The sequence below is a fragment of the Clarias gariepinus genome, chromosome 7 (assembly GCF_024256425.1).
Source record: "Clarias gariepinus isolate MV-2021 ecotype Netherlands chromosome 7, CGAR_prim_01v2, whole genome shotgun sequence".
Lineage (NCBI taxonomy): Eukaryota > Metazoa > Chordata > Actinopteri > Siluriformes > Clariidae > Clarias > Clarias gariepinus.
The window spans coordinates 19,135,100-19,204,942 of record NC_071106.1 but is presented as its reverse complement, the minus strand read 5'-3'; the positions used below and the strand labels follow the sequence as shown (position 1 = coordinate 19,204,942).

The window sequence follows — 69,843 nt, the reverse complement described above, 5'->3', positions numbered from 1 at the left end:
GCATCTGTACAATCAAGAGTGTTTAAAGAGTTAGACATACATCGAAATGTTTAACATGCTTTCTACACACTTCATACGTGAACAGCACCTCATTTTCTTATAAAATATGTATCTAAATGACATATACACGTCTGGAGCACATATGCAAAGGCATAAATAAAAAATATTTAAGCCAGAGTTGGCAAAGGGAAATTTGTATTCCATGAGATGTGGACGTGCATAACTAAGCATACCTTATTGTATACGTGCTCATTAGTGTCATATCAAATGTGTGCATAACCTGCACGTGCCTTCTACATGTTGGCAAGTAGAATGAACAGGAAAAGTTGAGGCAGGGCTCCAGTGATTCTGCACACACACTTTTCCTGTTCCTTGAAGCACGGGGATCTATCTTCCCACCATCAAGGAGTAACATCCTGATAGCAACAGTTACAGTACATAGTTGCTATGGTTATTTGAATTACTGATCACTAAGGTCTCTTTCATAACCGCTGTGAAGCAACATCTTTCAAGTTTATCCAGAAAGTGCAAGTATGGAAAAATGAAGCTGTTACATTTCATGGTAGCCCACATATTAAAATCTTTTTTGGTGGTGAACAGAACTCAACAAGCTTCTACAAGACTATTTTTCCATGCCAAAGTATTGAAGCAGTTGTGGACACTCAGTAGTAGGCTTTCCAAAGTGCTCTGTTTTCCATGAGTTTTTAATCTCCTACCCATTCCTCCTTCACTCTCTTTCATGAATTCTTTCCTTTTGTATCTTGGCATCTATATGTTTCTCTCCATTCTCTGTTTGCTTGTCCCTCATCCTTTCTCAGTGAAAATTGAGTCATAACTTCCTGACTTTACTGGCCAAAGGTCAATCCTGCGGGCTCACTGCATCTCCTGTCTCCACTCCCCTCCCCTTCTCCTCCTTTTTTTTTTCTCCCTTTCGTGAGGCCCCTCCATCCCCACGCCCCTGCTCTGCATTCCTCAACAATAAAGTACCTTCAAATGATCCAGAGCCCACAGCAGAGGCAGCAGTAGCTGAGCCTCAGCTGCTGAAGCTTCTCAGCTAGCTTGAAGAGAGCTCTGACTGTGAGAAAATGCAGTCCGGCACCACCCGGGCCCCTGTGATGACAGGAAGAAGGCAACTGGGGGCTCCATAGGGACAGAGATTGATATCTGTGGCACTTGCGTCCCCTTCGCCATGTTGTGTGTCAAGCCCTCCACATGTAGCACAAATTCATACACAATATATGATAGAATTGTATTTATGCACCATTTGTAGGCACTGGCCCTCTTTTGAAAAGTGGCAGCTGTAGACATGAAGCTCAGGCACTGCACTGACTGCTCTCTGACCTCACAGTGGCAGCGTGGGCTCCCCCTGCCTCCATGGAGAGCTCCGGTTGCATCCCCTTGACCGCTCTGGCACACATGCATGCACATTCAAGCTAATCCCTTAGTGGGGCTTGGATCTGGGGAGTGGAGAGCATGACACTGGAAGTGGAGGCAGTTGGCCAGGTTAGTGTTATCAGAGTATTACCCTCATCTCATGCAGGTCATTCAAAACCCCTGCTAGATCTTGAGGCCACTAAGACTTAAACCCAGTGAACTCACCTAAGTCCATCAGCAACTTTCTCTTTTTCCACAGAACAGCTTAGATAACTACATTGAGACTACTACCACATACAAGTTGGTGACAGTGGATTAATGTGACCTAAATATACAAAGTGATAATCTTAAGTGATTGTAGGGCATGATGAGATGAGAAAGTAGATCATTACATGGGTTCACTTGCAACAAGGTTTCTCTGTCATGCAGGAGTGATAAAAGTTGCGCAGAATGGCATTTATAACAGAGACTTTACACACATTCTATTTTATACACTCTAAAAAACGCTGGGTTGTTTTTTCTACCCAAGCGCTGGGTTGCCTCTGTTGGGTCATTTTTCTGGGTTATTTACAGAGAGTTGGGTAGTTTTTGTGTAACCCAGCTGCTGGGTTGAAGTTTGATTGGCCCCTCCCTTCAGCGGCTGTCAGTCAGAGCTTCGTGTCTCTCTTCAGCTCCCACACCGCTGATGACGGTTCATTTAAGGGAAAATGACGTTAAATACAAGGTCTGTATACACATGTTCACACACCTAAGTCACATATGACTGAAAAAATATTACTCTATGTGAGATTTATTACTGTTACCGTGTTAAGGTTACACTTACACTTTCAGGCTGGTCTGAGGTAAGATAATTTAGCTGACAATAGCTACGGATAAAATGTCTGAGCTTTTTATCTTTCTCTGTAGAATGTTTGCAGGGTGAGGAAACTGTTAACTGTAGTATTAGCATGACGCTAGCATTTAGTTAGGTTGCTAGCGTTAGCAACCACATTAACATTAGAACTTTATTAATCTCACTGTTTGAGAAAATAAAATGCTGGGGTGTTACAAAACACTGACTCTCTCACAAATATACACACCTGCTAATACACCCTCCCGTTTTTCACTAGCTAGTAATTTACTCCGCGGTCAAAAGTCGCCCGCGTTTCTCCCGAGTTATAACAATATTTTACACCTTTCCCCCTTTGGCAAGTATGCAAATATGACTGCTGCATGTAAGCTAACCAGGTAGCCCTCTTTAACCAAAGTTGCTTGTGACTCAGGCTAAATTAACTATCAGTCAGCTGTACAGATAACTACTAGATGGAAGTATTAATACTGTATTTGGGTGATTTATAATGTGCCAGTATGACCCCAGCTATGACAATGCATCTCCTTGGTAATTAGCTTAAAATCAACGCAGACCACAAGACCAACTAGTCTATCCCAAAAGCCATGCTTATTTTGCTTATTTTATTTTTGGTAGTAGCTGTCTCCATGTTTTTGTTTCATGTTACCTACTGTATACCCTAGCTTTGTCATTTTTTATTTAGTATAAATCCTATTACTAATTAAATTGATAGTCTTATTCAGTTTAATCTTTGTTATTCAACAAATTTTTAACTTTCTTTCATTTCTTTCAGGTTGGCACCAACATGGTGGAATACCTCCAGCAGGCTGAAGTGTCAAGGCCGTACCCCTACTGTACATCCTGATGTTGGGAGATGATGACCAGCGCTGCTCTCAGGCATTCGTCATTCTGGTGGGACAGGCTCTGGAGCAATGCACACTACTTGGGGCGGTTGATGTGTGCTTCAAGGCATTTTATATTTTTGACATTAACTATTTAAAGTAGTGTGCACCTGTATAGGACTTTTTGTAATGTTGCTATGAAATAGCAAGGCCTACTTGAAAAGTCATAGACAGTGTTTGTATGTTAAAACGGGACCAGGGCTGGATAGTTTTGTTCTGCAGAAAAGATATCTAATGTCACAAAGAGATCCTGCTCTGTAGAAGCTGCCTCAGCCTATTTGTGTTATTACTCCATTCTGTCCTTATGAGTAATAGTATAGTAATGATGTCGCTGTTAATTATCTGTTCTTGTGCTTTTGAAAAATAAAAGTTTTTTCTATGAACATTTAATAGGATGTTGTTTATTGCATATATGTATGGTTTGCAAAACTTTTAAGTTTTTTTGTAATAAACCAGAATATCAAAGTAATTTAACTGTTTAATAGATGTGAGTAGTTTTTTTTTTTTTTTTTTTTACAGATTCACTGTAAAACATGAAAATAATAATAACCTATTTGTGAGGTAGAATTAACTCAACATTCCAGTTAAAATGAACCAACATCTGGGTAGAACATTTAACCAATTTATGTGGTAGAATTAACCCAGCATTATAGTTAAATATGACCCAGCATTTGGGTTGAATATTTAACCCATTTTGCTGGGTTAAAAAATAACCCATTTTGCTGGGTTAAAAAAATAACCCATTTTGCTGGGTTAAATTAACCCAGCATTTAGTTAGTCCAATAGTTACCCAGCAGCTGGGTTAAAAACAACCCAGATTGGGTTGTTTTTAACCCAGCATTTTTTAGGGTGTACTATCTAGTGCTTTTTTAGAGTAAACCTTTAGAGCTGGATTAGTTTGAATAGAGCTTGATTACTTTTTCTAAAAAAGAAAAACTGGTGCAGTTATTATGATTACCATTTGGTGATGATTGCAATCCAATAACATAATAACAGCCTAACTGGTTATCTAGCTATCTAGCTGTCACATAATTTCTAAGCAGGGAAGGGATTAAAACTATGGACGCGTAGACATATTAATGACTTCCCAAAATATATATATTTTTTAATTAAACAGTATTTAATGCAGGTGTAAGGTAACAACATAAACTGGCCTATTCGCTGCTTCTCTTCTCAGAACATATGAGGCAGAGTGATTGCTGATTCAATAAACCTCTTTTAGTGCTTGCTGGAGTTTCCTTTTTATTATTTCTACGCGTACTAATAATTCTATGAGCATGCAGTTACATTTCTTTTTATTGTTTTTATTGTTTCTTTTTCGAAAAAAATAAAAAAATCACATTGTTTTAATAGTTTCTTCTGCACTAGAATTTAAAGTGCACAGGGTAGTAAATGAGGTCTATGAGAAGATTAACATTTGTTGTATAAATATGGCAGGGCTCTGCCGGATCTGCGCCTATGGACAAGCCACCACCGCAATTACGTAGGATATTGCACATGTTCAGATAACAAGCTAAGTTTAACGAGAAAGAAAATAATGGAGTGCTGACATTTAGGTATTTACTATAAATGAGATTCAGATATAAAACTATAATAAGCAAGAGAACGTTCCTGGTAAAAAGCTCATAAAAACATGAATGCTGATGTTTTTTTCCTGTTAATTATGTCCCCTCATTTAACACTTTTATCAAGATTTAACTCTTTATTCAACCTACCTTTCCACTTCAAATATTGACTAGACATCCAGTGTGAATTGTCAGAGACTGTCTGTAGGTGGGTAAGTCCCCCTACTTGTGGCCTCTAGTCCAGCTTATGTGGTGTGATTACCAGTGTACACATCTGGATGGGTTTAGTCAAAGAATCCTATAAAAGAACCCTAATGGGCATTGCCATACTTTTCTGTAAGACTCTTTAAGATCTGGTTTACATCAATGAGTTCCATCTGCAATGATTTTTTTAATAGTCTAAATAAACTATTTTCTTAATTTTGTCCTCTTTTTGTATGCTGCCTTGGATAATGACATGGGATGACCAACCTTTTGTCTGTTGATCCCATGCGTCCTTACTGAAAGCTCCTTGATGCATCCAAGGAAGCAAATGGAGGAAGTTGAATCCAAGAGCAGACACGGTGGATAGCACAAAATCTGACGCAAGTATTATATCAGCCTTGACTTGAAACTTAGGCCTTTAATAATAAAAAAAAAAATTTAAATAGCATGCATGTTTAATACACCACATTTCTTGCTCATGTACTGTGTTGTTAGGTTTCCAAAAAAAAAAAAATACTGGAGGCTGTAAATTTGTATGCAATGCCCCCTAATGGTCTTTCTGAGGAGCACTTAAATGACTTCATTCATATACAGTAGAATTGAATGAAGAAATTAACACATTAGATTTAATGGCTAAAAATAAATAGATGTAAACAAGTCTTCTTTCCAAGCATACCTTTGCAGGCAGTGAACTGGTTTATGTTTCAGACAGGCCACTCACGACATGGACTACATTAGTAACAGATTTGGCTCCCTGCAGTTATGGAGCTGACACCTGCTAGTTCAAACATCTCCATATGCTGGTGAGCAAAGTGCAGACAGGTGGAGAGGGAGGGAATTGGAGGGCAGGCTATTCTTATTTTGCACTTCTTCCTTTCTCTGTAGCTTACTTTACCCCTAACCACAAGGCTTTAAGGAATGCTACAACTCAATGTGTAACTCAAGTACAGTAGGCTTACATTTATATCAAACACAATAAATATAAATGTTTGACTATTCAATAAACACTTCATTAAGTGTAATATTAAAATGTATGAATTAAAAAAAAGTTTTAAAAAATCATAGCGCAGTTCAATTTTCAAAGCTAATTTGCAGTTCAGCAGTTCAGACCTGCGATGAAAATGTCTTGTGCCTTAAGTCCCTTGGGATAAGCTTCAGGCCCTCAGTGACACTGTATACAGGACAAAGTAGTATAGATGATAAGTGAGTCAGTGTGTAAGTGAGCAGTTCTGACAATATTTCTGGCTGTAATTTAAATTATGGGTGCTTGTTCTGATATATTATAATTTATTTGGTAGCAGCTATTAACACTTTCATGTGGACATTTAAAATGTGGTTTCAATTAATAAATCTCAATTTAAAAAACATATAGTCACTGAAATCACAACATTTATTGAAGTAGTTTTTGGAGTCAGTGCTTTGTAAATAAGTTTTGTGCATAAGTTTGCTTTGACAAAAGAGAAATAAAAACCCGATAACTGGACCAATCACACCACACCAGCCTTGACCATATTCCTATACTAATTGAAAGTTTAGACGAAAAAGCTGCTTAAAATTAATTGGTCTATGAATGTGCGTGCATGTGGGTGCCCCATACAGGATGTCGTCCTGTCTCACACGCCGTGCTTCCAGGATTGACTCTATATTCACCAAAACCCTGATTAGGATATGGTGAGTGATTGAATAATTCATGAAAGGGACACATTGTTTGTCAAATTCTACATCTCTAATGAAAAAAAAAATATGAAAGACTGTTGAGGTATTATTTGTAAGTTAACATAATTAAAAAAACATATTGATTGATAAATATGATATTAATTTCATGAAATTTAAAATGTAACTATTTACAATTTTTATAGACAAAATTAAAGCAATATATTATAGTAGCAATACTTGAGCTTAACCTTTCTGGATATTTGCTCATTTTTACATCCAGTATATAAAATTCAACAAACTTCTATTTAAATGATGTGTTTAAATCAGATAGTGTACCTTTTTAGGAATATTTGCAAGATAGTTACTGAATGATGGAGACTTTCATAGGCTATAAACAGGGCATGGTCACATACATAAGCTTTTTGCACATTGTACAAGACCAAAATGCTTTCCTTCGTTCTTTACAGAACAGGAAATGTAGACCTGTCCTGTCCTCAGGGCATGGGTCAATATATAATTGAGGGAGATTTCATGTCCATGAGATTTATCTCGCAAACATGCTTATTAAAATAAAATTTTAAAAGTCTCCAGTGTTCTTCATGATCTTGTCTTTACAAATTCCATAGTTAATTATTATGGAAATAATCATTTATTAATAAAAATTTACTAGATATCCCTAAAATGTCAACTAAATAACCGTCCGAAATGAATTGCAACCACAATCTCATTACCTAAAAAACATTTTAAAAACTTATTCAAAAACAGTTTTAATTATATTATTTACATTAAGTTGAGGTAATTTTGAACAATGTGTCTTTTTGGGCAATATGTCACATTTTCAATAGAAATTGACAAATTGAATATGTGTCCGAGAAGTCGCTGTCATCTAAGTTACCCATAGCAAATACACCCCTCAAGGAAGAGTGTGTTTTCCAAATCATATGACCTGCTCCACATGATGTCATTTCCTCCTGAAGAGAAAACTAGCAAGACTCCAAGGTATGTTCTCCCTCCACATTTTCAGTTATTTCACCTAAAGTAGTGCTTGGGGCAAATGTGTACTTATCATATGTCAACAATGTTACTACAATGAATTCATAAATAACTTTGAATTTCAATTTTACTCAGTTGTACATATAATATTTAGAAGAACCTCTCTGTAAAATGCCATGTGGTGTCTGGTGCTAGGCAACCATTTTGATTTTATCCCTAAAAACAGCAAAAATGTCAACTAGGTTACCAGTCACCTATGTTACTCTGCAAAGGTAACTTAGTTGACTAAGAGTAACAAAATTGACATTTATGACATGTTCTTATAGTTTTCAGGAGTTCATTTAATATTTCAATTGTACAGTAACTATAAAATACTTTGCAATAAATATTATAAAAGTAAACTTGTTTTCAGGCAAATGGCATGATTATCTGCTGCAGAAAAGCAGCGCCGTTACCGTGCACGGCGAGATGCTGATCCTGCAAAAAGGGAGGCATACTTGGCAAAAGGCCGGCAGAAATGGAGAGAAAAGAGGGAGCAAGGTGCATACTATAAGCCCATATCTGAACAGAGTGAGAGGGAAAAACGTGCAAAGAGAAAGGCCTGGAGAAGAGCCCAGGAACAGAGCAGATGCAGAAAGAAACAGGCTTCTGCTATTGTTACCCCACCACTGAGTCCTGACAGTGAGGAACAACCAGTTCCACAACCAGGAAGGTTAGAAGGACGTCATGTTGAAATAAAAAGAGATGTGTGGGAAGATATTGCCAAATCATATCTTCATGGCTAAGGACATGCGCGCACACACACACACACACACACACACACACACACACACACACACACACACACACACACATGCACACAAACAAACACACACACTCAAAGATTACTTGATTGAGCTTGACAAAGTCATTGAAAAACAAACCATAATTGGCCATGTTCTTGGGTTAGAAAATGGGGAGTGTGTTCTGTCTCCACCGGTTTCATGGGTGCCTGGAAGTTGGAGGGTATGCCAATGTTTTACTTGGGTTATAACATATGAATGTTTTTGAGATACAACAGTTTGCACAATTAAAATTTTGATCCAATGCAGCACACTTATTCTGTTAACCAACAGAATAAAACACTAATTGGTTATTGTTACTTATTGCAGTGCACTATAATTTTTTGTTCAATACAATGCACTACTGTATTTCATTCCACAAACAAGATTTTCAAAATGTTTACATGGTGGAATTTTTGTGTAAGTGCTGTTTTTGATACTTTTGTTGTTGTTGTTTTCTATGTTAGGATCTCTTGCTTATGATATATGTGCTTGTTAATAAAGTTGTGATTGATCCTTGTAAACTGATGTGTGTCTGTATTTCTCCTTTATGTCATGAAATATTCAACAGGTTTTGATTAAATGCAGTAAAAGATTAGCTAACATATAATAATTGATATAGTTTAGGATTGTTTTTGTTAAATACATCACCCTACTTTGTCATGTCCAGTCAACTATGTTACTTTTGTCAACTATGATACTGGGCTGTCAATTAAGTTACTATTATGTTTTTAAAAAAATGTGTATTTCAATGGTTCCCTAATCTCCAAGTAAATATTTAGAAACTAAGTAGCTGTCAAATATATACCTCAGCATAATTTCATCAAGAAAATTATCATGAATCAAGCAGTTTGGAAACAAAATATACAGACCGGTTACTTCAGTACTTGAAATTTGAGGTTTCAGTTTAACAAAATGTGTATTTTCTTAATTAATTGGGTTTTTTTATTGAAAAGGTAGGTAAATAGACACATATTGTTCCAAGAGTAATGATTTATTTAAATGTCTGACATTTACTTAAAGTTAAAACTTATAGGTTTTGTCCGTAACATAGTTGACCAAATAATGAGTAAACTTCTTGTTTTTAAAACTAAATATGTAAAATCAATTATGCCTGAGCTTGGCAATGACTAAAAACAAAATATTTCAGGGATGATTTATCAGGGAAGATAATAATATTTTGTAAATAAATATATTTTTTCCCAGAATTATTCAAACTCAAAATCTCCCACAATTATATATTGACCCGCATATCAACTACTGACTATGTTGTGTTTTATTTTATACTTTGCCTTGATCTCCAATCATCTACATACTGTACAGACAGAGTAACAAAAAAAATAAAAAAGGCAATCATTTAAAAAGTAAATGCTAGTTGGTATATTTTACATCCCAAATAAACATATAAAGTATTTAGCCAAAGAATTAGAATGGGGAAAGAAACACTACTACTCATGATTCAACTCGACTGCACGGTTTCTGTTCAACAGTTATTGGGCCTTAACGCCACCCTCTGGATATTTATCAGGCTTCGCGCTGCTGAGTAGTATGATACCAAAGTTGTCTATTTGTGTGTGTAGTTGTCCTAGGAATGGTTTGTCCAGTGGGACTGCAAAAAAAAACAACAATCCAGAACATAAGGTTAAATCAGTGGGAAACTAGTTTGAAAGGAATAAACAATTAAATCTGCCATTTAAGGCAAATTTGACCCTTTAAGTCTTTACATCTGCTTTGAAAAAGTTTGGTAGCTATTAGTGGTAAGTGATTTGCTAGTAACATCCTTACATACAATATTTCTCTACTTTTTTTTTCTTTTCAATTTTCCAATCTCACTCAATTACTTGTGTATAAATTATTATGATTAACCTTATTTTATTTATGTATGAAACGATCTTGACTGTTTTTGTTTAAATTTCTTTCAACATGTTGGTCTATTTTCACTTATGTAATTGTTTTACATTACCCATAATGCCACTCGACTACCTGCTGATACTGGAGCCAATTTACCTAAAGAGAGTTATGCAGCAGCATTTAATCTTTTAGTCGGTCCAGCTTTTTTACCAGCTCACCTAAATACTATGCTCCATTAAGTCTGCAAAACTCAATCCTTTATACAAATCCCACCATTTGCACCATTGTGCTCATCACCTCTTAAATTTCTAATTTGTTTCTGCCAAAAATCAACACATCTGCACCATATAGCTGCAATCTACTCTTGTGTCCCCACTAATTCTATGCTTAATTTCTCATTAATAGGGCACTAAAAGGCTTCAAAGGTGGTATGGTGGCGTAGAGAACAGCACTTTGGCTTTGCAACTTCATGGTCAATGGTACAATTCCCACTTTGAGTCAGTGTGCGCAGAGTTTGCATGTTCTCCCCATGCTTCGTCGGTTTCCTCCAGGTACTATGGTTTTCTCCCACAGACCAAAGACATGCTAAAGCTGAAGACATGCTTTGCATTCCCAAATTGCTTATAGTGTCTAAATGTGTGTGTCACCCTGTCCATGGTGTACCCCACCTCATGCCCAAAGTTTCCTGGGATAGGCTCCAGATCCCACATGACCCAGTAGAGGATAAGCGGTGTAGCAGAATGAATGAAAAGTCTTTGAAAAAAGTATCTCTTGCTTTTTCTTATAGTTCTTGTGGTTAATAGGCTACCTGTGTGTTGTTGTTGTTGTTGTTTTTTTCCAAAACTCAATAACGCTCACTTCCTATATACATGGTCATAGGGGTCCTGGAGCCTATCACAGGAAACTTAGGGCAGGGTGCCAATCCACACACTATAAGCAATTTGGGAATGGCAGTTAGCCCAATCTGCATGTCTTTGGCAAGAAAGCAGAGTATCCAGAACAACCCACCAAGCACTGGGACTATATATTGCGATTCCGTATGAGGCGCCGTATAGGGCTTAAATTAAACGGGGGCGGGGGGTCGAGCCCCCACTGCCAAAGGTCCAGAATTCTTTGGTATTATTATTATTATTATTATTTTATTTTTTTTATTTTTTTTAAACAGATTTAAATTGTTGGGCATTATTTAAAATAACACTTTATTACAAAACAATTTACAAAAAAACCCGCGACATGTGACAAATCTGCGCAGCAACTGACGTTTTTTAAACGTGTGCGGCGGCATCCAGCGGTGTATAATATATGGGTCGAAAAGAGCAGGAAAGACGGAAGAGAAAGCAGGCAGTCATTATCGCAGAATATTGAACATATGTTCAAAAAGACTGCCAAACAGAGTAAGTCTGTTACTACCTCAAGATCAAATTGCTAACACTAGTTAAGTGGTAGCTAATCGTCAACCCCACATCACACACAGAATAGTTCTCTTGTGCCTTTTCTTGAGCAGTCTGAATGGCAATGACAAGTCTGTAACATCTTACATAAACATTAACAGACAGTAGCCTATTCGATGGATCTGTGAATTTATTATGTTAAAAATGTTAATCCATCAAAAAAAAAAAAAGAAAGAACGACGAGTTCAATGCGTAAACAAACCTGCTTGACCATGCATAGTATTAGGATTTATTAACATTATATTTTGAATGAATAAATTATTATATTAAATTAGTAAATTTATTAGATTATTCTGTTAACCATATAGGCGATGCTGTCTAGTGTCTATACGCGGTGGAGACAGCATTCGAATGAAGTTTATCATTAATAATTGTTAAATATGTAATATAATGTACTTGTAAGTACATTAACTGATCGTCTTTTGCCGTAATATTTGTATATTATTATTATTAGATCATTATTGGTATTATTGATTATTGGATCGATATTTTTCAAAAGCATGCACATTATGATACCAGCAGACAAGCTAATCCAGCACATGTCACTAAAATGCAGTATTTACACCTCAAAATAAAATACTAAATGAGTAAACCCCTTGCACTAGGCTGGCTACGGGCCTGATATATACAGTATATAATCATTAATAAAATAAATACATATTTCTACATCTTGTAAATTAATCAAATCATTTATTCATTACATTATATAGTTTATAATAGTATCAGTTTTTGTTTAAATAAATATCCTATATTTAATGTCTGTAGCGTAAAATTTCCACAGCAGTAGCGACAGGTATCCATGGTAACGCATGGAGGAAGTGACGTTGCAAGGTGTTCCAAATAGTGGAATTTTGTAGAGCGAAGTTCCCTTAACAGACATTAAGCCCGTTAGACATTAAGAGGCTACAGACCGTTATTGGACAGTTTAGAAGAAAGTGAGTGATTTATTTATTATGACCACAAAAGTAGGTGGTATGAAGAGTCGGAACAATGTTTGACTTTCCGATTCTGTATTCTATCTGATCAAGTGGAGGGAGTCACGTGGGATTCCGACGAGTTAGTTATTGTTCGTATTAGCGAAGGCGAGGAAAGCACATTTCAGAAATAAAAAACAGTAATTGCTTCTGTTCTAGGATCCGACATATTAGCCACATATTCCGTGTTTCAATTTTCCTTTGCAAATCATCATCACCCGCGTTTTCTGCTGCTGCAACATTTAGATATCATGTGGAAAGTTCTGAGTGATTTGAATACGCCTTGTGATTGAACAGTCATGATCATTATACTGCCCTACTCCGTCTTCTAAACAGCAGACTGTTTAAGTAATGTTAACTCTTAACTTAAATAATTACAATTAGTTCAAATGAATAGGCCTTGATGAGTATTTAGAACTTTTTGTAGAAATGACACTTTTCAAGTTAGCTGAACAAATTTGATAGTAAGTTGTATGGAAGTAATTGTAAGTACTTAAATAACAGTCACCTTAAAGTTACACCAACTTAAAATCTTTCATACTAGTGATTTTGGGTCTGACGTCATCAGGGCAATAGGGCACTGGTGACTCAATGGTAGGCGTTTAGCTCTGCCATGCGAAAGGCCCGGGTTCGATTCCCAACCACTGGATAAAGTGCCTGTCCCAAGCCCAGATAAAATGGCAGAGTTTCGTCAGAAAGGGCATATGGCCTAAACCCTGTGCCAAACTTGTGTGTGGACTCCCATTGTCAGGAGCAGTCGAAAGACCAACAACAATTTCTTTGATTTGCAACAACAACAAAAAAATGATAATTGCTATTAAATAGTATGAGTTAGGCTACTCAATAATGCACGTAAAAACGATTAATACGAATGGGTACAACAAACTTAAAAACTGATATTTCTGTTTACTTAAACTTGGAAACATCATAAAAAAATATCTAACTGCCAACTTATTCGGCTTTACAGTGTAGGTATGTGCGCGCGCATTTCGTATGTAGTTGTTTGAGCAGTTAGTCGAATATATGTATGTGTGAAAGTTTCATATATGTTTATGCAAGTGTTTCGTGTCTGTGTCCCCGAGTGAAGTTTGATTTAAGCCCTATACGGCGCTACTTAATTCCGCCTGTCTTTTATCAGCTATCTGGCGTTAAACACAGCGCGCGTGCCTTGAGCGCGTCCCCGTCATAGAACGGTGCACGCGAATGTTCTCGAGTAGATGGGCAAACACAGAGCACCTTCTCACCATTATGCCTGTTCTACACGCTGAAATAACATAGAGTAAGTGTCGCCAGGTGTATGTAACATATTAGCCTTTATATTTCTCACAGTGGATGCCGAGTGATTGCCAAGTTTACATGTTAAAAGCGTTTATTTTAATGTTAGCTAGCGAGCTAAATGGCAGTTAGCCTGCAGTTAGCTGAGGACTCTCTTTGCCTGTTGTTAGCACGTTGGCTAGCCTTTAGCTTGAGTTGATTAACTAATACCGATTGTCCTCATGAGCTTCGCAAACATTCAACTGAATTTCAACTGAGGTAAAAATTAATGATGATATCAAGGAAAATATATGGAATTTATATTTTTGGCGCTGTCTTAATAAAGTAACTGCTATTGGTAACTGCACTGCTCACACAAGCTTTGCAGGAACGCACTGTGGGTCTGCATTGTTATTTTTTACATAACGAAAATATGTATTCATTTAACACATATCTAAATAAGAACATATCAGCTTCTTATATCTGCACAAATCGTTTTTTACACTGTATATAAGCTGTGCTTCACAAATCATTGTCTGATCTGCATTTCCCTTAGTATCCATTTTCCTCACTTTGCCTTACTAAATTATTTTTTTGATTTAATCACAGTAAATGTGCAGTCTTGTGCTTATTGTAGTCTGATGTGCAGGAAGGCAATACATCCACTCTTCCATCATGCTGAGTCGCTTGCAGGAGCTCAAGAAAGAAGAGGAGACTCTTCTGAAAATCAAAGTCATGCTGCAAGATCAGCTCAACAGGCTAAAGGTAAGGCTGAAGTGCATGCATTTTTCTTATATATATATATATATATATATATATATATATATATACACACACAACATAAAATTATGATCCAAATGTCCCCTTTGAGCAGGGGATTTACATTTTAGGTAAATGCCCATAGTCGAATCTTAGTCTAGTGGTCTTGACGTAAAATCAGGTTACTAGACTAAAAACACATCCACATGCCTGTGTTCAAGATACAAGTTCTAACAACTTATAAATGTGTGTAAGTTTTCACCCCTGAGGCTAAATTCGTGAAGTAGTTATTTTGGAAAGAACTGTAGTTGTAGCATATCAAATGTATAGCTTCTTAATGAATGATTAATTATCGTTAGCACAGTTTTGCTAGTAGCTCAGTATATAATGTATTTTTTTCTTTCTGGAATATAAAAACATTTTAATAATCATTCAGTTTTGGGCCACATGATAATTTTAATTTAGAACGCAGATTTTGAATTCCCTTGTTGGGCCAGATTATATTTTTTATCTGGTTGCATGTGGCTCAATGGCCTTATGGGTGTCACTTCTGCCTTAAAAGGGAAGTCAGTGCACTACAAAGTTTATCTGACTAAAAAACATTCCTGTCCTATTGGGAGTAATCTCTTCCAGGATAATAGTTTTCATATTAACAGGGCAAGAAAAGACACTGAATGATTTGATAATATAAACATGAATCCTCCGATTATATGCTATGGTCATTTTTTGCAATGTATTCACTGTTCATTTGTAGTTGGTAATTATTCTGACATTTGTGCAAGCAAAAAATCATATTTGGCCAGACCTTTTAAAAATAGGTAAATATCTGTTACAGGCTATTCCATTACAAAGTATTCACTGTATATTCTTTGATTGTTTTCGACTAGTTTGAAGAGGGAGCCCTAAAGTCCTTGATCAATGCTCAGTCTGAGGAGAGCCCAAGTGATCCTGCTCCTCCTGAGGTAAACAAACCTTAAAATCCCCCCCCCCCCCCCACTCCAGCTATTTATTGATCTACCTACCGCATAATTTATTTATTTATTTTAATTTAAAAAAGACTTTTGTATTTCAATGCAGGCTGAGGTCAACCCAGACAATGAGACAGAGATCAATCAGACAAAGCTAATATTAGGTGCTCCCACTGACTATGAAATGGAGGAGGAGGAGGAAGAGGAAGATGATGATGATGACGATGATGAGGATGATCTCGACATGGTGCTTGAGGAAGAGGAAGATGATGACGACTACTGAGTTTACTCTTAGTTAGCACAAGTGAACTGTCTACGACTATCAGTTAGGTGTGTAATGAGCAAAATGGCATGCCAAAAGGTGCTTGTTAACAGGTTGTTTCTGTATTTTGTCTAAAGGTGATGCTATAATTTATTAACTCTAGGTAAAAGACAACTTGAGATAAAAACAAAATGATGTGTAGCAACTAGCAAGCATAGAAGCGCAAACATCTTTTTGGTACTGTATACAAGGCTAAGCCTACACTGTTGTCACTTTTGTAAATGTAAGCCTGCTCCATTATTGAATTTCATTCATTCTGTTGAAAAGTGACATGTAGCTAATGTTTCAGATGACTGTACATCCAGGTTGAATGTACTTATCTAAATCTGTGCTGACTTCATAGCATTTGTATTTTAGTTGAGCGGTGCCTGAGGTACTTTTTAAATGTACTGTACTTAGAGAGACAGAGTGAATGCATGCATGTGTGTATGTAATGCATGCGCATGGGTCATTTCTTGATGAGACAGTACTGTACAGTGATGTCTTTTTGTACTCCATGAAGAATATTGTATATGTTTAGTACAGTGGTTTAAATTAATTAAGCACAATACAGAAGTTGGAATCCATGTCTGCTTTTTCATTTTCTTTCTAGTTGTTTATTTCAGACAGTAACTAACATTGAATGAATATCTGAGTTGATGTATGATTGACGATTCTATTATTTTTGTGCAAAGGATAAAGGTATTACAGTAAATAAATATATGTGAACAGTGTTAAATGTTAAAGAAGAAATGCACAGGGAGATTAAATGCACTTTTATATCTCTGTTCAATTCTGTAACAGGATTATAACAGCACCCTTTAATCAGACTCTGTTAAACTTGTGTCCTAGACCTACCTCATAAAAGTATGACTGTTTGTTAGGTGAATGACTATAGTATAAAACTATTATTTGACCTAATTTTTGTGTTATTTCTTACTTATATTGACATTTTAGTGTCAAACTAATATGTAAATAAAAATAATTTGCAGCCATTATTACAGTAAACACATATAAGCCTTACATTACATTTGCTTACACAGTGAAACCCCAGTTTGTAAGAGATCTGCTCACCCTTGCAAAATCATATCACAGTCCATTGAGCTTCAATAGGAGGGTATTTGGGTCTACAATGTGGTCATGAGACCTTCACACTAAAGGATTGGGTTTTGAATGCTTCCAGATTGCCAACCAGGCTGTGTCGAGAGCTGGAGCTTGATGTGAATCAAGATATTAGATAAAGATATAAGATATAATAATTGTGATCCCTGGATTTTGCTGTGGATCCATGCCAATCTGGTAAGAGGTGTGGAAATGTGGAAGTAAGTCGAATTAATGTTTAATTATGATGAAAGTTACCTTAGAGATCTCTATGCACATTAATAGACATTAAGGTAATGATGCTGTTATTACTTGAACATTATAGTTACTGGGTCCTCTGAGATCTAAACAATGTATATTAAGTGTCAACCGGTTTTGATAAGCATGAGGTTAATCAGTGGATGCTGGGTTCCGTAGCAATGGAGAAATTACTTGAGGCAATTATTGGTTGTATTTTTTGTGTAGGCACTTCTGATTTTCTAGGGCTACTGAAAGAAACTGCAGAGTGCTAAAGCTGTGTGTAGGAAAAACATGCTGTCCTGCTGCCATGTGCTTGTGCTGGTGCTGTGTGTGTCTGCGGCTGAGGACTTCGACTGGACAAAGAACGACCATGGTTCCTTCTATTATGGCACTTTTCCAACTGGTATAAGTTGAATTAATTAAATGTTTGCTCTGGATAATGAACATTGCAATAAACACACAGGTGTCATTTATGGGTGACAGGCTTATGAAATAGTGTTTTAGCTATGATATCCCTAAATCTTTTGTCATTTTAGTTTAAAGATAATAACAAACTATTGTCTATTTGATCTGAAGGGTATAATTTAAGGCGGCATAGTGCCTTAGTGTTGTACCCTGACTTTGTGCCGTACATTTTCTTGGATACACGCCAGGCCACATGACCCAACATAGCTGTGTAGATATTGGAAAGATATTATAGTCATACTTTTTATATATAGTTTTGTTTTTAAAAGCAGAAGTATCTGTTAATTTGTTTATTTAGATTTAATGCTCAATCTGGCAAATGATTATCTTAGACTGAACTAGTCCTTTGGGCAGGATTTTCGTGGGGTGCCGGAAGTTCAGCCTACCAAACAGAAGGAGCTTGGGACAAAGATGGCAAAGGACTGAGTATCTGGGATGTGTTTTGTCATAAGAAGGGAAAAATCTTCTTTAACGATACAGGAGACTACTCATGTGAAGGCTACTACAAAATTAAGGTTAACACAAATAAAATGTTTAATTTTTTTATTACATTGTTACATAAAAACATCCTATTGTTAGTGTGTTGACCGTGATTTTAACCACACAGTAGAAAAAAAAAAACACTTATTGTTATGTGTGTAGGATGATGTATCCCTGATAAAAGAACTCAATCTGAATCACTATCTCTTCAGCATCTCCTGGCCTCGGGTCATTCCAACTGGGATCAGATGTAAGAGGATGATGATTCTTAATAAAAAGATATATATGAAATATGGTTATGTGGAATGTGGTTAAGTCTTGATTCTAATGACTGAATGCTTACAGATGAGTATGTTAATGAGAAAGGACTTACTTACTACGATTCCCTTATTGACCAACTGCTGAAAAATAAAATCACTCCTATTGTGACCCTGTATCATTGGGACCTTCCACAGGTGTGCTTTCACAGTAAAGGCTTTGAATCAACATGTAATATCTTATTTGTTTAATCATATAACAAACCAACAGCTGTTTCTGTTCTTCCATTTTAACAGGTTTTGCAGGAGAAATTCGGAGGCTGGCAGAACATAAGCATGGTCAATTACTTTAATGATTATGCCAGTCTTTGCTTTGAAAGATTTGGAAACCGTGTGAAACACTGGATCACTTTTAATAACCCTTGGGTATTGCCCTTTCCTATTCAGTTATCTTCCTATGAAAGCAACTTGAATTTTTAGTGACACATGATTGTTTGCATGCTAGTCAGTGGCAGTAGAGGGCTATGAAACAGGAGAACATGCTCCAGGCCTGAAACTCAAAGGCACTGGGGCTTACAAGGCTGCTCACCACATCATTAAGGTTAGAAAACATATACATCAATACCTTAAATTTCTTTGACTCCGTGATAAAGATAGTTTTGTATTTTTATATTGTATATATTTTTTGTGTTATCTGTTGGTAATGATTTTAAACCTCTCTCCCCAGGCGCATGCTAAGGTTTGGCATACCTATGATAGTCAGTGGCGAAGCAAACAAAAGGGTAATCAAATTCAAATGAAGGTTTTACATACCTCTGTCATGTACTCACTATATTTAAAAGAAATATGCTTCTTGCTGCAGGTTTGGTGGGAATTTCACTGTCTGGAGACTGGGGAGAGCCAGTGGATATTACCAACCCAAAGGACATAGAGGCTGCTGAGAGATATGTCCAGTTCTACATGGGCTGGTTTGCTACACCCATCTTCCATGGAGACTACCCTCAGGTCATGAAGGACTTCATAGGTACATTTAGACATCTTCGTGCTGTCTGAGCATACAAGTTGTCCCGCAGGCACAGTCTGAATCCTTCTGGATCCATTTTAACATTGTTCATTTAATTTCAGACCCAAGATGTCTTTAAAACTTAAAATAGCAGACAATAGTCTGTCTGAATTGGCCAAGAAAAAGTGTTGTACTAAATGAGGAAATTATCTCTGCATGTAACATCAGTTCTGCTACATTAAGACACATTTTAGTATTCAGCATAGAAATAAAAAATTGCCAGTGATCCAGGCTTTTGCGTCTCTCTGTATAGCTAGAACAAGAATAAATAATTTCTAATAGTTGTAATTCTGGCAATATTATGACTTCAATTATTTTGAATACAAAATTTATACATTTTAATAAATAAATACAATATCTGTGCTTAACATGTGTTCAGGTAGGAAGAGTTCTCAGCAGGGCCTGAGAATATCTCGACTTCCCACCTTTTCCTCTCAGGAGAAGGGTTACATTAAAGGCACGTGTGACTTTCTAGGAGTTGGGCACTTCACCACACGCTACATCACTCAGAAGACATGCCCTCCCGACAGTACAAGCTTCTACTATACAGACCGAGACCTGGCTGAGCTTGTGGATCCACATTGGCCTGATCCAGGTTCTGAATGGCTCTACTCTGTGCCTTGGGGCTTCCGGCGTCTGCTTAACTTCCTTAAGGTGCGTCATGAAATTGTTTAGAACTGTCACTTATTAATTGCTATCCAATTTATTGAACTCCTTGACCTTATTGCCATTCCAGCTTAATTCGTCTGAAGATCCTAAATGTTTACCATTTCCATATTATGGCATATTCTTTAAACAGACCATATAAAATAAATAAAATTTAAAATTGATTCATTCAATTAATTTCCAAAAATAGCTATAAACATTAGTTCCAGCTGCAGCTTTTGATTTATCTCTTAATATGAGTTTATAAGACAAAAAGCAGCATTCCATGCAAGATGCATTCTTAAAGAAAACTTCACCTTACAGTATCACTAATCACACACAATGATTGTATGACGGATTACTAAAAGCAAGGTTATATATACAGTAAGCTGTTTTTATAGAAATAAAATAATTAAAATGTGCATTAATATGAATCTATAATGTTCTTCATAGTCAGAAAAAATTAATAGCTAGTTAGTGTGAAGTTACTACCTTATGCATGTAATCTTTCCAACAATTGATTAAGGATCGATTATTTCACTTATAATTCACTATATCACAATTCACAATTCAGATCAGAATTTTACATACAAGATACTCAGCTTTAAACTGCCTGGAAGATTAGCTTTAGAAGCTTTAGTCACTTTTAAAGCATCTGATATGCTAGTTGTTTTATTTTATGTTTAAATTATTGTTATGGATGTATTTTAAGGCCTATGTACAAACTCAGTGCCTCTTTGCCTGACATCATTGGAAAATCGAAATAAAAACATCCAAGACTAATTGTGGACCACCACAAGTCTAGTTCATCAACTTCCAAATAGCTGGAGGTACAAGGAGATATAAACACCAATGAGCCACGCAGCCACCATTCCACCCAGGAGGGAGATGCATACCTCGATACAGAAAGTTCAAATCAACCCCAGAAAACAGCAAAGAATCTTGTTATGGTACTGTAGGAACCAGGTACAAAAATATATATATACACAGTAAAACAAGACCAATATCAATGTAACCTATAAGTCTGCTCAGCAAGGAAGAAGCTCCTGCTTCTATTTGCAGATGTAAACTACTGCATAATGCTTTACAGCTGTAAATGGGGCCAAAGACCATACTTCTTGGCGTGTGGCCATAATCACCATCGGCTTGCAAGCCAAAGAATACCATCCCAGCCTTGGAGCACATTGCTGGCAGCAACATGTTTAGGGTGTGCGTTGCTCAAAGAGGGACTGATGCACTTTAAAAAAAAATAGATGACATTATGAGGAAGGAAGATTATGTGGACATACAGTACTAAAGTAACTCTTCAGGACATCAGCCAAAAAGTTAGCTTGGTCACAAATGGGTCTTCAAAATGGAAAATGAACCCAAGCATACTTCCAAAATTCCAAAAATTCCAGCAACGTATTTTAAAAGCTTGTGGAAGGCTACTCGAAGCATTTTACCCAATTTAAATGCAATGTTTCCAAAGACTGAGTGCATGTAAACTTTTAACCCACTGGGAACATGACAGAAATAAAAGCTGAAATAATTCCTTCTCTTTACTTTTATTTCAACTATATATATATATATATATATATATATATATATATATATAATAAATAAATTAACACAAATGTTGGACTACTGAAAAGTATGAACATGAATTCTGGGTCCCTTTGCATGAATTACTGAAGCAATGCGGCGTGACATGAAGGAATCATCCTGTAGCACTTCTGAGGTGTTATGGAAGCCCAGCTTGCTCTGATAGCGGACTTCATCTCTTCTGTGTTGTTTGGTCTGATGTCTCTCATCTTCCTCATCACAATACTCGATTAATAGATTCTCTAAGCGGTTTAGGTTGGACGAGATTGCTTGCCAATTAAGCACAGGTATACCATGGTCTTTAAACCAGGTACTTTTTGGCAGTGTGGGCAGATGCCAAGTCTTGCTGGAAAATTAAATCAGCATCTCCACAAAACTGGTCAGCAGAGGGAAGCATGAAGTGCTATAAATTTCCTGGTAGACGGCTATGCTGACCTTACACCCGATAAGACAAAGTGGACCAACACCAGCAGATGTTATGGCTTCCCAAACCACTACTTTTTTGTCCTTAGCCCAGGTAAGACGCCACTGACGTTGTCTCTGGTTCAATAGTTGTTTGACACAAGTAACGTTACAGTTGTAGCCCATGCCCAGAAAACATCTGTGCATGGTGGCTCCAGCTGCAGTCCACTTCTCCCCCCAAATTCTTGAATGGGCTTTGTTTCACAATCCTGTCAAGGCAACTGTTATCTCTGTTGCTTGCGCATTTTTTGTAGCACATTCGTCCTTTTATTTAACATTGGAATAGCTTAGATACAGCACTCTCTAAACAGCCAGCCTACTGAACCAGACTGAGATGCCACTTAAAGGCTCAGAAAACCTTCGCAGCTGTTTTGAGTTAATTAGCTGATTAGAGTGTGACACCATGAGTCTCCAAAAGGGACCTTTTTTTTTTTTTTTTTAACAATATTCTATATTTCTGAGAGATACTGCATTTTGGGTTTTTATTAGCTGTAAGGCAAAATCATTACAATTAAAAGAAATAAACACTTGTAAGATATCAGTGTGTGCAATGAATCTATATGAATTCAACTTTTTTTAATTGAATAACTAAAATATATACATTTTTCAATGATGTTCGAATTTATTGAGATGGACCTGTATTTGGCTAAGGTGTATGTAAACTTCTGCCTATAACTGTAAGTATTACCACAGAAGAAATAGTCAGATATTTGGTAATGACTTTTTTTCTTTTGTAGACCCAGTATGGGAACCCCACCATCTACATCACTGAAAACGGAGTCTCTGAGAAAATGATGTGCACAGAGTTGTGTGATGACTGGAGGATCCAGTATTATAGTAATTACATCAATGAGATGCTGAAAGGTGTGTGATTGAGCTTATTATTTAATCAAAAATATTTTTGGAATACTATTTAAGCCAAATAATCTTGGTTTTGCTTGCTTCCTGCAGCCATCAGAGATGGAGTAAATGTGAAGGGCTACACTGCATGGTCTCTGCTCGATAAGTTTGAATGGAATGAAGGCTATTCTGAGAGATTTGGCCTGTATTATGTAGACTTTAAGAATAAGAATAAAACTCGTTACCCTAAAGCCTCAGTTCAGTACTATAAACGAATAATCAGCTCCAACGGATTCCCTAATCTCCGAGAGGTACCAGCTGTTTCTTCTGTGCTCTTTAATCAACTAACATGCTAGAACTTGCAGTTGGATTTTTAAAAGGAATTAAATAGTTGAGACATTCACACCACAAATGCATTTATTACAAATATACTGAGTTATTTATACTTACATGTATAATAAGACACAAAAATATATACAAAGACTAACAGATGTAGTTTTTATCTGTATTTTTACCAGTAATGATTTTTGAATCTCTAATGTAAAATTTGACAAACTGGTGAAGAGAGACACACTGATACTAATAAAATGTGTGATTCATATGGCCATTGGCAGGTTGAAAACTGGAAGAGAAAGGCTGTAGAGATGTGTTCATCTAGTAACCAGCTCCTGGCTGCAGGTTAGTGCATCTACAAAACTAGTAAAGGAGAGAAGAAGGATTAGTTGGGACAAGAAACAATATCCATTTGTAGAGAGAAGTGTAAACTAATAAACAGAAAAGTGGCAATTTTATATGACATAAAACTTCCTTACCAATCCGTTTTTCTAAAGCCCACATGATAGCCATAATCCATCACAATTTATCTGTAATTCAGATTTAGATTAGATGAGAATTGCCATACAAGCCCAGAAGACCATTAGATTGACAGAGGCTTGGATGAGACAGAAAACTTTAAAAGACTTAACTTGTTAACAACATGCTATTTTGTTTGCCCCTCCAGCTAATAGAGAATCATAAGAAAATAGGGATCATGCAGAGATACCAAATGATTGGCTTGTGGATGACGACCTTGGAACTAGTGTATAAGTCAAATTGAATGTGCTCTTTTTGGTTTGGCAAGCTGTTTGCATTGTCCTCTCAAAACAAAACAAAAAACTGTGTGGTTTGCTTCTATAAATATGGGGTTTTAGCCAGCATAGGCCTGGGGGGCCAGACCGCCAAAAACTGCATCATAATTACTTATTCAAACAGTTTTCTTACACAAGTTACACCACGGTTCTATTAATATTATTAAAACTGTGGCCCAGGACTGCAAAGAAGTTGATAATTTAACTGATTGAGCTGACAGAGTAAATCTGATCACAAGTGACTGTGATTTACAAAAGCTGCTTTTCTATTCATATTCTGACTGTTTATAAAAATAAAAAATAAAAAAAACTACAGTTTATCTGTTTAAGGGTACAAGCTTTTCTTAGGTATGCACCGGGCAAAACCTGCTTCAGCCAACACAGCATTATTGAGCTTCAGAAATTTAGTCAGTTATTCATACTCGGGAACATCATCCATTGACAATAATTGAGAACTGTGTTCCATCCTTTAATAGCAGGACCTTACGAGTTATTTCAATTGTTCAGTATAGCAAAAAACAGCTGTCAACGAAGTCAGTGAATTTGCCAATGTAGTGCAACTGACATTTTAACGGGTCTACTGGGATTTTTTGGCAGCTGGTGAAACATCAAAATGAGCTGAATGGCTCATTATGCTAGTGGAGCAGTTGTCTTAAATTGACAAGATGTACTTTAATGCACTGGTGTACTCCTTACCTGACAGAATAAAAAGAAAGTGAGATATATCCAAGTACAACCCCAGTTCCAAAAAAAGATGACAGTATGGAAAATTGTAATAAAAACAAAGGGGTGTTAATTGTCAAGTCCATTCCCTCTGAACTATGAAAACACTGCAAGAAGACATTATTTGACATTTTAACACCTGGATTATATTTTTGTTGCAAGTATGCACTCATTTCCCCAAAAACGTTGGGACTGTTTAGCAATGTGTAACATAATTTCTGTTAATAAAACTTTACAAATTCAGACTCTGAAGACACAAGTTGGTCAAGTTTAGCTACTGGGAGTTTCCCCCCATTCTTCCATTATGCAGGTCTTCGCTTCATAATGTGCCACACATTCTCATTTGGGAACAGTTCAGGACAGGCCAGTTTACCACCTGTTCTCTGTGTTTAGCAGCCATGCAGGTCCAATCTGAGCAGAATGTGGTTTGCCGTTGTCCTGCTGGATGTCTCTAGAAAAAAATGGTGTTTGCATGGCAGCATGGTTTGCTCTAAAATTTCTGCATTAATAGTGCCCTCACAGATATGCAATTTTCGATTCCCGGGTGATGCTGTAACCTCTCGCAGCCAGAGGTCTAAAGAGAGCTGATTGCCCAAGCTCTCACAGAGGGGAGGGATAAAAGGTACTTCGTGCTCCCACATTAATTATGGCTCTACAGCCAATCAGGAGCGTCTGCGAGCTCACGCAAGCGGAAGAAGCGGATAGTGCTGTCATCCGAGTGTGTTACGCCGCCCCCAATGGTGCGTGAGCAAGCAGTTCGAAAAGATGCGGTTGGCTGGCATCACGTGGTTCGGAGGAAACTTCCCGACTGAGTGGTAGTAGTTGCCCTATTGTGGGAGGCTACACATTAGTCCTTTCTTTGAAACTCCTTGTATACTTCTTATCTTAAGAAGTAAGATAAGATTTCTTATCTTAAACTAGCCCTATCCTAACTTTTTGCAGCATGTTCCAGCCACCAAGTTTGAAACGAGTGCATATTTTCAACAATTTAATTCACATGGTAAATCATCAAATATTTTGTACTGTTTTCAACATAGTACAAAGTGAAACAACTTTACAGATGGCTTTTTTTTATTTTTATTACCAATTTCTATACTGTCTCAACTTTTTTGGAGTATTCTGGAGAGATTACTTCCATGCACTATCACTACTTATGTAGAGTACCACCGAAAACAGAGCTTACAGTAACTAAATTAACTACTCTGTGCAACCTTGGTAAACACAAAAAGCATCATAGAATGCATGACACACCAAAACTTGAATGGGTTTCAACAACAAGAAAACAGGAATCTGAGGCTACAATGGCCACAGGCTCATCAAAACTGGACTTAAGATTGGGGAAAAGTAATTTGACATTGTTCAAAGTAAGTGATATCACAATTTGAACTTGACTTGACTTATGTTTGATGTGAACATGAAACATGAAGACTTGATCTTGATGTCTGTGTGTGTGATTTTGTACACTGACCTGAGTGGCTGTTTGAATAATTGCATGAATGAGCAGCTGTACAAGTGTTCCTATTAAAGTGGTCATTTATGTATTTCAGAAACTACCATAGAGGAGAACACCAATTATTACAAAACCCTTTCTTACTAATTAAAAATACTGAAATTGTGTAAATCATTGGGTCCTCAAACCTACTTTTTAAAGAATCCTCTCCAGTCAGGGTAAAGTATAAGCACATGACTATAACCATGTTCATAAGTCAACACAGGTATAAGGTTCTAGATAAGACCAAAAGATATTTCATGAGTGAACAGCTTCTACTCTGCTGTTATATCCACAGTAATAAGTAATAGGTTCTGTACCAAGTCTAATACTTCTTTACATCATCAAAGTGTTCTAATGCCATAATTCCAGCCTAAGCTCACTTTTTCTTTTTATTAGAAGAACAAAGGAATACAGCTGCCAACATTTTAAGACTTATTCATGGTAAGCCGTCAGACATCATGCACACACCCTCAAACAAAAATGTTTTATAGATATCTGAAGAAAGTATCCACCCCTTCAAGTGCTTTAGCTTTCAAATGCAAACTTATTTTAAATTGTATAATGATATGTTACATGTTTTAAAAAAAAAGATAAAATAGAACACTATGCTAGCAGAGCACTATAAGCTAGTTTAATTGGTATATAACACACTACATTGTTTTCTTGAGTGACATTGTATTTTATCATCATTTCAGATCCTTTGACCAGCCACATGGAGATGGTAACTGAGATAGTTGTCCCCACTGTATGCACCCTCTGCATCCTCATCTCTGCACTTTTTCTCATGTTTCTCCTTCGGAAACGCACCTAGCAAAGGAGCAAGGACTGACCACATACATACTTAAGACAGTGCTCAAAGGTCTACCCTATTTTACAAAACAAAAAAACCTACATACAGTAGCTAGGAATATCCTCAAGCTAAATGTGATACTTCTTAAACCAAGGTTTGAGTGATTATACTATACACCACATCAAAACATCTTTGCATGCGTAGTGGCTTCATATGATAAAAATTATTTTCTAATTGATTAGGTTATGAGAACTTTAAGAACTGAAGTCACAGCATTTGACCAACTGGTCAAATTATCGCTGAATAATTTAAGAAGTTCTGTTCTATGACCTAAATTTCCCCATTGTCTATTAGCATTCAACCATTACAACTCTGTGCTCCCATCTGTAGTGTCAATATCAGCACACGCAGCAGCACATCATTGCCAATTTGAAGTAGTTAGATCCATTACAAATCTATTACGTTTAAGCTTTCAGTGTGTGGTACATAACTTGATTAAAGCACAACATTCCGTGAATGAAAAATGCATACTTAAAAATAAAAATACTTTTAACAACTGATGTTTTATCTACTTTCTGGAGTTATTCAGAAATTTCTACTTTAGGGTGAAATGTATGTTTTCTTATAACTGAGGTGTATTTTGATAGTGTATATATATTGAAGCTGAAAGTCTACACTTCAATCACATCTTAATTGCTTCATTCAAATTTATTGTGATGGTGTACATGCAGTGAGCAACAATATGAAACATAGAGGAGGTGTGAGGCCACAGTGCCGCCATATCAGAAACTTTTTTTTTCTTAGGCAAAGTCTAATCTGGACTTTTTGTTCTTGAGTGTTATTATTGGTTTGTATCCTGAGGTAAACCCTAACGTATTCATACACTCTTGTTACAAAGTAATAAAAGTGAAGACGAGGTGCGGGAGAAATTGAGGTCGGGAATTTACATCATTAAAAGAAAAAATGTCAGGCTGCTAAATCTAATGTTTGGGACCGGTTCTAAGCTAGTATGTCTATTTAATGGTCACGGGTGCGGGGCGGGCCAAATAATTTCATAAAAGCAGGACCCACAGGTTGGAAAAATACTCGACCCGCGCATCACTAATGGCCACTACTAAAGGTTCTGCTATTTCTCTGTAAGGTCTGTCTAGTTTTTTCAGCCTAATGATGACCTCCTTGACTTGCCTTTTGGAGTTTCCATGAATAGCTGCCAAATTCATATTCATTTGGAATAAACACCAGGCCTTTTTATCCTCTTAACTCGTCATAAAATAACAAAGAAACTGTGCATCAGGCAGCTTATCAATGAATTGTCCAAAATTCATTGAGACAGCAGAGGCAAAAATACCAAATACTTATGGACCTGATTAGCCAGAGCTCAGCTGCATTGAACTTCACCTGGTTTTCCCATAACACAATGCATTTATTCACTGTGTGTGAGATGTGCTGTCAAACATTTTTCAGATATACAGTAATTTCATAAGCAAATGAAAATTAAGAGCTTTAAATGTTTGTTTATGACAATTCAATCCCCGTTTATAATGTCATTTGAGACAAATAAATAGTTTTAGCAGAATCTCCGATTTCACATCACGTTAATACACAAGATAAAAGGTCACATTTGGAATGTCTGACCTGCTAACTGAAGTTGGCCAGACTGCAGCACACCATTGTTCTGAAGTATGCAGTCTTTTCACTCTCTCCATTCATTGAGCCCTCCAGTGGCACATCTGAAATGTGGAGTGGTTAAAAGACTTTTCTTTCAGCTAGAAAAAAGGCTTCAATCATGTGAAGAGCATGGTTCATGCAGGTGAAGAACAAACAAGTAATAGATACTGCTTTCCTGGGAATTTCACCTGAATCAAAGTTGAAATGATCCACTAGAGGTTTATCACTGAGATGCCAGGAAGTCTTCACCTCTCGTGACCCCTGCCCACTAGATACCTCCACTCCCCATGAAGCGGGCTGCTCTCTATGAATAGAACGGATTAGGCAAAAGCATGGTCAAATTACATGTTTTGTTAATCGTGAATGTTTTTTATTAATATAGTCAGCAGACTTGAAGATCATTTATAACTGAGTAGTTCTCCAACATGCCATGGGTGAAAAATTGTGTAAGAATATTTCTAAAGTAGAAATAAGGCATATTCATATATATATATATATTTATTTATTTTGTACAAAACTGAATTAGTTCAGGGTTTTACGTACGTATGATAGAAGTGACTGATCAGTGCAGGTTTGATTTGCATTTGAAACACATGCTCTTCGTTATAAGGTGCTGTTTTGTAGTACTGCAAACATGACCTAAGAGGGGGCAAAAAAACAGCCATCAAAAATGAACAAAGTTTTTACAGAAACAAGAGGATACAAGAACATAGGAGCAAATTCCTGACTGAGTGAAGAAGAAGAGACGCTCATGTGGCAAGCTGAGAAAGCTGCTGCAGGTTGCCAGGACCTCCAGAAGGTGGTGCAGTTTCCTCAGTCTGATCACCTGCTCTTGTAGATCCACCTCACTGGAGATATAGTAACTCTGAAAATCATCATGCATTAACACAGCACTGAATGGTAAAGCTTATTCACATGTTAGTATCTCAGGGATATTTCATGCTTTAGAAAAGTGGCATTCTTACCAGATGGTTGAGAGTTGTCAGCTCGTTTCCTGTGAGAACAAAATACAACATCTATAATTTAACTTCTGTTGGTAACTATAATTTCATTACGAGTTTTCTCAGACAGCTGCTGTTAAATGCACACAGGCTAAAATAAAGCGTCATGAAGCCACAGACACTTTTGTTATAAAAAAAAAAAAAGACAATGCTTACACTACTTATTAACTTAAAAATTTACACTGGGCTTTTCAACAACAACCTTCTTAAAATGTCTTTACAGTAAGTTTAGTTCTCACACTCATCGTCCTCACCGCTTTATCTTATAAACAGAGCCGCGCAGGGCCTTCAGACTTACACACTACAGCGAATATAGTGTTAAATATTAAAATCTTATTAAAATCAATCTATATGCATACCTGTTTACTACAAAAATAACTATGATCAATCAACTTTTAAATCTCTTGACTTTTATAAAGCACTCAACTTGTACTGTATATGAAAATGCTAATTGAAATTTACTTAATGTCCTTGCCAAAATTTGGAGATCACTTTCAACTCAAATTAGCTTAATTTGCTTGTTCTACTAATTTCCAATATCCAAATCTTATTAATTAACAACTGACAGACTTGAGCTATTTGAACTATGATAAGTTAAAGCCTCTAAACCTATGAACCTAAAAAGTATTTAGTAAAGCTCCTAGACAGATCTACAGAGGGGCCCAAAAATGTATATACACTTCAACATGAAAAATACACTACAGGAATTTGGAAATACCAATTAGCCCAATCTGCATGTCTTTGGATTGTACTGTCTTAGAAACAATAATAAAACAATCCTGGCTGAGGGACCCCGTACACTATAAAAAAAAAAAAATAATACTTTCACAGTAAACCATTTCCTTTACAGACTTTAAAAACTGTTGTAAAACTAAACAATATTATTACCAACAAGGTAGTTGATGTAGTCTTTCCTCATCTTGTCCAGGCCAAGCTCCAGCAGCATGATGGCCGGAGTGAGGCCTGTGAGAGGCACCGTGTCCACCTGCTGCTGGTACGACTGCACTATGAGTTTACTCAGAGAGCTACTGCTGTCCCTGTGGACCTGTGAAGCAAAACACAACACTTTTTATATAGCACTGAACACAGCAAAGACATTGACTGCAAGGGAAGAAAGAAAGGTAAGAAATAAGAATATTTAGTAATTCTTGGGGGGAAAAAACACTGAGATAAACATTATAAAATCAACAACTTCTTTAAATACTTCAGGACACGTAGTAAATGACATACCCAAGGTTTAATCTGCCCAAACCGCACAGCTTTGATGACCAATTTCAAGGAGTCGGTTATGTCCTGATATGAGGTCACACCTACCAGGGACAAAATCTATATCAGAAAATATTGTATGATTTATTCTTATTTTTGGGATTCAGAGATCCCAACTAACACTCACTTCTTCTTAGTTTATCCCAAAGTTGCTCAGTGAAGTCCAGGTCTCCTCTCTCTATTAACATACAGCCTAATCCCACTAGAGAGTCACTTTTGCTCTTCTGGTTCTGCAGAACAACCAACATATCTATGTGTATAGTATATTGGTCTTTTCTGTATGGAGAATTTAAACTTTTCTATTACTGTATTTGTCTATTGTACCTCAGATCCTTTAACATTCTGGCCCGGGACTGCATTTGCAACATTCTCCAGCTCTAAGAACAAAGAGACAGAAAAAAAAAACAAGGTGTAACAAAGCATAAGGGATGATGTCATTATTTGCTATAACAGGGATGAGAAGAATTACCTTCAATAAGTGCTCGGGTTAGGTCCACAGCAGACTGTGTCTCCAGTGGCTCCAACCATTCTATCTCCCCTGTCCTTAAGCCTTCAGCCAAATTCTGGAGAGCAAAAATGCTTTCATATACAACCTTCATGGTTATAATTTCTATGTTATTACACAACCCCAAAGCAGAAAAAGTTTGGACAATAAGTTAAATTAAAATAAAAACTGCAAAGAACAGTGATTATCTTGTACGGTATGTTATTGCAGACAGACCCTAAACCTCTCTTAAGTATAGAAGAATGGCAAGGTTACAAAGTGGTACATACTGTACATGGAGAAAATTGTTGCTACCCTTCTATTAAAAAAAGAAAAACCCATAACAGTCACTGAAATACCATGAAACTAAAAAAGGAATAATAACTAATAATGAATAATAATTAAAAAAAAAAAAAATTAACTAATGAAAATCAGAATTCTAAATTGTGGTTCAAAAGAAGCATTAAAAAAACGAATGAACCTGGCCTGGACAAATATGATGGTGCCTCTAGGAAAGATTTATAATAAGTTGACTATGGGCACATGTTAAACTAAAGTGTGTCCTGCAATTATCATCACAGGTGTCTTCAAACTTGTCATCAGTCAGTCTGCCTATTTAAGGGTGAAAAGTAGTCACTGTGCTAATTGGTATCATGGTGTGCACCACATGTGACCACCAAAAGCTAAGGAGAGAGCTGTCTCAGGAGATTAGAAAGAAAAATGAAAAAACATGTTTAAAGTAAAGGCTATAAAAACATCTTCAGGGAGCTTGATGTTCCTGTGATCTCAGTGTCACATATTATTCAAACGTAGCCAAATTGTAGCCAACCTTCATGGTAGTAGCCGCAAGATGCAAACTGATGACGAATTGAGGAGACAGATAATACGAATGGTACCCAAAGAGCCCAGAACAACTTTTAAAGAGAGAAGAGGTGAACTCCAAGGTCAATCTACATCAATGTCAGATCACACCATCCACTGCAGTTTAAGGCAAAGTGGACTTAATGGAAGATGACCTAAAAGGACTCCACTGTTGAAGGCAAATCATAAATGCGAGACTAGAATGTGCCAATATTCACTGACAAGATTAGATAAAATATTGACATATTGACAGATGAGAAAAAAGTTGAACTTCTTGGCAAGACACATCAGCACTATGTCCACTGACGCTTAAATGGAGCATACAGTTGTAGGCATACAAAAGCAATGTCTATTAGTTTATTTTCAGTACATCTTTATTTATTATTATTTTTTGTTAGTTTCAAGTTATTTTAGTGACCAAAGAAGGTTTTTCTTTTCTTTAAATGAAAGGTACCAGCCATTTTGTCCTTGTGTGTACATGCTTTACTGTCCCAACCTTTTTAAAATATGTGGTAAAAATATACCACCTTCAAGGGGTAAAACATTAAATAATAAATACTCTCATATAATAAACAACTTTTTTTTTTTCATAACGGTCAATGGTAACTTTTAAATAAATGTTTTTAATTTTCATACCATTCCAACGTTTTTGGTTTGGAGTTGTAAATTACAGAAAAAAAAAAAATCGGTATTGACGATTTTGTTTCTAATTAATAATATGTGAAATGCCATCTCTAGTGATTAGGGATTTTTTTTGTGTGATTTCAACTTCTTGTGAGGCAAAACTAACTCAACCTTGCCTTCATACAACACTGTGTCTTTATATGTATGTACGTACCAGAAGGAATTCCAGCTCTCTGTAGGTCTGATACATAAGACTCCTGATGTCTCCAGCTGCCACCTTGATATGCTTCATTTAGCACAAAAAAGATAGATATTTAAGTTTAAGAGACTGCAAAAGTAATTGTGAAAATAGTGATGAAAAATTGTGACTAGGATTCATATTGTGGCTCAAAAAAATACAACCAAAGATTAATAATAAAATTGACCTTTGTAACTTTAAAACCTACTAAAAACCATAATTACAAGCTCTCACACAAGCTACTATATGGTAATACGCATGGTATGCAATCTGCAAAATTTTTCCTTTTATGAAGTTTTGTGCATATCATCAAACGCAATTCAACCGTGCTGTGACCAGTTAATGTTTTACAATGTGACTGGAATTCAACATAAGCACACAAATGTGAAGAAAACCGACATGCATGAAAATCCTGCAGAAATGCTTAGTTTAGTAGGTACACACTAGGGTTGCGCGATAATGCCCATTGTCATATCGTCCTATCGTCAGCCTGTAAGATCGCCGATACACGATAGTAGTCAAAGCCCAGGGATTCTGCGTGCTGTCGCGTTGTATTCAGAGAGTAGTACATATTTTTGTGGTTATTTTTTTCATTTCATGTCTGTTGTTTTATCAATAAATCTGCTCATATCTGCGCACGCGTTTATCAGCCTTTTGATCAAAAAGTTGCACGCGCAACTCACTTTCACTTTGCACAAGGCAGTGTTTATTGTTTAGTGTATATTTAAAGCGCATAAACACAATAAAACAATTGTTTTAGGCTAACATATCATACCTCATTGTAGTTTTTTTGCACACACGCGCGGGTGCGTTACAATAATAATAAGGAAAAATCACAATAATAAATTCGGAGCAGTACTACTAATAATAATTATACTGAATGAAGAAAGCGCCGTCGAAGAAGTATCATCATTGAAGAAGAGAAGAAAATGAAGAATTAATACATATCAGTATTTACAGTTTGAGCTCGACACGTTTATGAGCTCTGTCGCTTGCTGTCAATGGGTGACTAGGAGAGAGAACACATTTTCGGCTTCAGTAGACACACAATACTTCAGACTGAAACACGACTGCCCCATACAGGTAATGAAGGGCATTTTCACAGCTTGCCGTGCGCAGCCGTGGCAAGTCACGGGATTCCTTTTCTTGAAACGTGGGTTTTTAATGGCGACATCTGTATCGTTCATATAGCTGACTATCGTCGATAGACGAGACTATCGTCGATAGACAATAGTATCGTCTATCGGCACAACCCTAGTACACACAATTTTACTGAATTATTAATAAAAGAGAGCTTATTGCTTGAAAAAAGGTGTAGGATTACCAGTGTAACTGTAGATGACAGGGGTGGTGTTTCCAACATCCTCTCGACATTGTTCCAGCTGAAATTAGCTGTTATGTTGCTCTCAGAATCAATAAGCAAACTCTCTTCCATCACTGAGCAAAAAAGATTGTATGTGGCCCATCCTTTTGTCAACACCTGCAGTTACAAAAATAAAAAACTAATATTTAATATTCAATGTTGGGGGGACCTTACTTTTTAAAGTAACTAATTACATTACAAAATTACTGTCATTAATCAGTTACATTACAGCATTACCTTCTAATAAGATTATGTAACATGCATGTTGGTTTAGTCAAAACCTTTATAATTATTCTACCATCATCACTTAGCGGAGTTTGGCCATTAATTTGTTAACTACTAACAGCAGGAATAACGGGGGGGCCGGTTATCAGGGGCGGGGCTTGTAGGACGACTTTCACACACACTAACGGATTGGGAATGACTGTTGTCTGGCTGACGGATTACATAAATTGTCTTTTTAAAATATAACTAAATAACCGAGTACTTAAATGGCGGACCTAACACGTTACATCAAAAAAGTAATCCAAGTACTCTAACTGGTACTTTGTAATGAGTTACACCCAACACTGTTTATATTATAGATATATGTATATTATAATATAGGTATTTTATATAACACAAAAAAAAACACGAATAATTTGTCTGTTTGTGTGTGTGTACCGCTGAGGAATGGTGTCTATTCTGGTGTTCTTGTTTCAGTTGATCCATTGTGATAAACGAGGCCTCATCCACTGATGATCCTGAATAACATACAAATTGAAAAAAATCACTTTATTAGTCTGACAGCCTGTATTTGACTGTTTTCAGTCTGAATTGTAATCTGTAAGCTTTAGGATGCGACGTTACCTTGGCAGCTGGCCGTGTACAGTTTAACTGCTGTGGCCTTGTTGCCAGTGTAAACGGTCTGTGCGCCCAGCCAGGATGTGTTCGCAGGGTCCTGCATGTCACAACGAACCCAGAGAGGATGCAGGACCTGAGCGTCCACCTGGGACATGTTTGGATTCTGAGACATGGCGTACCAGGACAATATTTCTCTGTGCAACGAGACGACAATTTAAAGCTCACATTTACAGTAAAAGCAAACTGTTAGTTAAATCAAAACAACCAAATTAAAGAGCAACAAATGGTACACTAATATCTCACTCACCTCGCTCTGCTGACACTGAGTGGAAGAGGACCAATGATGAGATTCTCTTGAGGTTTAACAGGTGTTTCTTCACTAAGACTAATTTCATTTATGCTTCCTGTGCTTTCTGTATCCTCAGATTCATAAACAGGTGGAGGCTTAAGAAATAATAATAATAATAATAATAATGTTTACAGTGAACAGTCTTATCCGCATGCTGGTATAATAAAGATTGCAATGCCCTTTCATCACACATAACACTAATCATCATTATAGTGTACAGAACTGAAAGAGTATAGATTTATAATTCCATTATTCAGAGTAGCGGGTTTTTCGGATTCCTTTTAAAGGTTCTCCTTCATGTTATTTTAAGTTATTTTCATTCTCACCGCTTGCTTTTTAAGGATCCAAAGCTGTCAGTTCTGCAAAGCCGGTATGTGATAACATCTGCTGTTAATAGTACTACACACACAAAAAATTAATTACAGTGAAAAAGAAATGCATTGACTAACGTACCATTTTCTCACAGATGAAGGCAGGTTGGTTTTCTTCAATCATGCTAAGAAGAGGTTCATTGTTACGCTTTAATATTTTTATATACTCCTGCAACACCAGATAAACAGAGAAAAAGTACCCTTATATACAATAATATGAATTATTATTAGAATTATTATGAATTATAATCAACAACATCATCTTCACTTGTAAAGTTACCTGATAAACCCAGGAATCTTTATTGTCATCTTGACAAGACCTGATACAGAAATGTACACATTTATTAATACTTAGGCTTTTACAGTTAGTACAATTAATGAACAGACTTGGGTGAGGTGTAAACCGTACTGACAGTACACAAATAACACAACTAATACACTAATAACACAGCTCCTTTCCTTATCCCAGCTTAAACGCAATAAACGTGCATAGAAACAAAATAATAACAATAATAGCGACTTACTTCAAGAACTTGTTGAAATTATTAGCTTCCGAAACAATCTTAGCTCTCATTGTGTGTCTGTAAAACAACGCTCATGAAAAGAAAAATCAAGAAAAAATATTTTACTTCTTCCCGCCGCATTACGTCACCAAGGTCATAGGTCACTAGTTCGCTCACGTCCACATAACTTATTACATATTAATTTAAAAGTTTTATTTTAAATTCTTAATACTGTATCTATACTAAAAATATATTAAAAATTGTTTTATAATATTTTTACTAAAAAAATAAAAAACGGGAAAATTTGAAAAGTAGTTCCGCAACACGGCTTTCATCCGCCAAGCCTATTGAAGAGTATATAGTCCCTGATATTAATGTGCATTTTTGCTGGCCATAAAATCTAGTTGGTGTTTTAAGTAATTATACACAATATATTTATCATGTTATGACAATTTCAGATATAATACAGCAAACCTAATAGTAAACAGTAAGCTGTAAGCCTGGAGGCGGAAGTGACGCAGCTCGGATGTATATGGTTTGGACGGAGTTCTACAGTCTTCCTTTTCTTCCGTGGCCGCCATTGAGTTAGGAGCGTGGTTCCTGGCGAGCCGTGAATACTTTTAAAAATGGTAAGGACATTTGTTTGTTCTTGTGCTTCTCTAAGCATTGCTTTACTCTAGTGACTCGTGTCGTACATTCCACGTTTTGTGAAACATTGTGCGGGTTTTGTGAGACGCTCAGGCTGGTTTGTGACAAGCCGGGGCTACAGCGACACGGCGGCCATTTTGTGCTCTGCTTGGCCAAGAAACACGTGTGATGTGTGCTTTATGCTTTATGGCTAACTTGCCGCGTAGCATAAATAACAAGCATTTATTTACAGATTCAACACCCTTGTGATCAATCTATTTAATATTTGAGTGTTGTCTGATTCGTCGTGACAATTGTATACAGTCATGATCTTCATTAGGCTAACTTTCAGATTGTTGTCTGGCTAACATTTAGTCACACTGGTTGATATTAGATGAAGCTCAACACGCTGTAGTCACTTTAGTGTTTAGCTGATATTAAGTGAAGTTATTGTATCTGTATCGTTCTTTATCTTGCTGTGATGGTGTAATTTGCGTCTGACTCTGTGATCAGTGACGGTTGCCTGCTGTCTAATGCTGACACAGAGGGTTGAAGACATCCAAGACTGAGCAAGAAGTGAAATGATAATTTTTACAATATTATCAATGTCAAGTGAACCTTAATATGTAATTTCTATATGTTATGTTTTATTGACAGGCTTGTGCCCGACCGTTGATTTCGGTCTTCTCCGATAAGGGAGAGACTTCAGGCAAGAACGTGGTGTTGCCAGCTGTGTTCACTGCTCCCATCCGCCCAGATGTGGTAAACTTTGTGCACACCAACATGCGCAAGAACAAGCGCCAGCCCTACGCCGTCAGTGAACTGGCTGGTAAGTTAAACTTGAACTTTGCTGTGTTTAAATTTTTAGATCAGGTCTGTTAGATATGAGATGTTGTCGTATATCTGTGCTGTGCTTAGTTTTAACTTTTTCTTTTTTTCCCCCTCCCTTTCTCTCTTAGGTCACCAGACCAGTGCTGAGTCTTGGGGTACAGGCAGAGCTGTGGCTCGTATCCCCAGAGTGCGTGGTGGTGGTACCCACCGCTCTGGCCAGGGAGCCTTCGGAAACGTATCCTTACACTGCTAAAATAGGGTCCTAAAGTTTGAGATGGACAGAAGTGTCTTCTACATGCTTGCTGTGATGGTGTAATTTGCGTCCTACTCAGCGTGAAGTGACAGTTGCCTGCTGTTATATGCTTCCGCTGGAGATTGACGAAACTTGAATCTGAGCTACTCCGAAAAAGACTAGTTTTTTTTTTTTTTTTTATGCAGTGTGTTTGCCTTGACTATAGTGCAGATGTGTCGTGGTGGTCGTATGTTTGCGCCCACAAAGACCTGGCGCCGTTGGCACCGCAGGATCAATGTCACCCAGAAGCGCTATGCCATTTGCTCTGCCCTGGCAGGTTCTGCCCTTCCTGCTCTTGTCATGGCCAAAGGTGAGCAAAGATGAAACAATTTAATGTTTTTTGACCTGAGTGCTTTTACAACAGTGTGCAAGAGCACTGTTTTTACTGAGGAGGATGTCTGCATTACTTGCATACCTCCATCATTACAGTGCTAGATTATCCTCAGTTTGCAGAAGGGCTGTGTCAAATATTGGTGCCTCCCTTTCGAAGACTGAGAACATAAAATTTAACAGAAGTCAGGCCATTAATTGTAACCTTTTTGTTTTTATCTTGTTTCTGTTTAGGTCACCGTATTGAGGAGATTCCTGAGGTGCCACTTGTTGTTGATGACAAAGTTGAGGGATACAAGAAGACTAAGGAGGCTGTGCTTCTGCTGAAGAAGCTCAAGGCCTGGAATGACATCAAGAAGGTGACACTTATTTCTGACCGCTTACAATTATTTTGACCTGTGCCTTAGCAGACATTTCATGGTTTATGCTTCCACCTGACAGGTTTACGCCTCTCAACGCATGCGTGCTGGCAAGGGTAAAATGAGAAACCGCAGGCGTATCCAGCGCAAAGGGCCATGCATCATCTACAACGAAGACAACGGTGTCACAAAAGCTTTCAGAAACATCCCAGGTGTGTTTTGGTCACCATTATTGATAAACAGCTGTGATGAGTTCCACTTCTGGAAGTTAGCTGGAATGACAAGTTTCTGCTGCTGAACTTAATTAATTATGATCTATTTAATGAAAACATTGTGCTTGTAGGTGTTACACTGCAGCGTGTGACTAAGCTGAACCTCCTAAAGCTTGCCCCAGGTGGTCACATTGGTCGATTCTGCATCTGGACTGAGGGTGCCTTCCGCAAGCTTGATGACCTGTATGGCACCTGGCGCAAACCTTCCTCACTCAAGGTGGACTACAAGTAAGTTTCGTTTCAACAAGCACTGTTCCTTAGAATTCCTGCTGGGTGACTTTCTAAACTGCAATGATGAGCTTCTACTTCTGGTCCGTGTTTATGAATGCCAATGATTTTTTTCTGAAGTTCTGAGTCTGTTTAATGTAACAAGTTTTTGGTTTTTTTTTTTTTTTCCTTTCTTTGCTGCTTGCATTAAAATGTATTTATTTTTTAGCCTGCCAATGCACAAGATGACCAACACAGATTTGGGAAGACTCCTGCAGAGTGAGGAAATCCAGAAAGCACTTCGTGCCCCCAAGTATGACTTGTAGTTTTTGCACACAAACGCTGTTCATTTGGTTAAGTTAAAGCCGTTGGCTTCTGTTTTTAATTGTGAATCTAACATGAACGTGTCATTTTGTAGCAAAAAGATTCAGCGCAGAGTTCACAAGAAGAACCCACTGAAGAATCTCAGAGTAATGATGAAGCTGAATCCCTATGCTAAGACAGCACGCCGTCATGCCATCCTGAAGCACAAACCTGAGGTGTGTATTTTTGTATAATTGCATGTGGCATGTTTGTACATTTTCAGGTGAAGCTAAACTTAATATTTTTTGTCAACTTTCAGATTAAGGCAAAAATGCTGAAGCCCAAGGTAAAGAGGGTTAGAAAGGTTAAGAAGGTCAAGGCTCCAGCACCTGCTCCTGCAACAGAGTAAAGCTGTGCATGCTCCAATTTTGCCAGTGGTTCCAACAATAAACAGTTTGAAAAGCGAACGTTGTCATTTGTGTTTTGTAAAGCTGTTCTATAATTTTTCTTTGGCCTTCTCTGTATATATAGATGTTGATCTCGGTTTTCCCCTGGAGTTAAATTTTTCATCTACACAGAAATCAACTCATCAAACTGGGCAATGTTTTTTCGATCTTTTATCGTTTACTTTTAGTCAGTCCATGTGAATCTTCAATGACAGGAGTGTCGCCCGGTGCTGTTTCACGGTTCAAGTGCGACCAGTGATGCTTTGACATGTCAGTTTAAGAGTTACTGTTTACCTTTGCCAGATTGAACCAGTCAGGCCATTCTCCTCTGACCTCTGGCAGTAATGAGGCATTTTCACCCAGAGAACTGCTGCCCACTGGATATATAACCTTTCTAAGACCATTCTCTCTAAGCCCTAGAGATAGTTGTGTGAGAAAATCCTAGTAGATCACCAGTTTTGGAAATATTCAGACCAGCCGATATGGCACCAATAATCATATTATACTCTATCATTTAACTCTTCATTTTATTCCCCATTCTGTTGGTTGGTTTAAACTAAAGCAGTATTTACCATGTCTACATTCCTAAATACATTGAATTGCTGCTGTGTATTTGGATGATTAGGTATTTGTGTTAAAGTGCTTTGTACCTAATGCAGTGGCCGGTGCGTGTACAGTCATGGCCAAAAGTTTTGAGAATTATGTAAATATTGAAAACCTGCCTAAATTTTTATAATAGCAATTTGCATCCAGAATGTTATGAAGAGTGATCAGATGAATTGCATAGTCCTTCTTTGCCATGAAAATTAACTTAATCCCCCCCAAAAAAACTTTGCACTGCATTTCATTGCTGTCATTAAAGGACCTGCTGAGATCATTTCAGTAATCGTCTTGTTAACTCGGGTGAGAATGTTGACGAGCACAAGGCTGAAGATCATTATGTCAGGCTGATTGGGTTAAAATGGCAGACTTACTTGACATGTTAAAAGGAGGGTGATGCTTGAAATCATTGTTCTTCCATTGTTAACCATGGTGACCTGCAAAGAAATGCATGCAGCCATCATTGCATTGCATAAAAATGGCTTCACAGGCAAGGATATTGTGTCTACTAAGATTGCACCTAAATCAAAAATTTATAGGATCATCAAGAACTTCAAGAAAAGAGGTTTAATTCTTGTGAAGTTGTTAATTCTTGGCTTCAGGGCGTCCACGAAAGTCCAGCAAGCGCCAGGATCGTCTCCTAAAGAGGATTCAGCTGCGGGATCTGAGTGCCACCAGTGCAGAGCTAGCTCAGGAATGGCAGCAGGCAGGTGTGAGCACATCTGCACGCACAGTGAGATGAGACTTTTTGAAGATGGCCTGGTGTCAAGAAGGGCAGCAAAGAAGACACTTCTCTCCAAAAAAACATCAGGGACAGATTGATCTTCTGCAGAAAGTATGGTGAATGGACTGCTGAGGACTGGGGCAAAGTGATATTCTCAGATGAAGCCTCTTTCCGATTGTTTGAGGCATCTGGAAAAAGGCTTGTTCGGAGAAGAAAAGGTGAACGCTACCATCAGTCCTGTGTCATGCCAACAGTAAAGCATCCTGAGGCCATTCATGTGTGGGGTTGCTTCTCATCCAAGGGAGTGGGCTCACTCACAATTTTGCCCAAAAACACAGCCATGAATAAAGAATAGTACCAAAACACCCTCCAACAGCAACTTCTTTCAACAATCCAACAACAATTTGGTGAAGAACAATGCATTTTCCAGCACGATAGAGCATCGTGCCATAAGGCAAAAGTGTTAACTAAGTGGCTTGGGGACCAAAACGTTGAAATTTTGGCTCCATGGCCTGGAAACTCGCCAGATCTTAATCCCATTGAGAACTTGTGGTCCATCCTCAAGAGGCGGGTGGACAAACAAAAACCCACTAATTCTGACAAACTCCAAGAAGTGATTATGAAAGAATGGGTTGCTATCAGTCAGGATTTGGCCCAGAAGTTGATTGAGAGTATGCCCAGTCGAATTGCAGAGGTCCTGAAGAAGAAGGGCCAACACTGCAAATACTGTCTCTTTGCATAAATGTCATATAATTGTCGATAAAAGCCTTTGAAACGTATGAAGTGCTTGTAATTATATTTTAGTACATCACTGAAACAACTGAAACAAAGATCTAAAAGCAGTTTAGCAAACTTTGTGAAAACTAATATTTGTGTCATTCTCAAAACATTTGGCCACGACTGTATACTCAGACTAGTTTACTAGTTTTGTTTGTGGCAAGGTTTCCACAACATGTCTGTGGTGACATGATCGCACAATTCTTGCAGATGTTTCAGGTTTACTTTCATGCTGCAAATCTCCCATTCTAAAACATCCCAAAATGGATTGAACAGTCTAAAGGCAGTTGCTTCCACTGGACTTTAGTTAAAGGTATCAGAGTAAACAGGGCTGGGTACAAATTTTGAAAAACGTTTATTTCCATTTTATATTTTGTGCCACAAACCCTCAAAAAAATAAATTTATGTTTGTAAATTTACAAACAGGACAAAATGAAGAAAAGTTCAAGAGGTATGAATACTTTCGCATTGTAGTCTTTGTCACTTTGAGCCAGTCTGGCAATTTTCTGTTGATCTCTCAATAACATGGAACAGAACTGCTGCTCACTGGATTTTCTTTATTGCACAATTCTGAGTAAAATTTATGGACTGATGTGCCTGAAAATCCCAAGGAAAACAGTAGTTATAGAAATACTAAATTAAGCCCAAATTTGGAACATTTGATTATATGCATTGCACTGCTGCTTCACAGATGCATCAATAAGGAGGTGTATAAGTCTTCCTGATAAAGTGGGATGCTAATTGATTTATGAGTTTTTATAGTTTTTGATAGAAACTCAGTTACATGGTGAAAAAAAATCAACATAATACTATACCTTAAGCACTGTATATTAGAAATGTAATTCATTCGTTTTTATACTGCTTATCCTGTATATAGGGGGCCTGAATCATCTCCCAGGAGGCTTTGGGCATGAGGCTGGTTGCACCCTGGGCATTCGCAGGACACGCACTTAATTTTAGGGACGTCAGTTAACCAAATCTCTATGCCTCTGGACTGTGGGAGGAAACCCACCAAGCATGGGAAGAACATACAAACTCCATACACACAGATCTGATCCAAGGATAAACCTTTGAATAAATACATTTATTTATTTATTCAAAGGTTTATCCTTGGTTGCAGTAAGTGTTAGTGAGAGTCACCACCATTACCATGTCGTTAACAGCACTCACACAGCTGCGCAGCAGTAAGCGGAAGTGACGTTTTTCCCGTATATAAACTCTCGCGAGGGCTGTCTTCGGTCTTTCTGTCTGCGCCTTTTTGTGGGACGTTGTGGCTCCCTGAAAACGTGGTAAGATTTCTTCCGTCTATATGTTTATATATGTATATTTTACATATTTATCAATATGTTGGCGCAATTACCTAAAATATAAACATTAATGTTGGTGCGAGCGTGACGTGTAATCTAAAATACTCTGTAATATAAGCTTTTTTTCATCGGTCTTAACTGTCTTAAGCATAAAGAAATGTAACCTATTGTGACTAAAACCCTCACAGTTGCATGACGACTCAACTTTTATGTATATTTAATAATCAATTTGCTTCTCCACGTGACCCTCATCTGCGCACGTGTAGCCGTTCGTAGCATGACTGGGCCTCGGGCAACTCGGTTTCTGTTTTTGATCATGAACAGAACCCCCCATTAAACTGTTAAGTCATGTGATGTTTAAAATTGTGATTGAAAGACCACTGAATTTAAACTTCTCCCTACAGCACGCGCAGAGCGGCTAAGAAATGAATGCAAGTGATCTGTCTACTGTGTGTAATGAAGACTCCTGTCTCGCGAGGCTTCAGCGAAGTCCTGGGTATGATACAAGACTTGCTAAATAACGGATCATTTCAGAACTTTATACAGAGATTAATGAATGCACTTGCTTGCAAATGTTTGTTTACACTTTCCCCCCCCAACACAGATGATTATGCTGCTGCTCCACATTGGTTTAAGAAGCTTTAGTAATCCTGACCTGCAAGCATTCCACTTTCAAGCTGGACTCTGAGGAATCTTTAATGTAAGTCCCATTTGGGTTTGTATAGATTTCACTTAATGCCTTCCAAGTACACAATGATGAGCTTCCACTTCTGGTCCGTGTTTATGAATGCTGTGATTTCTTATGAAGTTCTGAGTCAACTTGAGCACAAACTGAATTTTAGATTCACTAATGCTCCATTAAAAGGTGATTAATGCCTTTCCTTTTTTTTTTCCTTTGTTCAAACCTTGCAGCACTCTCAGTGGACCTGACTGATCTTGCAGAGTGATTAGCAGTCTAGGTAAGGCACATGATATGCACTGGTATACTGATTGTATGTACAGCTTAAAAAGGTAGTTCACTTTTCCAGGATTTGCTTACATGGGTAAATACTAGTTTAAAAAAAAAAGTTGTGAATTTTATTTTCTCCATTGCATTCAAGACATATTTTTATTAATTAAAATGTATGAACTAAAGACTCTTTATTTACAGGTTAAGGCCAAGATGTTGACCTTTTTTCCTGACCTGTATGGCTCACTGATGTGGGCGTTCCACCTTCAACCTGGACTCCTAGGAATCTTGGATGTGAGTCCCATTCGGGTTTTCGTAGCTTTACCTTTTGTGCTTTTCTAGTCAGCTATGATGAGCTTCCACTTCTGGTCCGTGTTTATGAATGCTGTGATTTCTTATGAAGTTCTGAGTCAACTTGAGCACAAACTGAATTTTAGATTCACTACTGCTCAATTAAGTTGATTAATGCTTCCCCCTCTGTTCAAACCTTGCAGCACTCTCAGTGGACCTGACTGTGATCTTGCAAAGTGATTAGCAGTCTAGGTAAGACACGCATGCACTGGTATATTGATTGTTTGTACAGCTTAAATAGGTAGTTCACTTTCCCAGGATTTGCTTATGTGTTTAATTGGTTACATGGGTAAATACTAGTTAAAAAAAAAAAAAGTTTAGTGAATTTTATTTTCCCCATTGCATTTAAGACATATTTTTATTGATTTAAATGTATGAACTGCTGTTTATTTACAGGTTAAGGCCAAGATGTTAACCTTTCGTTCCTGACCTGTATGGCTCACTGATGTGGGCGTTCATGTGCACATTCAAGCTGGACTCCTAGGAATCTTGGATGTGAGTCCCATTCGGGTTTTCGTAGCCTTACCTTTTGTGCTCTTCTAGTCCACTATGATGAGCTTCCACTTCTGGTCCGTGTTTATGAATGCTGTGATTTCTTATGAAGTTCTGAGTTAACTTAAGCACAGATTGAATTTGTTTGATTCACTAATGCTTACTTAATGTGATTTTGACGCTCATTTCTGTTTTAACCTGGCAGCACTCTCAATGGATTGGACTGTGATCTTGCAGAGTGATTAGCAGTCTAGGTAAGGCAAATGATATGCACTTGTAAACTGATTGTATGTACAGCCTAAATGGGTAGTTCGCTTTACTTTTGTGCCTTTTTAGTCCACAATGATGAGCTTCCACTTCTGGTCCGTGTTTATGAATGCTGTGATTTTTGTATGAAGTTCTGAGTCAACTTAAGCACAGATTGAATTTGTTTGATTCACTAATGCTTGCTTAAAATGTGACCTTTTATTTATTTTTTTTAATGCTTATTTCTGTTTAAACCCGACAGCCGCTCCATGCACCCGATGGTCATCTTGAAGTATGCTGAGCACTCTAGGTAAGGCACATGATGCGCTTTGGTATGCTGATTGCATGTACAGCATAACCACGTAGTTTTTAGTTCACTTTCTCAGGATTTGCTCATGTATTGTGCAATTATTGATTACACTGTGCAACAATGTGAATGTATCAACTAAAGACTGTTTATCTGCAGGTCAAGGCTAAGATGCTAAAACACAGTTTGGACCAAGATGTCTATCGGTTCCTATGACGGAAGGGTGTTCTTGTTGCTGTGCATATGGGTTTTTCTCCAGTTTTGGCCAATAAATATCTGCAACCGTTAACCTTTGTTTATTTATTTTTTAAATACAAAAGCTTTATAGGAAGAATTGTTCTCTCCCCCCCCCCCCCCCCCCCTTATTATTACTAAGCTTCTACCCCACTGCTACTGCTTTTTAGTAGTGCCTGCTTACAGAGATTCCTCACCCCCTCTTTTTATTATAATGCACAAAAGTAAAATGATCATTTTAATTTTCAACAGACTGGCTTTATTGTAACTTAAATGCAGAAGGGTCGTTGGCTGACCAACTAAGATCCCTGCAGATCATACATGCGCAATAAAGTATTACACTGAAAAAAAGCTTTAGTGTCATATGCAAACAGTAAAACCAAAAAAAAGATAACTGAAATGGGCATGAAGACTGCAGTTGTGACCAAGTTTAACAGCAAGCATTAATCTTATGAGTAAAGTGTATGGGGGGGGGGGGGGATGTATTCTGTTAAAAGATCTTAAAATATTTTCAAAAATGAATTTATGCCTTAAAAATTTAACATATTTAGTGTTTCACCATGTTCCCTGGAATTCACTACAACCCTGACTAAAATTGGGTTCTTGGTAAAGATGAATGACTGCCCAAGAAACTAAATGTCCATCTGATGGATTTTAATGTACATCCATGGAACCCTTGGTTATAAGGAATATAAAGACATGATTAAAATGTAAATTGCTAGCACACCACCACAGCCATTTATGTACTATGGTAAAAATGCAATACTGAAGAAACAAACTCCGTTTCAATGTCAGACTGAATGAAAATTTTTAGTTATGTTTACTATAAACAAAGCATTGCTTACTGCATGTTCACATGAGTGGGATTCCAGTCAAAATATGAATAACAGCATTCGTTGAAAATGCCAAAGAACAACCAAGGCCTGTTCATTAATTTAACTAAATGTCTAATTAGCCAAGTTAGCTTAGTAGGCATGTTGGGATAGTTAGACGTTTTAAATTATAGTTATTCTTTATTTTATTTATTTTTACAATTTTGTGACTAAACAAATGAAGCTCATTGATAATGGTCTTACATAGGGTTTATGTAGAATTGTTCCAAAATCTTTTAACAGTACCTGTCAGTGGTTGGAACACAAGTTTGGACTGATTTTCTACATTCTAGAACAATGCTGGACTTTTTTCACAACTACAAGAAATGTATGGCATTAGTTAACAACATTCAGTTGTTCTGAAATAGTTCATGCAAGAACAGTATTGTCAACTGTACAAAGTTGCAAAACCCATCAAGCATCATGATGAAACTGGCTCTCATGAAGACCATCCCAGGAAAGCAAGACCAAAACTCACCTCTGCTGCAGAGAAGTTACCAGCCTCAAAAATCGCCAATTTACAGCACGTCAGATTGGAGGCATTATGAGCATAAGTAGCGGACACATCAATACAAACTGTTCAGTGGATATCACTGCGTATTTTGGATGCCTTCAGCATTGTTTTACAATGTAGAAAGAAATAACAGGTGTGTCCAAACCTTTTTGTACACTGGTAGTGTACTGTATATACAGTATATTCTATTATGATATCACTTTCAAGAGGAGTTAACCATTTAAAAAATATGTTTTTGGTGCAGGGTTATGGTCATGAAGACAACTCACCAAAAAAACACGCTTTGGTTCTTTTAGTAAGGCGTTTAAGGTTTGTCTAAACAGTACATAGTTACTTTTTTTTTTTTTTTTTTTTTTTAAAGAACCTGGTTGTAAAAAGCTTGGCTGCCAGTAAATTTGGCCACAACTACTTGTTTAATCAGGTAGCCTTATCTTTTTTCATCTGATGCAGAAAAAGTTCAACTGCAGAACAACGACAACAACATTAATAATAATAATATCATTTGTTTAACATTCAAATTTTATACTGACTCATTTTAACACGATTATCTTGCCAATACTTAATCATCATCATAGCCCAATGTGTTAAATAAAGCGTTGTTGTCTCTATCTAATTTATTTAAAATGGACTTAAAGCACTAGTAATTTTTATACCCTGCTTTGGCTATGAGGCAATATATTTTTACTTTACAAAAATATCAAATTTTCCACTCAAATGGTGTCCGCGAACAATAAACATTTATATAAAAGGGCAGTTTTGCTTATACTTTTAAATATTCTCTAATATAATCTAACCCACAACTCAACAGAATCATTTGTAACATTCCTTTTTTTTTTTTTTAAATCATTTGATGTTCAAGGCCAATTAGATTTTTTTCCCCAAGTAAACCTTTCCATTTAGTACAGATTAAGTCTGTATATCAGTCTTTATATAATTCATTGTTAGATTAGGTAAAGTAATTCCCATTTATATGCCCACATTGTGAGTTGGGGTTCCTGGCTGATTCAAGCCTATGGTACTGCAGAGCCACCCGGCGAAGTCCACCTCCTCTGCCTCTGACGTCTTAATGAAGGGATGAACCTGGAGGGACCGATAATGTTAGAGTTCAATGTAACATGAAAATAGGACTGTTTTTATAATAGCCCTGGACATTACAATTAAAAAAGCGTTGGCAATGGTGAAGGGTTTCTTTTGGAAAAATCTTTGAAAGAGAAACATGATTGTAATGTTTGTTCGATTTTGCCTTTTTTTTTCCCAAGCAAGTATACAACACTGTAAATGTTCTCACCATCAATTGCTTCAGATCTGCCCTCTCTGCTGGGTTCTTTATTAAACTAAAAAAGAAAGTTAATCAGTTTTAGTTAGTTTTCATTCATATTCCAACCACTAGAGGTCATAGTGAAGAGTATTAGGCACTGAAATAGCTCTTGAAATACCATGTTGCAGTCCAACATCATTAGAGACCTTTAAAGCTAAACCACAGTTGCCCCTTACCATTTGTTAACGAAATCTTGAAATTCCGTGCCAAAGATGCTTGGCAGCTTGGGCGGTGGCTGAAAATAGATATGTTCAGTTATGTGCGAAGAAGCCAGCAATTTAATCCACATCTTAATTTGTCTAATGTCAAATCATGGCCTAGATATCTACAGTAGCTGAAAGTGCTTAGTATATACCTCATTGACAATGTAGTCAAGCAACTCAAAGATGGCCATCGGAGGTCTGCTGTCAGGTCCGTATGCTACGAAACAAAAAGATAATGCAAGGTTCTTATATTTATACCAATCCAGAAGTAAAGAATGATGTCTGAAAAATAAGTGGGGATGGATTAAAAGTATTAATGGATGGATTAAAAGTACTGTTTCCTAATAGTTTACACGAACACTCACAGCTGCCAGGCCGTCCAGGGGGTCTGGGTTTGGGGGAGGTGGATGAAGGGTCACCTTCCATGGGGAGGCCAAAAATTTGCTCCAGCTCCTTAGCGTCAGGTGGTGGGATAGGGAAGCGACCAATTGCCATCTCCACCAATGAAAGACCCATGCTCCAGATATCAGACTGCACAGAGTAGTGTGTACCCTGCAGACGCTCCGGCTAGAGAAACAGAGAGAGTCAGAGCCAGCAGAAACGAGTAACAGATTAAGTAAGTAAAAATGTCATTTGACACACCACAGCTCAAGACAGAGAATACTGTCCAATAAAAGTGCAGTTTCCCACTAGATGGTGACTCTAACATTGTATCTATTTAGGTATTTACATTTGTGGATTTTCTGCATAGTTTCCATTTCCTTATAGGAATATAGGAATATGGAACATCATATGCAAATTAAAGATGTAAAGGAAAACACTATTAATATTACTTTCCAGAAAGGAAAAAAAAACAGCTTTTTTGTTTTGAAATATAATACAGATTAGGATTTATCTCCAGTCCCGATCATTTTAGGTACACAGTCATATGCAAATTTCAAATAACGGAAAATACAGTCTGATAAGTTCAGATCTACTGTATTCCATAGTGACGCATAATGGAAAGAAGGGAGGAGCGTCAAGTGATGCACCCGACATAGTACAAGCCTCTGGAGGCGGTGTTGTGATCTGGGGTCAGCTGATGACTTGAATGTCCTGAATGACCATGTTATCACATTAATAGATATTTTGTTCCTTGATAGAAAAGGCATATTCCAGGGCTCAAACTGTGAAAGAGCATTTGTTTGCAATCAAAGACAGTCAAACAAAATATTAGTGAGCGTAATATTTTTTGGCCATCATATAGCTAAAAGAGTATTGGAATGACATGAGAAACAGACTTACAGACATATACGATCTCGTGCCCACAAATGAGTTCGCCATAGAATCGATAAGCTGCCCGCTAACGCCAAAGTCACACAGCTTGATCTCTCCACGTGAGTTCACTAATATATTGGAAGGCTTCACATCTGCAGGAGAAACAACGGAACGTATATAATCGTGAAATAATTGTCTGGCTGGAACAGAAAAATCTCATTAAGCGAGAGCGAGTTGTTTCACCTCTGTGCATGATCTTGTGCTTCTCTCTCAGATAAGACAGCCCTTTTATCACCTGAGAAAGGTAAGAAAAGACAAAGACAGACAAAGACATATAATAATAATAATAATAATAATAAAAATTCAACCTCTACAAATTATGACAAATAAAGTCTGATGTGGGGTATGGCTTAAGGAATAGGTGAAATAAATTAAATATGTATGGGGTAACATTCCTTTATTCATCTTTAGTAACGTCAGGGATGTCTCCCTGTAAAACGTAACACAGACAACTGTAGCATTGTTGAGTAAATGTCGAATAACAAATATGGTGTCTGATCATCAACTTTTTCAAACTGATTCAACTGAAACATGTCTGTGTGGTACGAACCGCAATGCTAACTTTGCCCAGTATTTGCTCTGGAATCTTGCCCGCTTTCTTCAGTGATTGGTCCAGTGAGCCACCATCCTGCATTAGAATTTTTATTAGTTAAAAAATGCAGCTGATATACAAAATTGCTGTAAGAATACAACCTTGCCAGTAATAGAATAACACTGAAGAAAAGCCTACAGTGCAATTAATGAATTTAATCATTTTAAATTGAATTGGATCTTATGTGGTGTGTATGTATGACGGTAAGGCAGCCATACCATGTGCTCCATACAGATGCTGATCTCTCCATCACTGTAGAAGGCCCCGTAAAATCCCACAATATAGGGAGAATTACACTCATGCAGCACCTGCAGCTCTCGGATGATCTGGTTCCTGATGGCTGGCTTGATCTCCAGGTGGATCAGCTGAGTGATCACAGTGAATCACAGTGAATATCAATTAATAACTACTTATTGTTCTAACATGCAATTAGTTTCTGATATTATTAGTGCTATTCCCAGTACAAAGAACATAATGTATAATTTAACTGTCTACACGTTCTATAATAGACATATTATAAAGACAAGCTAAAAAAAATTAAATAATAATCAATGCTTTTAATAAGCATAAGAAAGAGCAGATGAAGAATATCCTATGCAAGGATGATCATAAGACTGTATAGTTAAAACAGGTTACAGTTTTTCCAAATTAATAACAGCATACTTTTCCCTAAAATATTAACACCATCAAATGTGCTTGTAATTTTAACCACGGCACGTACCTTCCTGGCCATAATAAGCCCGGATGGTCTGTGCGAGACCTTGAAGACCACGCCACCATTGCCTGCTCCCAACTCGCAAATCTTCTCAAAATCGTCATCCTTCAGCTCCCCTACTTTCTGCTTCTGCGTGAGGAAGGCCTCCAGACGTTTCCTCTGCTGCTCATCCAGCTCCAGCTCCTCAAGCTTCTTTTGCAGGGCCTCTAGGTTTGTCCTGTAGACACAAATCCCCACGCACCATGATTACAATAACAGAAACTGAGGTGAAACTATGCTTAAGCAAATAAAACCAGGAGGTGAATGTAAAGGCGGGAGCAAATGACTGACGGTTTAAATTCCGAGAGCATCCATGGAATTTGGATTAGGTCATGGAGTATATTTCCGGATTCTGACAGAAGTCCGTAGAAGCAGAGAGAATTTCTCCGTTTGGGATCAACGAAAGGAAACATGAAAAACAATTCCGGGATACATTGCTATTGTTCAGCCGAGACAAAGACCAACGAAGATAACTGAATGAGCCATTGTGCATGATACGGCTGTGTGCGTGTGTGTGCGTGCGTGCGTGTGTCTAAAGACAATTTCTACCTAGAACTCTACTTAAGGAAACTGGGAGTTCCTCTGAACATGTCTGCTTCTCCTTTGGCACTGTTGTCATGGCAATGCATTTCCTTAGCTTTCCATTCGTGGAATGAACCTTACTGACCTTTGATTCTCCATCTCTTTTCCACTCCTCTCACACCATGTTCTTCCTTTCTCCCACTGCAGACGTGTCACCTTTTGATTTTCTAATAATCAGGCACATTAAAGTTGAACACTTTGCTCAACAGTGCCAAGACTGCTTAAGGGCTCATGCCAAAAATAGCATTATGTCGGTTCACTTGTTTGACTTATGAATCTTTCAACTGTATTAGTGTTTCTGGGCGATTCCTTCAAACAACTTTTCAAGTACAAATGATCAAAACTCTATTGACTGCACGTCAGGTTAACAGGTAAATGATGTAAGTTATTTTGCTGTAACGGAAATTGCAGGAAAAAGGAAAAGGATAGACGTGCTTAAGAAGAAAACAACCCACTTCTATGGCGTGCTTCAGAGAACCTTTAATAAATTCTAAGGGAAAATATGTAACTGTACTACTGCACTAGTCCCAGCAACAACACAGGAGATGCTCTTACACATCTCATCATTTGCACAGATTTTTGTTGTCTCCATCCGTCTGCAATAATTATTGGAACCCGGTGCAAATATTGTAGAGGCTTCAAGAGTGAATAACACTTAATCAAGACAAAACACTGGTTCTCACCACCTTTTCCACACCCCCAGGAAGAAGAGGGTTAAGTGTCCTCGTTTTCTCCGACAAGGGAGATATAACCATGGTTACGAAGCTATTGCAGGGGTGTGCGTGGGTAGAGTGGGTGGCCTATGAAGTAGAGATGGAAAATGGCTCTGAGACACCGAAGCATAGAGAACACTCCATATCTTACGTAGGAGGTGCAAGAGCAACTCAATACCCACGGCCAACTGCTCACTTGAGCAGGGCTTAAGCTCACACTTTTACACTTGTGATCGACAGGAATGATTATATACAGTTTATTCAAGGTCTAGAGCTGCAATTAAACAGAGCATTATTTCATTCGTTTATTATAAACCCAACATTTTAGCCAGGGCCAGCACTAATCTAACGGCCGTTGATTAATAATTAACCATGTTCTTTCAGTCACTGGCCTGCTTTTCTGTGTGTGGTCTGGCCAGTGGTTGAGAAAGATGTGTGTCACTAATGCACAGATTTACTCTGACCATGATCAAGCATGCGCCACAACGGGGTTGCTTATAAATCACATATGACTCATTTTCATGATTGATTCATTTAATTTTCTGTTTAAATGCCTTGGAACGCGCACAGCTTGCAACGTGTTGGTTTTATATGTTACAAATTGAAATTAGTTTGGAGAAACAGCTGCTGTGTACAGATACTATTTTTACAGTAGTACGTGTTTGTCAGAATTCTGTCCAAGATCAAGATAACATCACGTTATCTACTACTACTACAGTATGTATATATAATACTGTATTCGGGTTCCTGGTGATTCTCATGCCTAGTAGTTACATATAATATATATATATATATATATATATATATATATATATATATATATATATATATGCACCTATCACAGTCTAAACCTAGTCAAGAATTTCCCATTATGAGACTGACTTGAGGCAAGTATGTATAGTTCAGGAATTCAAGTCTAATTTTCCTAATTCCTTTCAGAGGACTTACTCATCTATTCTAGGAAACTAGTAATCAGGAGGTTTTGTTTTCTATTTTTAATGACAGCAACTCGGTTTTTAATGTGATCCTATTGCTACCGATATAAATCAAAAGAAAATAAGATGAGAGTTAAATCACAACCCAGTACATTAAACACTTATCATGTATAGTGCAACTCAAATTGTCAGGCTGAGACTCGATTTCCATCACTGGGGAAAACTACAGATGACATTTGCCTTTAAGGAGAGTAGCAGTTTCAAGCACTGACAACAATACATTGTGTTGTTATATTAATGATAAGGTTAACGAGTCTGTTAATGACTCACTGTAAACCTTTCTCCTCTGAAACACACACATACACACATAGTTGTGGCACAGAGTTCCTCTGACTCATAGCGGAAAGAGGCATTCCACAAAGTCTCTCTATGAATCCAACTTCCTAAGGCATGAACTCCGGCAGCACAGAATGCACGCCACAACCTGTCCCGGCCTCAGTACTGGAATGTGTTCTACTTTTCCATCACCCAGAACAACACAGAGTACTCCAGCCAGTATACGCTGTCAGTATAAACTGTAAGCCACATGGTACTAGCCTTCAATAAACAGCTCTTCGATAAATGCCTGCATCTTACAAATATGCTCTGCTAATACACAGGAAATGTGATGTAACTTTTGGCACTGCAGGGAAGCTGCATGGAAGCTCATCTCTAAACTGAAGTCACTGACTGAAACACATTATTGAAATACATCAAACATTATTGTGTCCACAGTAGATTTTATTGAAACACCTTTATTAATTCCTTCTTGACTTTTTCGATTTGGAGTCATCAAATAAACTGCTTTTGCATATACAGTAGACACGATGCGCTCCCACATGAATTCCTGAAACCTGATGGAGTATTACGGAACATGATCTGTTATGCAACCTTTTTTCACTCTAAATCGCTGCAGTGCCATGTGTAAAGAAAAACGCCTCTGCAGCTCTTTCTACATCTTTCAATCAGTAATTGAGGCAAGAGAAAAAATAAATGTAAAGATGAAAGAGAAGAATCTGAGCCATCAGTGCCACTGATGGCCTCTGTGAAACAAGAGGCAATGACATGCACCACTGACTTCAGGCCACCAGGGCTTTGATTGGCTCATTGCTTAGAGAGAATGAGGGGGAAAAAGGCCTGTCAAACTAAATCACCAGACAGATATGGTCCTCGGCATGACTAGACAAGCACTAAACAAACCGCTGCACGAGGTCCTGGCTCTTGCATGTCTATGTAGATATTACATTGTGAAAAAGATGATTACAGTTTAAAGGAGAGAAACGTGTTGTCGCAACTGTCTCTATTTTATTCTTGTTTTTTCTTGGTTTCTAAATTCCCTGACTTACATCTTTCCGATTAGAATGTTAATATTTTTGTCTTCCTTTTTTTTTTAGAAACAGAACTGTCACATTGTTGTGTGTAGGCTGTTCTGGACAAACGTGATAAGAACTTCCTGTTTGGACATCACATTGGATGTAGCTACTTTAAGAGTTGCGGTTGATTTCCTGCAGAAGGAGTGATAGAAAAATGCAAAAAAAAAAAAAACTACGCATTTTTTATAACAATGACAATGCAATAAAGAAAAAAATGACTGGAAAAAACTAACTTGCTTTTTTCTGGTAATCCCATAAGAGTTTTATCTGCTAATCCCTTAGGCAGAAGGGAATTACTACCATGTTGAAAATGTGTGAAATTGTACAGGGCCCCTTTTTGCTCCCGAAACAGCTCAGACCTCTGTGAGACATGGACTCCACAAGACCTCTGAAAGTATGCAGTGGTATCTAGCACCATGACATCACAACCGATCCCTTAAGTCCTGGAAATTGCGTGGTGAGGCCTCCATGGATCAAACATTTGTACAGCACATTTCCCTGATCAGAACTGGGGAATTTGGAGGCCAGGTCAACACCTTGTACTGTCATGTTCCTTTAAAAAATTCTAACAATTTTTGCATTGGGGAAGGATGCATTATCCTGCTGCAAGACACCACTGCCATTTAGACTTATCATGGTCATAAAATGGTGTTCTTGGTTAGTAACAATGTTACGTGTTAAAGTATTAACAAAGTATGATGTAAAGTATGTTCCCGTCACTTCTTTCATAGTGTGCACTTCTGGTTGAATATACATCTTTTCTGCAACGATATATCATTAGAAATCGCAAAAAATAGTGATTTGATGTCTGCAAATGATTTTATTATCTATTTGTGTGTGTGTGTGTGTGTGTATGTGTGTGTGTGTGTAGTATCTACAGTCCCTTTCAAATGTATTGGAACACAGCAAAGCCAATTGTTAAAGTTTTTGTTATAAACTAAATACCATGAATATGAGATTATAGACCAAGAGTTTAAGCTTTTATTTCCTGACAATTACATTTAACGACATAGAAAATGACATCTTTTGTGAAAGAACATAGCAAAACTACAGTGAAACAAATGATGCAACAATTTATTGCAATTTCCCTTGCTTAACTGCATCAAGCTGGTTAGCCACAGACATCATCAAACTGTTACACTCTTATTTTGTGGTGTTTTTGAGGCTTGCATTGCACATTCTTTTAGCTCTTTTTTCACCCTCTTTTCCTTTTTTTTCCTTTTTCAGTCCAAAATGTGGAATGCAGCTCCGCTGGGATAAGGTTTGGTGGCTGACTGACCAGTTTTTAACCCTCCACTTTTTTGCCCTGAGCTCTTTTTTGCATTGACAGTGTGTTTTAGCATGGTTTTGATTAAGTAACTAATTAAGTTGCCCGTAAATAGAATGTTTCTTGGATTTCTTAATTTAATTAATTTAATTATAAATCACTCACTCATCTTCTATACCCTGTATTCAGGGTCACAGAGGCCTGGAGCCTATCCCAGAAGGCTTAGGGCATGAGGCAGGGTACACCCTGGACAGGGTGCCAATCCATCGCAGGGCACACACACTCACACATTACAGGCAATTTGGGAACTGTCCTGATCATGGGACATTTTAGTAGTATACTGTGTATAGGCAATAATGTAATTATCCTTTTACTTAGACAATGTCTATTGGACTTACAAACTAACTTGTGCGTATGTTGGGGACTTACTGTAGCTTGCATCTTGTAATATGACCTCTATATTTCAGCTCTTGACACCTTCTTCCAAAACTGATACCTTCACACCTATTTGGTAAGTATTATTTCTGATACATTTTGGAGAGTATTATTTCTGATACATTTTGTTTAACAGCCTAAACCTTAACAGGTCTCATAAGGTTTCTGTTATCAACTACTGATGCTTTTCTTGCCTGACCTGTTTTATGTTTGGTTGTCAGTACATTAGTAGTTTTTTTTTCCCAGGACATATCAAATTAATGTACTGGCTATGCTTAGTGCTTGTGTAATGGCACTGATCAATTTCCTTTCCATCCTTCGAAAATGGCCTGATTTTCTCCCACAGAATAGCTTTGATTTTCATGTTCATTCATTAAAGCCTTATCACTCAATAATGGCTAGCTGCAACAACCTATGACTTTACGCAAATAGTCACAGCCTTGTTGCTTCATTGCATCTATCACACAGACCCATTCATAAACTATGGGCAAATTTACAAATGCAAACTTTTGAGTGGAAACCAAGTGTATTCTATGGAAACCCATCCAGCTTAAAGAGAAGCTTTCATTTCAATGCACACAGGCCGAAGGTAAGATTTAAACCCCTAATCCTGGAGATGTAAGATGACAATGCTAACCAAAAAGCCCCCATGCCACCAGCCTTCATCTCAGGTTTTTACAAAATTTGCAGTCCTCACAGGCAAGTCCCAGAACTCAAACCAAGAGCAGACATTAAAGTCTATCAGGCAGTAATGCTTCCCAATGCGCCACTCTGAACAGCATATCAGAATAATCAAACACCTGTTGTATGGTTTGTTTTAAACAGTTCTGATTAAAATACTAAAGAATATTCAGAATGCTGTTTTTATATGGTAAAACATACTGTTTCATGCTTTCTTTTGTTAATACATTAATTCTCTTTTTTCATAGTACTTTTAAATTTAAATTTTATTCGAGCCTTTAATATTCTTCTACACCTTGTTTGCTGTGATCTTGTTGTATAATCAGTGAACTGCCTGCTGTAAATGTTGCAATGTTACAATTTACCTTTAGGATCAATACAGTATTATATAAATCTAGTAATCTGTCTATTTATCCATCTACCTATCTATCTTAAGTATGCAATAAAATAATTAAAAGAAGTATAACAGAAGTATGTTATGTCATCAATGCAGCAGCATTATCATATTACATTTTCCTAAGGGTGGTTCTGCTCGTATCATGACTCTTGCACAGGACGTGTATCTACAGATATCAGTATCACTAGCCCCACATGATCGCTATAATATTCTGCTTGGGCTGGCAGTAGGCCTGCGCCGATCCGATACAGCTGTAGTATTCGGACACACTGTATGTACACTGTATATACACTGCGGTTTGGGATGCAGCCAGGCTACTTACTCTGTGGTACCGGTCCCGTTAACGGCATTCCCATCCGGGATCGGGTTGAGCTGGATCGGTTCTGGCTTCCTCCGTTTTTGCATGATGATGATGATGATGATGATGATTCTCAGTGAGCAGATATTCCGCAATCAGAGCCCAGTGGAGGAGAGCGACACTAACGCGCTGCCGTGGGAGCGCTCTCCGATCAGGCATAGACTGTGCAGCTTTTATCACACACACACACACACACACCTACAGTTTATTTATTTATTTAAGCCTACGACGCGCGCACGCGCATGCGCAAGCACAGTTTCGATGCTAAAAGCGCGCGTGAAAGTGTAAAGCTCTGTCGCGGCTTTTCACTGTAAATATGATCGAACGGGTGAATATTACCGCGGAAGGATTCGGGCTCGCTGCTGCGTCACGAAAATATTTACATCTGTCTTACGAACAGCGGCGCTAAAGAGCGTTACAGCTGCGCCCTCTGCTGGTACACATGCGCTATTGTACCTGTACCTTCTGCCAGCAGGGGGGAGCTGATCTTCCTCCTGATTAGTGGTTAAATCAGCTGTTTAATTAATTAGGTTTGTGAGTTTAACATGAATAATAGGGTGATAATGAGTTTTTAGAGTTTTACATATAAGATAGTTAAAAGCAGTAGAACAATACTAAACGTTTACCGCGTTTGGCAGGCATTCTTACATCCTTATACATCTGCAGTTGTATAAAGAGCAGTGGAGGGCCATGCTCGAGGGCCCAATTGTGGTGACTGGGGTTTGAACCTGGGAGTTTTTGATGTGAATTTATTTTTCACAGTTAGGAAGCTGGGCAACTTGGCAGTGCTGGGGCTTGAACCTCCAACCTTCCAATTAGTAACCCACAGCCTTAACTGTTTGTGCCACCAATAATTAAATAGCTTAATCACTCAGCTACTTCTGACCCTAATCAGAATTTGGAATTCAGAATGCACACAAATCGAACCTGGACTCTGGAAGTGCAAGGCAACAATGCTAACCACTAAGCCACCATGATACCCTCTAAACTAATCCCCAAACAATTTCAAACTGTGTTTTACAACAGGACAGTGAAATCCAAGAGATGACTTGAGTTGACTGCATATTTGTTGCTAAGTAATATAAATAATGTATTTATTTAAGGTATTTAATAATTATGTATAAATTAAATATGCTACCACATTCTGTACCCTGGTTATTTACTCTGGCGTGTTCTGTAGGAAAATTTCCGAAAAGTGCAGAGAATCCAAAAAAGTGCCAATCCATTGCAGTACACTATGCACACACATTTGCACACTGACTTGAGCAAATAACAGGGTATAAAAAGAAAAAGTCCACACACATAATCGAAATTGCAGGCAATGTACAAGCTAGAAATCAAGGTCAATCATGTCAGGCATTTTCCCATCATTACTATAACCTTGAAATCAACATTCAAAGAAAAACAAACAAAAACAAAAACCCAGTTGCGCACCTTTTCATAAAGCAGGCTGTAGCTGTAGAAGAACTATCCAAAGATAAGTAGAGTGCAGCAGCATTCAATGAAAGTGATTTTGATTAACCCTGAATGATAAGAATCCCTTCCTGCAGGATTTCCTTAAAATATTCATGATTGCAGCCTACGGACAAAACATCTGCGCATGATGGTAATGTTGAAAGGTAGAGTGTCTATTGGTAAAGTGGGACACCTAATATTGATCCATTGTATCTTGACCTGCATAATCATCAGTGATTCTTTACTTTTTGCATGTAAAACGTGTACAGGAGCTCTTAAATTTTATTACAAAAATGTGTGCAGTTAGCAGTGATCAGCAGAGGGCTATAGAAAGTATAGAGTGTACCACATAGACATTGACAAGATAAGGATCACCCTCCATCGTTAATGACAGGACAAGGAGAAATTTTGTCTTGTATACTATCTAGCAAGAGATTCACTGCCATGTTTAAAGTACTACAGGTCATGGTAGTGAAAGCACCAAATATTAGACAATAATACACCTCCCTGCATAAGAAAACAATTTTTTATATTCAGTCTGAACTTTAAAAGCCATTTCTTATAAGGAGCATCCAATGTTAGGAAAAAATTAAGTCATTCCATTAACATCTTTGGGGCTGCTTCTTTTCAGCTGGGACAGCAGCTCTTGTCAAGATAGATGGGACAGAGCAGCTATTTTGGCACAACGCCTGTTGGGGAATGTCAAAAAGCTGAAGATCCATTAAGATGGAAAGGAATTTCACCTTTCAGTTTGATAGAAACCCAAATCCATCCCAAAGGAATGGCTTCAAAAAAAGATCAGGAACTGGAAATGCACAAAAGCCCTATTAAATTCTTCGGAAATTCTTTGGATTTACCAAAGTGATTCTGATGCAATCTAAAGGAGTTTGAACATTTTTGCAAGGAAGAGTAGGATATCCATATAGTGACCAGGTAATGATAGAGACCTATTTAAAAAGACCTACTGTTGAAATAAGGCAAAGGATGCATATAATTATATAAGTATTAGTTTATAATATAATATAAGTATTATAATAATATAATTATTAAAGTAGTTACACTTATACTTATTTTTTCTATTTTTATTCTTAAATATTATTGTTTTGTAATTGGTACAGATTACTTCCAATACATACAGTATTTACTGTAACATTGACCGTGCACAACTTTATATAAAGTGCCCAGGGCCAGCAGGATGTAAAGACAAAATATGAATAAACTGAAAATAGGAATGTTAAAGTAATGTAAAGGCAATATTTTTAAAAGGTCGACTACATCTTGTGTCGACGTTGTAACCTGAAAGAGATCAGTGACTGCAAAGTGTTGGTAGGGGAGAGTGTAGCCAGACAACACAGAATGGTCGTGTGTAAAATAACCCTGGTGGTGAGGAAGGCGAAGAGGACAAAGGCAGAGCAGAGGACAAAGTGGTGGAAGCTGAGAAAGGAAGAATGTTGTGAAGTCTTTAGGGAGGAGTTGAGACAGGCTATGGGTGGTCAGGAGGTGCTTTCAGTTGACTGGACAACTACAGCCAATGTGATCAGGGAGACAGGTAGGAGGGTACTTGGTGTATCATCAGGTAAGGGGAAAGTGGACAAGGAGACTTGGTGGTGGAATGAGGAAGTCCAGGAGTGTATACAGGGAAAGAGGCTAGCTAAGAAGAAGTGGGACACTGAGAGGACTGAAGAGAGTAGACAGGAGTACAGGGAGATGCAAAGTAAGGTGAAGGTAGAGGTGGCAAAGGCCAAACAAAGAGCATATGAGGACTTGTATGCTAGGCTAGACAGTAAGGAGGGAGAAGGGGGTTCTGTACAGGTTGGCAAGGCAGAGAGATAGAGATGGGAAGGATGTGCAGCAGGTTAGAGTGATTAAAGATAGAGATGGAAATATACTGACAGATGCCAGGAGGGTGATGGGAAGATGGAAGGAGTATTTTAAGGAGTTGATGAATGAGGAAAACGAAAGAGAACAAAGAGTAGAAGAGGTGACTGTTGTCGAACAGGAAGTAGCAAATATCGGTAGAAGTGAGGTGAGAAGGGCGTTGAAGAGGATGAAGAGTGGAAAGGCGGTTGGTCCTGATGACATACCTGTGGAGGTATGGAAGTGCTTAGGAGAGGTGGCAGTAGAGTTTTTGACAAGTTTGTTTAACAAGATCTTGGAGAGTGAGAGGATTCCAGAGGAATGGAGGAGAAGTGTATTGGTGCCAATTTTTAAGAACAAGGGAGATGTGCAAAGCTGTGGCAATTATAGAGGTATAAAGCTAATGAGCCAGACAATGAAGCTGTGGGAAAGAGTAGTGGAAGCTAGGTTAAGGGCAGAGGTGAGCATTTGTGAGCAGCAATATGGTTTTATGCCTAGAAAGAGTACATCAGATGCAGTATTTGCTTTGAGGATGCTGGCGGAGAAGTACAGAGAAGGTAACAGGGAGTTGCATTGTGTCTTTTTAGATTTAGAGAAAGCGTATGACAGGGTGCCAAGAGAGGAGCTGTGGTATTGTATGAGGAAGTCTGGAGTGGCAGAGAAGTATGTTAGAGTGGTGCAGGACATGTATGAGAGCTGTAAGACAGTGGTAAGATGTGCTGTAGGTGTGACAGAAGAGTTTAAGGTGGAGGTGGGTCTGCATCAAGGATCGGCTCTAAGCCCCTTTTTGTTTGCTCTGGTGATGGACAGGATGACAGATGAGGTAAGACAGGAGTCCCCATGGACTATGATGTTTGCAGATGACATTGTGCTCTGTAGCGAGAGCAGGGAACAGGTGGAGGAAAATTTGGAGAGGTAGAGGTATGCTCTGGAAAGCAGAGGAATGAAGGTTAGCCGCAGCAAGACGGAATACATGTGTGTAAATGAGAGGGACCCAGGAAGATCGGTGAGGCTACAGGGAGCAGAGGTAAAGAAGGTCCAGAATTTTAAGTACTTGGGGTCAACGGTCCAGAGCAACGGAGAGTGTGGAAAGGAGGTGAAGAGGCGGGTACAGGCAGGTTGGAATGGGTGGAGAAAAGTGTCAGGTGTGTTGTGCGATAAAAGAGTATCAGCGAGAATGAAAGGAAAGGTGTACAGGACAGTGGTGAGACCAGCGATGCTCTACGGCTTAGAGACAATGGCACTGAAGAAAAGACAGGAGGCAGAGTTGGAGGTAGCAGAGCTGAAGATGTTGAGGTTCTCTTTGGGACAAGGATGGATAGGATTAAGAATGAGTTTATCAGAGGCACAACCCACGTTAGATGCTTTGGAGATAAAGTCAGAGAGGCCAGATTGAGGTGGTTTGGGCATGTTCAGAGGAGAGATTGTGAATATATCGGTAGAAGAATGCTGAGGTTGGAACTGCCAGGCAGGAGGTCTAGAGGAAGACCAAAGAGGAGATTTATGGATGAGAGAGGACATGAAGGTAGTTGGTGTGAGAGAAGAGGATGCAGAGGATAGGGTAAGATGGAGGCAGATGATTCGCTGTGGCGACCCCTGAAAGGGAACAGCCGAAAGACAAAGAAGAAGAAAGGCAATATTTTAAAAATCTTCTATCCTACAGCTTACCTATATGCTGCTGATAGACTATGAGTAAATTATGCATATCATAATCGGAAGCAAGAAACTTGTCCTCCCTGTAGTTTAGTGGTTAAGTTGTACGTCTGTAATGCATTAGGTCATGGGTTTGATCCTGGGGAGGAACAGTCTCCTAGTTAGGTGATTGCCTAGTAATGCTGTCAGTAAAGTGTTTCTGTACTGCAGTCTATGGCTATCACAACAGCAACATGATTCCTACCGACAGGACCCCTCAAGCAGTTGGGTGACTTGTGCGATGGTTTCATACAAACTGGTTTGCTCACAGACAAAATGTATCAGTTCGAAGCTAGCTCTTTTTTGCACATATGTACCCCATGCCGTACACACTAATCCTTATAATTAAATAGATAAAAGAAAACTTGTTCAACAAATTGACCAGTAGTTCTGTGGAAAATTAGATGTCATCTGTAGAAATTATCAGAATATAACCATTACTATGACACATACTGTAGATAAACCGCTTAGCCATAATATTACAATGCAAAACATTTTGCTCAGTATTGTGTAGGTTCTCTTTTTGTCACCTGGACAGCTCTGACCCCTTGGGGTACGACTTCATACATCTCTGGTTTCTGGAACCAGGATGTTATCAGGTGATGCTTTGGATGCTGTGGGTTGCAAGGTGGGACCTCCGTGCATTGAATCTAGGGAACTTGGACATTGGCTTGGCAATTGTTTGCCTGCTGTGCCCCTTGAGTGGCAGGTTGTTGTGAAGTGGAAGTTCTGGTACCTTTCTATTGTGGGCAGCATTGACTTTTTTTTTGCCGATTTGTGGTGTACTGCATTGGCTTTACTGTGGAATTAAAATGGAGTAGCTGGCTGTTGGTCTCACAGGGCATGGGTGAGCCTTGTATGCCCAAGATCCTGTCACCATTTAATAAAAAAAAAAAATAGTATAAAAATGTTATTATGTAGAAAAAAATAATATATATGTATATCAATCTTATATATATATTGAAACATGGTCATTAAGTAAAACAGAAAAAGCTGTATAAAACACTTAAACCTGGCTGAGGAACAGCATTGTGTGAGGTTGTAGAAGACATGCCATAGGTCATTTACAGGTCTTACATCATGGAAAGACTGAGCACATCAACCAAAAACATGGTAGTTATACTGCATCACCTGGGTCCTTCCCAGGCAACTTATTTAGATCAGTTTCAAGATTGCAAAAAGCTATTTTAAAGAAGCACAAGAATGGGAAATGTTGAGTACCATAGATGAAGTGGCTGGCCAAGGAATCTTAATGGAGCAGATGAAAGAGACATTATGCTTACTTCCCTTTGACATCAGAATATGTCCATCAGTGTATTTAGCAAAGAACTACCAGAAGAACCAATGGGACCCAGGTATCCCTATCTACTGTTGGGAGAAGTCTGGCCAGAAGTGGTCTTAATGTAAGAATTGTGGCACAAAAGCCATAACTCTGATGTATGAACAGGGCTAAGCAACTCAACTACGCAAGGAACTGGAGTGAAGAAAAATGGCAGCAGGTGCTCTGGACTGATGAGTCAAAATCTAAAATATTTGGTGGTAGCAGTAGACAGGTTGTAGTATTGTACAGTATAATAATAAGTGTCTATAGGCAACAATAAACCATGGTGGAGGTTCCGGCAAGTTTGGGGCTGCAATTCCTCAAATTGTGTTAGAGATTTGGTCAGGATTAATGGTGTCCTCAATGCTGCAAAATACAGACAGATACACTACTTATCCATCATGCAACACCATCAGGGAGGGCCCCAAGGTAATTCTGTAGCCGGTCACCTCCCCCAGATATGCAGTGAGCACTGGCCCAGTGGTTAAGGCGTTGGGTTACAGTTCAGAAGATCCCAGGTTCAAACCCCATGGCCACCAAGTTACCACTGTTGACCCCTTAAGCAAGGCCCTAAACCCTCAACTTCACCTCTGCAGCAGAGGTGTGTTTTATTCCTGCTTTCCTTAAATGGTCTTGATGAGATATAATGTTTCATTATAAATGTTTTTTTTTTTTTTTTTTTGCAAATGCACATGACAATTCTGTACTGTCTTACAATAACCCTTCCAGAACAGCTGTTGTTGTACTTGTTGTTGTTACGTTATTTCATAGTTTTTCGTGTCAAACTTTGACTGGGGTGTCCAAACCTTTGACTGGTGGAGGTGATGGTGGTGGTGGTGGTGTGTGTACTCTTTTCTTCCTGTTTAATCATGCAAGCATGTATATAGAAGTATTTTTTTCCTTATATATTTTAAGCTTAAACTACTCTTATCCTTAAACCTCCTTCTTCTGATTTTTATTTATTTATTTTTTTGGATATAGTATGAAAGTACGAAGGGCCCAACATTACCAGTTATTTGCTATTTATTATATACCAAGAAAACAAGCCCTGATCTTACAAGTAAGGAGACCCATTTGTCCTTTTCAGAGGCAGTAGAAAAGCCCCCAGAGCTCCGCAAATAATTGGCAAAAGAAAAATTCAGGAAGAGAAGCGCCCAGAGGACTTTGAATATTTTATTTTGACCTGTTTATTTATGTTTTATCTTGATCTGTTTGTTTTAATTATTTATTAATTATTGGCTATTTTTTTCTCTATCTTTTATTCATCTCTTCCCTTCTGAGGAATTCCATACGTTAATGACAGGCTATAGTCACTTATCCTGTTGCTCCTACTGTACCACTACTGAGACTAGTAGAATTTTATAAAAAGTTAATATACACGAACTTTCTGAACAGTTCACCAAAACAGAATAGCTTAATCAGCAGATCATGGAACCTGTAGCCGTCCCCCAGCAGCCTGCCAGTGGAAAAAAATATCTCGGTAATTACTGGATTTACATTGAAGTAGCAGGCACCCATACATCTGATCTTATTCTAATGAAATGTCCGATTAATCTTGTACCATATTTAAAGGTGTAAAAGCAAGAGGATGATTTTTTAGCTTACGTGAATGAGCTTATGAGAAGATTCATACGCTTTCATAAAAGCGGTGAGAGAGGTATCAAAGAAAATTTGGAAGTGGGTCGCTTTTTGCATTGGCGAGTTTGTGCAGCAGATTGGTGCATAATGGAGCATTTTTTTTACAGACGCGCAACGATCTGCAGCCCAAGCTGGTAGTGCCTATCATCAACGTGGCTTGCATTTATTCAGTTCATAAACGATTAATCAAACCGAGCGGAAAAGAAATAGAATAGGATGCAAATAAATCTTTAAATGAACAAAAAAACACTGTAGACACAAGCCACGATCAATGATCAAAAATGAAACAGAATTTGCACCAGGAGTGAATGGAGGCTGAATGGAGGCTATGAATTATTAAGTGATGGGAGGCTAATGAAGGTACGAAGTTAACCAGTGAAAAGTAATGAACAGACGGATGAGCTGATGGCGCGCGCATTTTCAAAGCGAGTCCGAACGTTCCAGGGCACGTGCGGCTCCACCGCAGGTGGCTGACGTCACGTGAGTTTAAAACGGGGCCGCGCGCTTGAGCTGAAGTGGGGAAGCCGAGCGCGCGGTGTTGCTGCTGATGCGGAGTGCGCAGGCTCTCCAACACGCTCCACAGCCCTGTACCCTGCTCGCACAGCCTCTCTTATCGATTGCGAAACCTTATGAAAAATTTAAATGGCTATTTCTATGCTGATAAAAACAGAGAACTGAATTTTATACGAGAAAGCAGGGACTAAAATTTCCCGCACGACGCCCGCGGGTGGACGGACGCCGAGCGACGGCTTGAAAACAGGGAAGAAAACCCCGAAGGTTCTGAGGTAGGCTTAATTTCCGATGTTCATATGTAAACCGGCTCTTGTTTTACTAGACTCTGTTAGTCGTTATATTCGTATTAACACCACGGTGGACTTTTGGCCCGGTTCCCCTGCGGTGTCGCTGCGCTCTCACTGAGCCTGGAGAACCAAACGCAAACGAGTTTAAAAGGCTTTACAACGCTGTCATGCACGTGAGAGCGAAAAAAAAGACCAGTTTAAACAATTGTGATAAAAATGCAAAAAAAAACAAAAAAACAAACAACCCTAGACAATAATTGTCCCGTGTCCCATTATTGTCCCATGGCATTAACCTGAACTCTGTTAAGCTGTGTTTAGAAGATGCTGCGCCTCCGGTAGGATTTTCACACCGTTCCCTCTCTTTATATTCCAGCGGCGTAGTGCATACTGCTGCACACCTACATTACTAAACTAATAACAAACCTATAGCCTAACCCTGTGCGCTACGCACAAGCTGGAATGTAATTAAAATATATGCAAAATATTTTTATACGAAAGGAAGCCCTATTTTATTAATCAACTTGTTTTACAAAAAGCTTTTTGTTAATTCTACCATCCCCTTCACACACGCTTGCCTTTATCGATCTGGAGTTCAGTGATGAAGAGTTGCCGTAATTCAATGTGCAATAAAGGCTTGTGTGGCTCACAGCACAGATGTTTTCTTCTAATTGACTCTGTGCACGAGGTCTATTAAATTGCTTTAGCTGGTGATAAATAACAGTGCTGATACCGTTTTGGGGCTATCCCATCCCATCATTAGGGCCAAAGTCAAACTGATCCAACTTTCTTTCATTTTTATTTACACTACACAAGAAGACTTCAGCTTTAACTACACATTTAACTAATGCTACTGTAAATCCCATTTTACTTAAGAAAATTTGTTACTAATCCACGCCCACTCAGAAATAGAAGTGATGCAAGGTTTATGGACTAGAATGACCTTTTTGGCTCAGCTTGCAGCTGTGATACGAGCACCACTCCAAAAATATATGCAGGGACCACTAACCTATTTATTTCTGCTCGCTGAGTTTTACGACTTTTTTTTTTTTTTTTTAAATCAAGGCAGTTGACACTTTGTGCCACTAGATGGCTCTATTGAGCAAGGCAACGTGCCAGCTTTATTGTGTAGCGCTGTGCAAAAGAAAACACATTGTAAAAACAACTAAGTAAGTAAATAAATAAACAAATATAGACACTTGTATATAATTTATAAATTCTATATTGTAAAAATTTTTTTCTCACATAATAGCAATAGGTTGAAATGTTGACTTGCTATTTCATAGTCATATTGGTAGTTAAGCTTATTCTCACTGTAAGTGGCATTTACAAGAGCCATTGCATATTATTAATGGGTGACGGATGATCGTAAGTGCTCCATACCTAGATCTTCATCCCTGTATTTTACTTTCATATCTTTGCATGGCATTCCCTCATAGTTTATCATTGATGCACCAGCAATAGGGATATCTATAATGCATTATAATTGCTGAATAAAAGATTTGGCTAAACTCAGATTCACACTTCCACACTTAAAATTCAGATTCTATACGACAATATTTTTTTTGCACAGCATTTTATTTGTACAGTGATATTTGAAAGAGTTTTGGAATAACTGTCTTTGAAGTTTTTCAATCATGGATCGTTTTATTGTGTACAGCGTGCTTGTAACCTTGAAATGTGTTAAATGGATTTTAAGATTGATAATATTAATATAACGCTTGCTGCATGAAATATCACCATGATGTTTGTCCTAGTTAATTGTCAAGAGTCGTACCCCGGTGTTATGTCTGTGGCATACTGGATGGCGTATTGCCTTGCATTAGTTAGTAGCTATGCAGCAATCAGTCAAAAAGTCATAACTGTCATAACTGTACTGTGGCAATACAGTAATGCAGCTTTTGTTTACTGACCTGTGCTTTTAGGCTAATTAAACAGTGCCTTTTTTGCAAATATGTTTATTTTTTCCCAGTGTTTGATCTTTGTGAGCAAATGATGATCTTATAGATCTTATAGAACTCATGTTTTCTAAATTTTTTCCCATTTCCCATCTTTTTATACCAAAGATCCACTATATCCTTAATACCTTTAAAAGTCATTAAGATTATTTGATGGGTTTTACTTTCTGTCTAATTTTGGGTTTGCCTGCTTTGTATTTGCAGCATAGTGCTGTTTAAATAAAAACAGGTTAAACACACTTGAGCATTTGCGTACAATTTGATTGTGTTAATGTTTCAATCTAAATGCCTGACCTGAGGCCAGCTGAACATAACCTTGGTGAGGTGTGTGTGTGTTGAGTGCTGATATTTTGTTAGGCTAATGTATGAGTGTTTATGC

At 37.9% G+C, this 69,843-nt stretch overlaps 5 protein-coding genes, 1 long non-coding RNA gene and 9 other non-coding genes across 18 annotated transcripts; 13 read left to right on the top strand and 2 right to left on the bottom strand.

Moving 5' to 3' along the window:
- Positions 1-13,782: 13,782 nt before the first annotated feature.
- On the top strand, positions 13,783-16,781 carry snapc5 (small nuclear RNA activating complex, polypeptide 5). Of its 4 annotated transcripts, none has more exons than XM_053500742.1 (4): positions 13,783-13,899; positions 14,524-14,639; positions 15,521-15,595; positions 15,711-16,781. In XM_053500742.1, exons 2-4 carry the CDS (start codon positions 14,550-14,552, stop codon positions 15,882-15,884), a joined length of 339 nt encoding a protein of 112 aa, XP_053356717.1. In that variant the 5' UTR covers positions 13,783-13,899; positions 14,524-14,549; the 3' UTR covers positions 15,885-16,781. The 4 variants fall into 4 exon arrangements, with proteins under 4 accessions (XP_053356717.1, XP_053356716.1, XP_053356720.1 ...); XM_053500741.1 differs by having other exon boundaries at positions 13,802-13,899; positions 14,512-14,639; XM_053500745.1 differs by lacking the exon at positions 13,783-13,899 and adding an exon at positions 13,978-14,153 and having other exon boundaries at positions 14,512-14,639.
- Positions 16,782-18,585: 1,804 nt separating this feature from the next.
- lctlb (lactase-like b) lies at positions 18,586-27,370 on the top strand. The gene is made up of 8 exons (XM_053501015.1): positions 18,586-18,643; positions 18,743-18,871; positions 18,951-19,046; positions 19,173-19,227; positions 19,308-19,469; positions 19,888-20,162; positions 22,937-23,063; positions 27,077-27,370. The coding sequence occupies exons 2-8, from the start codon at positions 18,782-18,784 to the stop codon at positions 27,190-27,192; spliced, it is 921 nt and encodes a 306-aa protein (XP_053356990.1). The 5' UTR covers positions 18,586-18,643; positions 18,743-18,781; the 3' UTR covers positions 27,193-27,370.
- On the bottom strand, positions 23,454-36,877 carry zwilch (zwilch kinetochore protein). The gene is made up of 20 exons (XM_053501014.1): positions 36,764-36,877; positions 36,520-36,559; positions 36,322-36,408; positions 35,827-35,963; positions 35,526-35,713; positions 35,340-35,419; positions 34,638-34,793; positions 33,290-33,361; positions 31,576-31,669; positions 31,431-31,483; positions 31,234-31,336; positions 31,071-31,150; positions 30,729-30,885; positions 29,805-29,833; positions 29,568-29,704; positions 29,383-29,478; positions 29,028-29,143; positions 28,807-28,901; positions 23,852-23,902; positions 23,454-23,735 (listed from the first exon to the last, which is right to left on the bottom strand). The coding sequence occupies exons 1-18, from the start codon at positions 36,811-36,813 to the stop codon at positions 28,810-28,812; spliced, it is 1,767 nt and encodes a 588-aa protein (XP_053356989.1). The 5' UTR covers positions 36,814-36,877; the 3' UTR covers positions 23,454-23,735; positions 23,852-23,902; positions 28,807-28,809.
- Positions 36,878-37,228: 351 nt separating this feature from the next.
- rpl4 (ribosomal protein L4) lies at positions 37,229-40,430 on the top strand. The gene is made up of 10 exons (XM_053499740.1): positions 37,229-37,371; positions 38,027-38,198; positions 38,329-38,435; positions 38,664-38,802; positions 39,057-39,181; positions 39,264-39,393; positions 39,525-39,681; positions 39,890-39,973; positions 40,079-40,199; positions 40,283-40,430. Exons 1-10 carry the CDS (start codon positions 37,369-37,371, stop codon positions 40,370-40,372), a joined length of 1,128 nt encoding a protein of 375 aa, XP_053355715.1. The 5' UTR covers positions 37,229-37,368; the 3' UTR covers positions 40,373-40,430.
- LOC128528395 (small nucleolar RNA SNORD16) lies at positions 37,844-37,941 on the top strand. Its single transcript, XR_008360946.1, has one exon. It is a non-coding gene; the product is annotated as a small nucleolar RNA SNORD16 (small nucleolar RNA).
- On the top strand, positions 38,501-38,598 carry LOC128528394 (small nucleolar RNA SNORD16). Its single transcript, XR_008360945.1, has one exon. It is a non-coding gene; the product is annotated as a small nucleolar RNA SNORD16 (small nucleolar RNA).
- LOC128528396 (small nucleolar RNA SNORA35) lies at positions 38,864-38,995 on the top strand. Its single transcript, XR_008360947.1, has one exon. It is a non-coding gene; the product is annotated as a small nucleolar RNA SNORA35 (small nucleolar RNA).
- On the top strand, positions 39,740-39,811 carry LOC128528390 (small nucleolar RNA SNORD18). The gene has a single exon (XR_008360940.1). It is a non-coding gene; the product is annotated as a small nucleolar RNA SNORD18 (small nucleolar RNA).
- Positions 40,431-43,760: 3,330 nt separating the features above from the next.
- Positions 43,761-46,451, top strand: LOC128528127 (uncharacterized). The gene is made up of 10 exons (XR_008360922.1): positions 43,761-43,799; positions 44,222-44,313; positions 44,422-44,517; positions 44,730-44,776; positions 44,968-45,060; positions 45,261-45,309; positions 45,514-45,612; positions 45,815-45,863; positions 46,118-46,165; positions 46,322-46,451. It is a non-coding gene; the product is annotated as an uncharacterized LOC128528127 (long non-coding RNA).
- On the top strand, positions 44,566-44,635 carry LOC128528393 (small nucleolar RNA SNORD18). The gene has a single exon (XR_008360944.1). It is a non-coding gene; the product is annotated as a small nucleolar RNA SNORD18 (small nucleolar RNA).
- Positions 45,110-45,179, top strand: LOC128528392 (small nucleolar RNA SNORD18). Its single transcript, XR_008360943.1, has one exon. It is a non-coding gene; the product is annotated as a small nucleolar RNA SNORD18 (small nucleolar RNA).
- Positions 45,662-45,731, top strand: LOC128528391 (small nucleolar RNA SNORD18). Its single transcript, XR_008360941.1, has one exon. It is a non-coding gene; the product is annotated as a small nucleolar RNA SNORD18 (small nucleolar RNA).
- LOC128528389 (small nucleolar RNA SNORD18) lies at positions 45,947-46,017 on the top strand. Its single transcript, XR_008360939.1, has one exon. It is a non-coding gene; the product is annotated as a small nucleolar RNA SNORD18 (small nucleolar RNA).
- Positions 46,452-47,203: 752 nt separating the features above from the next.
- On the bottom strand, positions 47,204-59,086 carry map2k1 (mitogen-activated protein kinase kinase 1). Its single transcript, XM_053501052.1, has 11 exons — positions 58,711-59,086; positions 51,934-52,144; positions 51,431-51,577; positions 51,171-51,248; positions 50,804-50,855; positions 50,588-50,712; positions 49,669-49,870; positions 49,456-49,520; positions 49,277-49,335; positions 49,071-49,116; positions 47,204-48,862 (listed from the first exon to the last, which is right to left on the bottom strand). Exons 1-11 carry the CDS (start codon positions 58,791-58,793, stop codon positions 48,749-48,751), a joined length of 1,182 nt encoding a protein of 393 aa, XP_053357027.1. The 5' UTR covers positions 58,794-59,086; the 3' UTR covers positions 47,204-48,748.
- A 4,790-nt stretch (positions 59,087-63,876) lies between these two features.
- Positions 63,877-64,006, top strand: LOC128528397 (small Cajal body-specific RNA 14). The gene has a single exon (XR_008360949.1). It is a non-coding gene; the product is annotated as a small Cajal body-specific RNA 14 (non-coding RNA).
- The last annotated feature ends 5,837 nt before the right edge of the window (positions 64,007-69,843 follow it).

Coding starts and splice junctions, on each gene's coding strand:
- snapc5 (XM_053500742.1), top strand. CDS start 14,550: ATGCTGAGTCGCTTGCAGGAGCTCAAGAAAGAAGAGGAGACTCTTCTG. Junction 14,640..15,520: donor ATCAGCTCAACAGGCTAAAG/GTAAGGCTGAAG, acceptor GTTTTCGACTAG/TTTGAAGAGGGAGCCCTAAA. Junction 15,596..15,710: donor GTGATCCTGCTCCTCCTGAG/GTAAACAAACCT, acceptor ATTTCAATGCAG/GCTGAGGTCAACCCAGACAA.
- lctlb (XM_053501015.1), top strand. CDS start 18,782: ATGGTCAATTACTTTAATGATTATGCCAGTCTTTGCTTTGAAAGATTT. Junction 19,470..19,887: donor GGTCATGAAGGACTTCATAG/GTACATTTAGAC, acceptor ACATGTGTTCAG/GTAGGAAGAGTTCTCAGCAG. Junction 23,064..27,076: donor CATCAATGAGATGCTGAAAG/GTGTGTGATTGA, acceptor TCATCATTTCAG/ATCCTTTGACCAGCCACATG.
- zwilch (XM_053501014.1), bottom strand. CDS start 36,813: ATGAGAGCTAAGATTGTTTCGGAAGCTAATAATTTCAACAAGTTCTTG. Junction 30,886..31,070: donor TTGGGCAGATTAAACCTTGG/GTATGTCATTTA, acceptor TTTGCTTCACAG/GTCCACAGGGACAGCAGTAG. Junction 29,479..29,567: donor CGTCTCTTCTTCTTCACTCA/GTCAGGAATTTG, acceptor GCCCCCTCTTAG/GTCATGTTTGCAGTACTACA.
- rpl4 (XM_053499740.1), top strand. Junction 39,394..39,524: donor AGCTTTCAGAAACATCCCAG/GTGTGTTTTGGT, acceptor TTGTGCTTGTAG/GTGTTACACTGCAGCGTGTG. Junction 39,974..40,078: donor AAAGCACTTCGTGCCCCCAA/GTATGACTTGTA, acceptor GTCATTTTGTAG/CAAAAAGATTCAGCGCAGAG.
- map2k1 (XM_053501052.1), bottom strand. CDS start 58,793: ATGCAAAAACGGAGGAAGCCAGAACCGATCCAGCTCAACCCGATCCCG. Junction 50,713..50,803: donor GCACAAGATCATGCACAGAG/GTGAAACAACTC, acceptor TTTCTCCTGCAG/ATGTGAAGCCTTCCAATATA. Junction 49,117..49,276: donor CAAGATTTCGTTAACAAATG/GTAAGGGGCAAC, acceptor TTTCTTTTTTAG/TTTAATAAAGAACCCAGCAG.